The 71,045-nt window shown below is 45.4% G+C and overlaps 4 protein-coding genes across 7 annotated transcripts; 1 reads left to right on the top strand and 3 right to left on the bottom strand.

The window, feature by feature from the left end:
• Positions 1–11,684: 11,684 nt before the first annotated feature.
• On the bottom strand, positions 11,685–13,713 carry LOC121582660 (cytochrome c oxidase subunit 5B, mitochondrial). Its single transcript, XM_041898635.2, has 4 exons — positions 13,561–13,713; positions 13,005–13,075; positions 12,622–12,721; positions 11,685–12,270 (listed from the first exon to the last, which is right to left on the bottom strand). The coding sequence occupies exons 1-4, from the start codon at positions 13,655–13,657 to the stop codon at positions 12,158–12,160; spliced, it is 381 nt and encodes a 126-aa protein (XP_041754569.1). The 5' UTR covers positions 13,658–13,713; the 3' UTR covers positions 11,685–12,157.
• Positions 13,714–14,253: 540 nt separating this feature from the next.
• LOC121582659 (drebrin-like protein A) lies at positions 14,254–23,338 on the bottom strand. Of its 2 annotated transcripts, none has more exons than XM_041898633.2 (17): positions 23,269–23,338; positions 20,831–22,163; positions 20,637–20,692; positions 19,452–19,564; positions 19,260–19,334; positions 19,011–19,154; positions 18,851–18,937; positions 18,667–18,744; positions 18,290–18,441; positions 18,130–18,184; positions 16,417–16,482; positions 16,237–16,339; positions 15,905–16,039; positions 15,395–15,469; positions 15,161–15,294; positions 14,939–15,008; positions 14,254–14,756 (listed from the first exon to the last, which is right to left on the bottom strand). In XM_041898633.2, the coding sequence occupies exons 2-17, from the start codon at positions 20,911–20,913 to the stop codon at positions 14,620–14,622; spliced, it is 1,563 nt and encodes a 520-aa protein (XP_041754567.1). In that variant the 5' UTR covers positions 20,914–22,163; positions 23,269–23,338; the 3' UTR covers positions 14,254–14,619. The 2 variants fall into 2 exon arrangements, with proteins under 2 accessions (XP_041754567.1, XP_041754568.1); XM_041898634.2 differs by having other exon boundaries at positions 21,890–22,163.
• Positions 22,205–35,950, top strand: LOC121582658 (transcription factor 7-like 1-B). Of its 3 annotated transcripts, none has more exons than XM_041898631.2 (12): positions 22,205–23,498; positions 23,659–23,737; positions 24,335–24,501; positions 32,006–32,089; positions 32,882–32,999; positions 33,155–33,248; positions 33,392–33,478; positions 33,614–33,730; positions 33,852–34,014; positions 34,152–34,259; positions 34,347–34,434; positions 34,567–35,950. In XM_041898631.2, the coding sequence occupies exons 1-12, from the start codon at positions 23,313–23,315 to the stop codon at positions 35,169–35,171; spliced, it is 1,896 nt and encodes a 631-aa protein (XP_041754565.1). In that variant the 5' UTR covers positions 22,205–23,312; the 3' UTR covers positions 35,172–35,950. The 3 variants fall into 3 exon arrangements, with proteins under 3 accessions (XP_041754565.1, XP_041754564.1, XP_041754566.1); XM_041898630.2 differs by having other exon boundaries at positions 23,656–23,737; XM_041898632.2 differs by lacking the exon at positions 23,659–23,737 and having other exon boundaries at positions 23,414–23,498.
• Positions 35,951–39,508: 3,558 nt separating this feature from the next.
• Positions 39,509–42,748, bottom strand: LOC121583361 (caspase-3). The gene is given in 4 exon segments (XM_041899538.2): positions 39,509–40,145; positions 40,147–40,506; positions 40,634–40,797; positions 42,077–42,748. Coding segments are annotated over 4 exon segments (825 nt in total). The 5' UTR covers positions 42,294–42,748; the 3' UTR covers positions 39,509–40,061.
• Between the last annotated feature and the right edge of the window lie 28,297 nt (positions 42,749–71,045).

Below are 71,045 nucleotides of genomic sequence, written 5' to 3'. Positions count from 1 at the left end.
AGGGGTGAGGAGAGGGGGAGAGGAGAAGAGGGGGAATAGGAGGATAACATTTGATTTTATATGAACCCAATCTTCTCCTACCAGATAAGCTTATCACAACCTGCTATCCCTCTATCTGTTCTATCTGAATCATTCTCTCTCTCCCTCCTTCATCATCCTCACTCTCTCTGTACTATCCCCCTCTCTTTACCTCCATCTAACACATATGTCCTACCAATTACCTATACTTTAGTTTTTTCTCATGTTTGTGTAAGTTTACGTGCACTGCCTGGTCACACCTGATGAGATTTAGATGACAGAGAATGATCAGGGGAGTCAACTCTCTATATTTGTGTGTGTGTGTGTGTGTGTTTGACTAAGTCACATTAGGTTTCAGAAGAAAGGCCAAAATGACTGTTTATCCTTCAGTATGTCGGTCCGTCTGTCCTGTGTAGGTCATCTGGCTCTGTACAGCTGTTACGTCATTACACTGCATTGGTAGGATACAAATACGTACCTCTGTCCCTGTTCTTCTCTCTGTCTCATGTCCTTCTCTCCATATCTCTCCTTTGAATCTTTCATTCTGCACATTTCTTGGTCCCTCCTCTCCTTCTCCATCTCTCACTATCAGTCTCCTTCTCTCCATCCTTCCTCCAGTCCAGTGCTGACAGCTCAGTGAGACAGATGTTATTAAATGTGAGGGGTCAGGGTTAGTCCCATAGAACTAGGAATTAGAATACTAGAATGGGCATGAACCTTCTTGATGGGATAAAGGTCAGCCATTTTGGTCTGGGACCTGGTCAACCATGGTTTGCCAGTGCTGTAATAAGATATTGTATTTATCTGCCCCGTATGTTTGTAAGCTAGCTAGCCAGCCAGTTTTAGAGGAATGATTCCATAATATTTTTTCTAATGAACTGCCAATATGCCAACATTCCATTCAAACAATACAGTCAATCCACAGCTATACACTGGCTGAACTCAGTTTATGATAGGACTTACAGTAGATAAGTTATAAATGCAACAAGTACTGATATTGTATCATATAATAGCACTCACAGCTTTACAAGAAAACAATAATGTAGACATTTATAGTCTGTTTACATTTTAATGGCTATTTATACAGACCTTTTTTATAAAACCAGTATAAACTGTATTTATAACTATATGATAATATTTTAGGTTGACAATAATTCTATTACACAATTAAGTGATAATGTCAGAGAAGCCGGTGTTTGGAGGATATATTGGCATGGGTGTTGTTAGGCCCGGCTTCGAGGGCATTATCACTTTTATACAACGGGTTACCAACATATTAAAATAATATACGTTATTTTGATTAATTTATTTATACTATTTGATCCTTCCACAAGATATAGTCCCGCCTGTCTATCTCATCCCGACACGTTCATTACTATTGGACAGCTGTAGATCGAATTTGAATATTGAAACAATGTTGCAAATGTTGGAGAGACATACAGCAAGGTTTATACAAATCTCTGCTGTTGAAAACTAAATGTTAGTCTAAAAGAAATGTGAGATAATGTCTAGATGCTTTTTATAGTGGAGATCAAGTTGATATATTGCCTGGCTGGGCTGATGAGACAGTGGATTGTGCAGTCAGATGGAAACGAGTAAATAGGCATTTTAACATCATAGATTTAGCCGGTGGTAACTTGTGGAATAGACACCGGTTGGAATGCAGTTTTAACCAATCAGCATTCAGGATTAGACCCACCCGTGGTAATAATTTCTGATATATCACAAGCCTTACTTTTATTATCCTGCAAAAGTAAAATCAGGATTATGCCTCTGCTGCCATTCATTCCAATAGCAGAGGTGCATAAAGATGTCTCCCCCATGCACTTACCACAAATTCTTCATTTTGCTAAGTTCGACGTATTGTGCATTGCTATCCGTTACTCTTTTTTGTATGGTCATTAGTATACATGATCCCAATTTTAGCTTCAAGACCCAGCAATTTGAAAAACCAAAAAAGTAGATTGTGCTGATTTATTGGAACATGTTGCGCACCAGAGTTTAATAACTCAGTGGATAGTGCTAAAACAATGACTTAATATCCGAATTCTGCTATTTTTACAGTATACACGTTTGACATTAGACTGGTTTTGATTTGTCCCTGACCAATATGGCTGCCATTTTTACCCTATTCTGCAACTTTGAGGGGTTTATGACATAGCTTGTCCAGGTATGGGGTAAGTTGAGCATAGGGACGGGGTAAGATGAGCCGCCTTGGGGTAAGTGGGTAATGGCGTCCTGTGACAGTGGGTGATAGTGCTGGTAGGTCAAAGTTTAATTCACTGGTTTGTGTCAAGAACTACAAAGCTGCTGGGTTTTTCATGCTCAACAGTTTCCCATGTGTATCAAGAATGGTCCACCACCCAAATGACATCCAGCCAACTTGACACAACTGCGGGAAGCATTGGAGTCTACATGGGCCAGCATCCCTGTGGAACGCTTTTGACACCTTGTAGAGTCCAATGAATTGAAGCTGTTCTGAGGGCAAAAGGGGGTGCAACACAATATTAGAAAGGTGTTCCTAATGTTTTGTACACTCCATATATATATATATATATATATATATATATATATATATATATATATATATCACAGTGATATCTGTATATATACAGTTGAAGTCGGATTTTTACATACACTTTGGCCAAATACATTTAAACTCAGTTTTTCACAATTCCTGACATGTAATCCTAGTAAAAATACCCTGTCTTAGGTCAGTTAAAATAAAGTGGTGATCCTAAGAATGTGAAATGTCAGAATAATGGTAGAGAGAATGATTTATTTCAGCTTTTATTTCTTTCATCACATTCCCAGTGGGTCAGAAGTTTACACATTTGGTAGCATTGCCTTTAAATTGTTTCACTTGGGTCAAACGTTTCGGGTAGCCTTCCACAAGCTTCCCACAATAAGTTGGGTGAATTTTGGCCCATTCCTCTTGACAGAGCTGGTGTAACTGAGTCAGGTTTGTAGGCCTCCTTGCTCTCACACGCTTTTTCAGTTCTGCCCACAAATGTTCTATAGGATTGAGGTCAGGGCTTTGTGATGGCCACTCCAATACCTTGGACTTTATTGTCCTTAAGCCATTTTGCCACAACTTTGGAAGTATGCTTGGGGTCATTGTCCATTTGGAAGACCCATTTGCGACTTTAACTTCCTGACTGATGTCTTGAGATGTTGCTTCAATATTTCCACATAATTTTCCTTCCTCATGATGCCATCTATTTTGTGAAGTGCACCAGACCCTCCTGCAGTAAAGCACCCCCACAGCATGATGCTGCCACCTCCGTACTTCACGGTTGGGATGGTGTTCCCGAGTGGCGCAGTGGTGTAAGGCACTGCATTGCAGTGTTAGCTGTGCCACTAGAGATCCTGGTTCGAATCCAGGCTTTGTCGTAGCTGGCCGCGACCGGGAGACCCATGGGGCGGCGCATAATTGGCCCAGCGTCGTCCAGGGTAGGGTAGGGGAGGGAATGGCCGGCAGGGATGTAGCTCAGTTGGTAGAGCATGGCGTTTGCAACGCCAGGGTTGTGGGTTCGATTCCCATGGGGGGCCAGTATGATAAATATAAAATAATGTATGCACTAACTGTAAGTCGCTCTGGATAAGAGCGTCTGCTAAATGACTAAAATGTAAATGTGTTCTTCGGCTTGCAAGCGTCCCCCTTTTTCCTACAAACATAACGATGGTCATTATGGCCAAACAGTTCTATTTTTGATTCATCAGACCAGTGGACATTTCTCCAAAAAGTACGATCTTTGTCCCCATGTGCAGTTGCAAACCGTAGTCTGGCTTTTTTATGGCGGTTTTAGAGCAGTGGCTTCTTCCTTGCTGAGCGGCCTTTCAGGTTACGTTGATATCGGACTAGTTTCACTGTGGATATAGATACTTTTGTACCTGTTTCCTCTAGCATCTTCACAAGGTCCTTTGCTGTTGTTCTGGGATTGATTTGCAATTTTTGCACCAAAGTACGTTAATCTCTAGGAGACAGAACGCGTCTCCTTCCTGAGCAGTATGACGGCTGCAGGGTCCCATGGTGTTTATACTTGTGTACTATTGTTTGTACAGATGAATGTGGTACCTTCAGGCGTTTGGAAATTGCTCCCAAGGATGAACCAGACTGGTGGAGGTCTACAATCTTTCTTCTGAGGTCTTGGCTGATTTCTTTTGATTTTCCCATGATGTCAAGCAAAGAGGCACTGAGCTTGAAGGTAGATCTTGAAATACATCCAAAGGTACACCTCCAATTGACTCAGATGACGTCAATTAGCCTATCAGAAGCTTCTAAAGCCATGAAATCATTTTCTGGAATTTTCCAAGCTGTTTAAAGGCACAGTCAACTTCTGACCCACTGGAATTGTGATACAGTGAATTATAAATGAAATAATCTGTCTGTAAACAATTGTTGGAAAAATTACTTGGAAAAAAGTCCTAACCGACTTGCCAAAACTACAGTTTGTTAACAAGAAATTTGTGGAGTGGTTGAAAAACAAGTTTTAATGACTCCAACCTAAGTGTATGTAAACTTCTGACTTCAACTGTAACATTGGTATCCAGTTGATCTAGTAGAACTGACCCCTGGCCTTACTGATCCACATGAAGGAATCCAAGTGCTCCCCCATAGTGCAGGCTTTCATCTCCCAGTCAGTTTGATTTGGGTGGAGCCGCCAGCTATGGCAGAAAGTGCATAAAGGAGGGAGGTGAAAACCAAGATTCTGTCATTTTTTAGAGGGTGCAGTTAGAGTGGAGAGTTAGTAATAATAATAATATGCCATTTAGCAGACGCTTTTATCCAAAGCGACTTACAGTCATGTGTGCATACATTTTTACGTATGGGTGGTCCCGGGGATCGAACTCACTACCCTGGCGTTACAAGCGCCATGCTCTACCAATTGAGCTACAGAGGACCATAGTGGTAGTATGTTGGAGAGGTAGGGTGGCGAGTTGGTGAATAAAGTGGACAGTGTTATGGTGTTTAGGGTGCCGACTTAGCTAATAGTGAAGGTAGATTGAGTGTGAAGTTATCAGTGCCGGACCAAGCGATCATGGGACCTGGGGCTACCACTTTTTCCAGGCCTGGGAGTTAGTTCTGAGGATAAATCGTTTGTTTTAGCTTGAACATGAGCATGTACAGATATACAAACTCAAAAAGGAGAAAGGTGTAATAACACGTTGTTAAACACAACACACACACTCTCCCGCCTCAACATTTGCTTGTTAGCAGACACACCCTCTCCACTGCAATTACAGAACTGTAGGGGCCCGGTTTCCATGACAACCATCATCACTTTGATCCTCTAATCAGGGGGCGGCCTCGGCAGTAAATGTGCTTAATGAAGTAAGTGGTGGCACCGGCTCATGATGACAGGGTGTGTGTGTTTGTGTAACGGACACCACGCTGCTTGCTTCGCGAGTACCGCTTCCTGCTGATTCAGCTCACACTGAGGCTCAAACCTATGACCTCTGCCCTGCTAGCACACATGACCGCCCTCCTGAAGCGTCTTACCTGTCGCACCACATGAAAAGCTAGCTATTCAGGGGTGCAAGTTGGGACACTTCAGGCTGAGGAGTGTTTCACACATCCCCATGTGCTACATCCCCCCCAAACGTATTCTACAGCGATCCCAGTTTTGAGCTGAGCACAACTGTAGATCTGGGTAACGGCACCATCTGTAACGGACGTCATGCTGTTTGTTTAGGGAGTACCGCTTCCTCCTGATTCGGCTCTCACCAAGGCTCGAACTCGGGTCCTCTGCCTTACTAGCAGAAGTGACTGCCATCCTGAAGCATCTTACCGGTCATGCCATGCGAAAAGCTAGCTATTTGGCAGCGCAAGTGGGTACACTTCAGGCTAAGGAGTGTGTTTCACACATCCCTGTGGTCGTGCTACATTTGTGTGTGAAAAACATGCTGACTACACAGGCTATGTGGTTTTAACTTTGTCCATCCACACCAGACGTGATCATAGTTTTTAGTTATCTTTAATGAATCTCTACCTCGTTTGTCTTCCAAGAATCCACGTGGGTTTGTATCTTCCTGATATCCAATAAGGAAGGGACTTGCAGGGCGTGGCGTCTCAAATAGAATAAAGTTATATTTTAGCGCTTGGCTAGGCAGACGGTCGTTCGCACGCACGAGCGGTGTGGGTGAAAGTATTGGATAAGGTCTGTGTAAAAAAAATAAAAAATCCAACACTCACGCACTGCAACATGGCCGGTGAGGTTTGGATGAAAGAGAGACAGAGAATAAAAGAGAGGTGGTGTGTGTGTGGGTGGGAGACTGACAGGCTAGAGATTACACCTTTCTGTGTGTGTCTGCTCTATCTGCATGCAGACTATGCTGTCTGCCTTCACCGTAATAACCATCATGTTAATATTGACATGGTTGTTAGAGGTTAATAATTGAAAGTGTTGACTATTTGACTCTCTGTGTGTGTGTGTGATATTTCCGTATTCAGGCAGCCTGCAGGCCAGTGCTTTGTTCCCATCTCTCAGCTGCATATCCAATACACGTGTTAATGAGCCGGGCGTGAAGGGTGGCATGTGTATGTGTGTGTTAATAGGCTAATGAGCAACAGCTTGATACAACCTCAGTATGTATGTGTCTGGGAATAAATTAAACAGACCATCAGCTACCCCTCACAATCAGTTACAGCCAGATGCCAATGAAGTGGCCAAGGTGTCGGGGCCAACTTTAACTTTCACAAAAGAGACACCGAAATACAGCGACGTACCCAGAGAACCTGTAGTGAGAACACACACACACACACACACACACACACACACAAACAGAAATACAGCAGGGTCAGGGAGAGGAAGGTCTAACTGACTCAGATGCATTGGACTGATCTGACCCAAGTAGCCCCGGGCTGGAGCTGATAGGAGGCTCTCGCAGCAGACAAGCCCATAGACATTCAGCCCTCCATGGGGTGGATGACAGGGTCAGACACTCTGGACCTCCAGAAGTGGAGACCAGGCCAGCAGCAGCCTGAAGGCAGGACAGTTTCCTCCACATCAGACCTCTGTGTCTCGGAAAGAAGGAGAGAAGAGAGATAGAGACAGGAGTTGCATTGCAATAGAGCGAGAGGGAGAGCGAGCGAGAGAAAAAAGGAAAGAAGGAAAGAAGAGCAGTAAACAAGTAGCATCCTCTCTGCATATATCATTTATTATATATCATTTCCCAGGTTGCCCTGCTCAAGTCTGGCATTTCTCAGATCTGTAGGACATGACTGTCCTTCTCTCTTCCACCCCTCCATCCTATCCACTCTTCCTCCTCTCAACCTCTCCCCTCTAAGTGAAATAGTAAATTAGTAGTAATGTGTCGAGGAGAGGGCAGTAAAGAAGGACCAGGAATGAGTCACAAATACACAGAAAAACACACACACACACACAATGATTAATTGGGCATCACTGTCCTTTCCTTTCAGTAACCATGGAAACTCAACTTCATAGGCCACAGGGGATTATAGCCCTGGGCAAATCTCCAGTAACAACGTAAACCTAGGCAATTCCCTCTCCATTTAGAGCACTATATGGGGAACAGGGTGCCATTTAAAAGTAGTGCACTATACAGAATGTGTCATTTGAGACACTGTTGGTGTTTTTCAAAGAATCCACATATTTTGGGCCACAATAGTGCCACCAGTACTCTGGTAAGACATGGGTCATCATCAACATACTATGAAAGAGAACGGAATAACACTAATGAGACTGTGATTCAAGACTAAAGAACTGAGACATTCGTTGATGTTCTGTCTGATACATGATAAACTGTGGTGAGAGCATGACAAGAGATATAGATGAGCTTCAAACAAACAGCTGTTCCTCTCTCCAAATTAACCAGCTCTATGACTCCCTCACACACTCTGAAGAACAACTACCCAGATGAGATGTGTTTTTATAATGACACCAATCGGTCAGTGCCTGAAGGAGTCAATAACATCCGATGTCATAATATAGGATGTCTATGGAACATCTGCAGAGAAACACAGAACTTGTATAATCTGGTGGTAAATGTCACCCTCTGCTGGTGACTGGACACAAGTTGCAGAAGCAAGTCTTAGCGAATCAAAATCAAATCAAATTGTATTTGTCACATGCGCCGAATACAACGGGTGTAGACCTTACCATGAAATGCTTACTTACAAGCCCTTAACTCTATTTTCTTAAAACTGCATTGTTGGTTAAGAAAATATATACTAAATAAACTAGAGTAGAAAAATAAAAGAAAGTAACACAATAAAATAACAATAACGAGGCTATATACAGGGGGTACCGGTACCGACTCAATGTGCGGGGGTACAGGTTAGTCGAGGTAATTTGTACATGTAGGTAGGGGTAAAGTGACTATGCATAGATAATAAACAGTGAGTAGCAGCAGTGTAAAAACAAAGGAAGGGTGTCAATGAAAATAGTCTGGGTGGCCATTTTACTAATTGTTCAGCAGTATTATGGCTTGGGGGTAGAAGCTGTTAAGGAGCCTTTTGGACCTAGACTTGGCACTCCGGCACCGCTTGCTGTGCAGTAGCAGAGAGAACAGTCTGACTTGGCTGACTGGAGTCTGACAATTTTTTGGGCCTTCCCCTGACACGCCTAGTATATAGGTCCTGGATGGCAGGAAGCTTGGCCCCAGTGATGTACTGGGCCGTACGCACTACCCTCTGTAGCGCCTTACGGTCGGATGCCGAGCAGTTGCCATATCAGTCGGTGATGCAACCGGTCAGGATGCTCTCGATGGTGCAGCTGTAGAACTTTGAGGATCTGGGGACCATTGCCAAATCTTTTCAGTCTCTTGAGGGGGAAAGGCGTTGTCGTGCCCTCTTTACGACTGTCTTGGTGTGTTTGGACCATGATAGTTTGTTGGTGATGGGGACACCAAGGAACTTGAAACTCTCGACCCGCTCCACTACAGCCCAGTTGATGTTAATGGCGGAGTGTTCAGCCCTCCTTTTCCTGTAGTCCACAATCATCTCCTTTGTCTTGATCACGTTGAGGGAGAGGTTGTTATCCTGGCATCACACGGCCAGGTCTCTGATCTCCTCCCTATTGGCTGTCTCATCGTTGTCGGTGATCAGGCCTACCACTGTTGTGTCGTCGGCAAACTTAATGATGGTGTTGGAGTCGTGCCTGGCCATGCAGTCATGGGTGAACAGGGAGTATAGGAGGGGACTGAGCATGCACCCCTGAGGGGCCTCCGTGTTGAGGATCAGCGTGGCAGATGTGTTGTTACCTAACCTTACCACCTGGGGGCTGCCCGTCAGGAAGTCCAGGATACAGTTGTAGAAGGAGGTGTTTAGTCCCAGAATCCTTAGCTTAGTGATGAGCTTTGAGGGCACTATGGTGTTGAACGCTGAGCTGTAGTCAATGAAATGCATTCTCACGTAGGTGTTCCTCTTGTCCAGGTGGGAAAGGACAGTGTGGAGTGCAATAGAGATTGCATCATCTGTGGATCTGTTGAGGCGGTATGCAAATTGGAGTGGGTCTAAGGTTTCTGGGATAATGCTGTTGATGTGAGCCATGACCAGCCTTTCAAAGCACTTCATGGCTACAGACGTGAGTGCTACGGGTCGGTAGTCATTTAGGCAGGTTATCTTCGTGTCCTTGGGCACAGGGACTATGGTGGTCTGCTTGAAACATGTTGGTATTACAGACTCAGTCAGGGACATGTTGAAAATGTCAGTGAAGACACTTGCCAGTTGGTCAGCACATGCTCGGAGTACACGTCCTGGTAATCCATCTGGCCCTGCGGCCTTGTGCATGTTGACCTGCTTAAAAGTCTTACTCACATCGGCTACGGAGAGCGTGATCACATAGTCATCCGGAACAGCTGGTGCTCTCATGCATGCTTCAGTGTTGCTTGCCTCGACGCGAGCATAGAAGTGGTTTAGCTCGTCTGGTAGGCTTGTGTCACTGGGCAGTTCGCGGCTGTGCTTCCCTTTGTAGTCTGTAATAGTTTTCAAGCCCTGCCACATCCTGGTTGGGGTACGTACGTACGGTCACTGTGGGGACGACGTCATCTATGCACTTATTGATGAAGCCAGTGACTGATGTGGTGTACTCCTCAATGCTATCTGAAGAATCCCGGAACATGTTCCAGTCTGTGCTAGCAAAATAGTCCTGTAGCTTAGCATCTGCGTCATCTGACCACTTTTTTATGAACCGAGTCACTGGTGCTTCCTGCTTTAGTTTTTGCTGATAAGCAGGAATCAGGAAAAAGCAAAACAGTCCTGTAGCGTAGCATCTGACCATTTCCGTATTGAGCGAGTCACTGGCACTCCCTGCTTTAGTTTTTGCCTGTAAGCAGGAATCAGGAGGATAGAATGATGGTCAGATTTGCCATATGGAGGGTGAGGGAGAGCTCTGTATGCGTGTGGGGTAAAGGTTGTCTAGAGTTTTTTTCCCTCTGGTTGCACATGTGACATGCTGGTAGAAATCAGGTAAAACAGATTTAAGTTTGCCTGCATTAAAGTCCCCGGCCACTAGGAGTGCCACTTCTGGATGAGCATTTTCTTGTTTGCTTATGGCCTTACACAGCTCATTGAGTGCGGTCTTAGTACCAGCATCGGTTTGTGGTGGTAAATAGACGGCTACGAAAAATATAGATAAACTGTTGGTAGATAGTGTGGTCTACAGCTTATCATGAGGTGCTCTACCTCAGGCGAGCAATACCTCGAGACTTCGTTAATATTAGACATTGCGCACCAGCTGTTATTGCAAAATAGCCACACCACCACCACCCCTCCTCCTCCTCTTACCGGACGTAGCTTTTCTTTCCTGCCGATGCACGGAAAACCCAGCCAACTGTATATTATCCATGTCATCGTTCAGCCACGACTCTGTGAAACATAAGATATTACAGTTAATGTCCTGTTTGGAGGATAGTCTCGAACGGAGCTCATCCAGTTTATTCTCCAGTGATTGCACCTTGGCCAATAGAATGGATCGTAAAAGCGGGTTACCCACTCGCCGACGAATTCTCACAAGGTACACGGAACTGCGCCCCCTGTCTCTCCATCTTTTCTTCATGCGAATGACAGGGATTTGGGCCTGGTCTGGGAGAAACAGTATATCCTTCGTGTCAATCATTAAATAAAAAATCTTCATCCAGTTCAAGGTGATTGATCGCTGTTCTGATATCCAGAAGCTCTTTTCGGTCATAAGAGACAGTAGCAACATCATTATGTACAAAATAAGTTACAATGTGAAAAAACACAAAATGGCACAATTGGTTAGGAGCCCGTAAAACAGCAGCGATCCCTTCCGGCGCCATTATCACTCTTACAAAATGTAGGGTACTATAAATTACACATGGCACCACAATGAAAACGGTCAAAATAAGTGTTACAATCATAGTGCTTGAATGACAACACCATTATATGCGCCGGCTTCTCAGATCCAGATTACCTAAATAATAATAATTTTGGCTCGAGGGCCACATTGGGATTTCGAAATTCAACAGAGTGCCGCAGATTTTATGGGGCCAGATTTGCTGGTCAAAATCAATTTACGGGCTAGAAAACTGGCTTTCAGTTCTAGTTATATAGGTCTATTATAAGTTCTACATACTTTCTATCTGGTTTTAGGCATTAAGTATTATAATTTTCTTTACACAGGCTGTATTTTGCCCAACCCTGACCTAAACCATCACACTATTCCACCGAAACAGCAAGAGGAGTTTAGGAGTAAAGACTTTATTGATTTGATAAGAGGGATAACTGGACCAAGTGTACAGTACATATATCAACGTAAACTGCTGTTTGAATGGAATTGCTTGAAAAATAACATTGTGTCCCACACCGTTAGGCATTCGGTAAGTTTTAAACAATAACTGGTCCTGTAATCACAGACTGACATTGAGGTTAGCAGGTTAGATAGATTTTCAAGTAGATGCTAGGATGAGATAAAGATAAATTGAAAAGCGAACAAATAATTAAAGGAAACGAAAGGGTACACAGGGGCCCAACATTCTAATTTACAACACCCAACTCCTAGTGAAAATACACTTCTTGAAAGAACAATGAGATTTGACATCACCATCTAACCCCCCTTCATCCTAAAGAAGCTGGAATCTTTCAGTGAATCTAATGTCATGTAAAGGTACTAGGTGATGTGTGTATGTATATAATAGATAGAGGGTGTGTATTTTAGTGGGGCAGCTCATGGGGCACCAGTTTGTAGTGGGAGCCACATGAGGGACAGCGCTGAGCATCGCCCTGCTGGAGCCAGAACCACACCACTGCAGTGTTATCCTCCTCACCTATAGATAGAGGATGGAGAAAGTGAGAGAGGAGCGGGAGAAAAGGAAGCGAGGGGGGAGGGAGAAAGAGGGGAAGGGGGAGGGAGGGAGAAAGAGGGGAAGGGGGAGGGAGGGAGGGAGAAAGAGGGGAGGGAGGGGAAGGGGGAGGGAGGGAGGGAGAAAGAGGGGAGGGAGGGAGAAAGAGGGGAGGGAGGGAGAAAGAGGGGAGGGAGGGAGAGATCGGTTGAAGGAGACATTAGATATGAGCAGAGGCCAACTCTCAGACAGCCATGACAAATCAGAGTGGTATGGCTTCTGGCCACAGAGCTACCAGACAGCTGTAGAAAGACAAATATAAAGCCAGTCACGTACACACACAGCCCACAATCCTCTTGGTGGTGATGGAGGGCACCAGATGAGGGTCGGCCTTTGAGCCAGCATACTCTTTGGGCTTCAACATGCTGTAGGGGTCCTGGAAGGAAATCACACATGACAGGTTCAGTATTAGACTTGGTGACATGGGCAACGCTCACAGAAACCTAGTAAGGATCCTACATTTGGCTAGATAAAGTCACATGCATGTCTGGGCCAATGCTGAGAGAAAAGAGAGTGAGATTACTGCCAAACTGTTACTTGAGAATGTCCTGGCTGTCACTTGACATGGCAAACTACCAGCGATGTTACATCAATGTTAGCCAGGGCAACACACCTAACGCTAATAATATTAATTTCATACAAATGTAATCTCGACTCACCGCGCCCTGTTGCGCAGCCTTCATAACGATCTTCTCCAGACCCGTGGCCTGCTCCTCGTCGGTGGGGATGCCTGAAAACAGGTAATCAGTGTTAGCTAGCAAGGTTAACTAGTTAGTTAACCAACCAGCTAAGTGATTAGCCATGTTGGCATTAGAATTCTTACTAGCTAGCAAAATTAGCACTAGGCTACTTCCGCGCTAAGCACATTCAATCACTGATAAAGTCGACACGGATAGCTCGCTAACGCGCTAACTAGAACCCTAAACTAAGGTACCATCTTTGACTTTGGCTAAGGTCACTATAAAAGGCAAAATAACTCAATATAGGACATGCAAATACTAACATCTGCTCAGCTAGCTACTTCATATTAACAAAACGTGGACAGATTGAAAAAATTATTTTGATACAACGAATATTACATGATAACTTGGCTAGCAAGCTAGGAATTCTTGCGCCATTGCCTGGCAATGCATCGCCTGTCCTTGGCAAGACATCAATATGTCAAATACGATGCTTCCATGGCTTCTGCCCAAAACCTCCACATTACTGACTCACCTCCAGCCGCCATGCCGCGGGTGAGAGCAGGGCATGGGGCGGCCCGGCAAGTTGTAGCGGCCCTAACGGCGGAGCGAATCAATAACCTTGCAGCCATTTCTCCTTCTGGTCGAAATCTGAGGTATAATAAGCGGTCGAAATACAACTGGCACCACACTGATGACGTTTCATTTTTAGGTGACAGGCGCAGCATTCTGACGTCTGTGCTCTTGTATAAAAAAAATAAAAAAAAAGACGCACTCAAGACTCTGGTGGTTGACTACCTGAAAAGGTAGGCTATAGAGATACTTTATCATGCAAACTGATTGAACCTTTCTTTCCCCAAAACAACTAAGAAAACATTGCAGTGCATTCAGTAGGCCTACATGACAATTGCTAATAATCAGATGAGCCCAAATAAATACACCATCTCATAGTAGAGGGATGAGTATACATAATCTAGACCTCACAATGCTTTAAAATGGTAAAAAAGATGAAGCAAATGTAAACAGTTGAACACACAACTATCATTATTTATTGAAAAGTGGATCAAAAGCAAGTCTGACAACTTCAAGACATAACACAAAACATCCCCCTAATCCCATAGAATTGTGGTCCTCTGTAGCTCAGCTGGTAGAGCACGGCGCTTGTAACGCCAAGGTAGTGGGTTCGATCCCCGGGACCACCCATACACAAAAAAAAAAAATGTATGCACGCATGACTGTAAGTCGCTTTGGATAAAAGCATCTGCTAAATGGCATATTATTTATATTATTATATTATAAAATACCCTGAGTTAGAGACTGCTAGTCTGAGACCTGACTAAAACCAGACAGTCATAAAGACTGACATTAGCCCTGTTGTAGATTAATATACAGTAATCAAGTGATAGTCACTTTCCCTGACATCCCTGATAAGCCCTGCACCCCCATTCTCTTCACTTTCCACTTATAACCCTAATATCTGTGCTGCAAGGAAAACATCCCCCTTCCTACCCCTGTACTGTTCGCAGGGGTCGCAGTCAGAATGATCCAACTGATGCTCTAATTGGTTGTACAGGCATGTGGGAGGGCTTTGGAACTACAGGAGCTCAACATAATTGGCCGGGAACATTCCGTAGTGTCCATCCGGTCCGTAGCCTCTCCACCAACCCTCATCCACCATGTCTATCCCTGTGATGATGTCATCGGGATCAAAGGTGATCTCAGAGTCATCAGCTGGTGAGAGGAGAGAAGTATGAAAGAATATTAAATTCAATTCAATGGTGCCAGAAGAGATGAAAGAAGGGAAGGAATATGACGTGAGACATCAGAGAAAAGATGAGAGAAGCAAAGACGGATCAGATGAAATGAGAAAAAGAGAAGTACTTGATTTGAACCCAGAGCTGGGCAACACTCACTGGCTTGGTAGTCATACAGAGACCTGGCACGCACATCCTGTCCACTGGCCTCCTCTCTCTGCTCCACCACCTGAGAGAGATTGTTCAAGTGATCGGGAGTTAAAGAAGATTTGAAGAGGAATAAAACAGTGGAGTCATAACATCAGAGTTTTCCAACGTATTCTGAATAATTTTTTGATAACATGGCTAAGGGCAACGTCATCATACTTCCTGTAGACTTACTGTGGGTGTGTCCTGGTAGATATCATCATAAATGTTCTCCTCCTCATTTGTCTCTGCCAATGGCAGGAGCTCGTACACCTCGTCTGGGCCAATGTGCTTCTCTCTACCCTGAACCAGGGTGGCAACTGTTGGCTCTGAGAGATTAAATATTTAAAGACCCTCGCCAGCTGTAGTTTTTAAGCAGTAACAATGTGAGAATGGAAATGAGTTTGCGTGTGTGAGGCGGAGGCCTACCATCCTCTAGTGCTGTGTCCTCTGTATCCTCATCAAAATCATCCGACCAGTACTCCTCTTCAGTGAAGGAAGACTCTGACACACATACACACAAATATTATTTAGACAGCCTCATTATGACATGAATCAGCCTGTGGTGGAAATGGTTAGCTGCATGCATGCGTGTTTGGCTTGTGGGTTGGACATGTGAGCGTGGGGCAACTGGTGCCTCGGGCTGTAGGAGCACAGTAGCAGGGGCTTCTGGGCTCAGAGGAGCAGTCGTTTGAGAGTAGAGGAACAGGGGTTTCTGGGAGCAGAGAAGTAAGGGGTTAAAGGCTTAGCTATGATACAGATGTGTGTGCATTCGTCTGTGCATGCATGTCTGACTTGTGGGTTGGACAGGTGAGAGCGGGGCAGCTGGTTCAGGCGTTTCTGGGAGCAGTGGAGCAGGGTATTCTGGGAGCAGTGGAGCAGGGGTTAAAGCGTTATCTATGATACAGATGGGTGTGTATGTGTGGGTGCATGTATTACCTGCGGGTTGGACAGGTGAGAGCAGTGGAGCCGGGGCTTCTGGGAGAAGGAAAGCAGGGTATTGTGGGGAATGTGGTTCGATGGGCATCGCTCTCTCAGTGGACTTCTGAGACAGGAAGGGGCTCTGCAGCTTCCCTAAGGGAGGGGAATAATATCTGTTATGTGTTATTGGGGCTAGGGGAAGATGTGTAGAATATGTGTTATTGATATGTCAATTATTTATTGATAACGTTAAGAAATTAAGTGTGTTTAGTGTTGACCAGTTTTCTATGTCGATACCCACCTTGTTGCTTATCTATACAACACTACTACAACATTGTAGATGATTTTACCAGGTCTGGAGCTGGGTGTGTTGTTCAGTGAAGCGCTCTCCTCTCTCTTCTTAAACAGCTCTCTGGGGTTGAAGGACCTCTGGGAGATCAGACTTGCTGCCTCCTGACAGACACAGACACACAGTTCAGTAAATTATTACATATTGAACACACACACTAACAGTGAGTGAAGACTCTCACGTTTGCTTTTTGTACAGATGCAGGTCTTGTCCTCTGAGAGTTCTGACGCTCACTCTCCTGCTTCTCCTAAAAAGCAGACACACAAAAACACACGTTTGGAATACTGCAACGCACAAAAGCATTTCGTGCAACACATATACAGTGCGTCAGAAAGTATTCAGACCCCTTTACTTTTTCCACATTTTGTTAGGTTACAGCCTTATTCTAAAATTGATCAAATTGTTTTTTCCCCCCCTCAAATCTAACCACAATACCCCATGATGACAAAGCAAAAACATTTTTTTTTTAAAGAAATTGTTGCTAATTTATTAAAAATAAAAAGTGGAAATAGCACATTTACATAAGTATTCAGACCCTTTAGTCAGTACTTTGTTGAAACACCTATGGCAGCAATTACAGCCTCGAGTCTTCTTGGGTATGACGCTACAAGCTTGGCACACCTGTATTTGGGGAGTTTATCCCATTCTTCTCTGCAGAACCTCTCAAGCTCTGTCAGGTTGGATGGGGAGCGTCGCTGCACAGCTATTTCCAGGTCCCTCCAGATATGTTAGATCGGGTTGAAGTCCGGGCTCTGGCTAGGCCACTCAAGGACATTCAGAGACTTGTCTCGAGGACACTGCTGCATTGTCTTGGCTGTGTGCTTAGGGTCGTTGTCCTGTTGGACAGTCTGAGGTCCTGAGCGCTCTGGAGCAGGTTTTCATCAAGGATTGCTCTGTACTTTGCTCTGTTCATCTTTGCCTCGATCCTGACTAGTCTCCCAGTCCCCACAGCATGATGCAGCATGATGCTGCCACAACCATGCTTCACCATAGGGATGGTGCCAGGTTTCCTCCAGATGTGACACTTGGCATTCAGGCCAAAGAGTTCAATCTTGGTTTCATCAGACCAGAGAGTCTTGTTTCTCATGGTCTGAAAGTCCTTTAGGTGCCTTTTGGCAAACTTCAAGCGTGCTGTCATGTGCCTTTTACTGATGAGTGGCTTCTGTCTGGCCACACTACCATAAAGGCCTGATTGGTGGAGTGCTGCAGAGATTGTTGTCCTTCTGGATGTGCTCCCATCTCCACAGAGGAACTCTAGAGCTCTGTCAGAGTGACCATTGGGTTCTTGGTCACCTCCCTGACCAAGGCCCTTCTCCCCAGATTGCTCAGTTTGGCCGGGCAGCCAACTTTAGGAAGAGTCTTGGTGGTTCCAAACGTCTTCCATTTAAGAATGATGGAGGCCACTGTGTTCTTGGGGACCTTCAATGCTGCAGACATTTTTTGATACCCTTCCCCAGATCTGTTCCTCGACACAATCCTGTCTCAGAGCTCTACGGACAATTCCTTCAACCTCATGGCTTGGTTTTTGCTCTCACATGCACTGTCAACTGTGGGACCTTATATAGACAGGTGTGTGCATTTCCAAATCATGTCCAATCAATTGAATTTACCACAGGTGGACTCCAATCAAGTTGTAGAAACATCTTAAGGATGATCAATGGAAACAGAATGCACCTGATCTCAATTTCGAGTCTCATAGCAAAGGGTCTGAATACTTATGTTTCTACAAACCTGTTTTCGCTTTGTCATTATGGGATATTGTGTGTAGATTGCTGAGGATTTTTATTTATTTAATCCATTTTAGAATAAGGCTGTAACGTAACAAAGTGTGGAAAAAGTAAATGTGTCTGAATACTTTCCAAAGGCACTGTAAAATCACACATAGAAGGCTCACCGGCTGACATCGTTCCTGGTCTCTAGACTCTGACTCCTGCTGCTTCTGGTAACTCCTGTCACACAAACAAACAGATACACAAACGGACACACACACAGACAATATGATATTGAGCATGTGTTTGTGTGCGCGCGTGTTGTGTGCATCTGTGATGACTGACTTTGCCTGGTCGATCTGAGAGGCTCTCTCCTTCGCCCTAATTTGTCTCTCTGCGGCCTCCTTTTCATCCCTCTCTTTTTGCTCTCTTTTCACCCTCTGCCTCTCCTCCTCCATTCTCTTGCTCTCCTCCTTCTGACGCACCTCGTCATCCCTCTGAGAGAGAAATTTAACATTCTGTTTGAACCAAACTGCCAAAGAACCAGCAGCAGAGTAACTCAAAACAGGATTTCAAACCACATTAGGGATAGGGAGATAACAATAAGTATAGTATTACTTTTGTCTGGAATTTTGTTATGTCTTGAGAGCAAGCACTTCAATGTAGCTTACTAGTTCCATATGACAAATAAAATGTAGGCTAGGCTATCTGAGAAGGTCTACCTGAGATTGGGCCCAGAAGTTGTCCTTGTTGGTTTGCAGAATCTCATCCACAGCATTAGTCTTCTGGTACACCGACCCCTGAAACACAACAACACATTACATCTGTATGCATGTATGTATGTATGTATGTATGTATGTATGTATGTATGTATGCATGCATGCATGCATGTATGTATGTACTCACCACAGGTCCTCTGGGTATGTCATATTTCTGTGTCTCTTTGGTTTGCAGAATCTCATCCACAGCATTAGTCTTCTGGTACACCGACCCCTGAAACACAACAACACATTACTATGTGTGTGTATGCTTGCATGCGTGCGTGAGCGTGTGTGTGTGTTCTCACCACAGGTCCACTGGGTACGTCGCTGTATTTCTGTGTCTCTTTGCGAAAGTTAAAGTTGGCACCAGACGCATTGGCCACTTTACCCATGATACTCTCTGGCTCCACGTCGTCCTCTCCCCGTGCATTGATGGTCACATGGGCACCCTGCAGCAATGAGATTGGTCAGAGAGAGAGAGTCTACACAGCTCGATTGTAGAGAATTAACATTTTAGAGCATCTCTCTCTCTCTTTAAAGCAGGTAAAACTCACCCTTAGGAAGTTACCCATGGAAATGACATGGTTGGCACACTGTCCTTTCCGAGAGTCCTTTACCCCTTCACCTGTCTAAAAACACACACACACACATGTGAATGGCAGGTTTGACAAAGGTTTCTAGTGATCGTTATGCTTTGAGGGTGGTGTGTGTGTGTGGATGTATGTGTGTGGATGGGTGCTACTTACCCAGTTGATGAGGACGTATTTACACAGGCCAGAGTTGGGGTCCTTGACGCGACAGAAGGCATACATCACCTTCCCACTGCTCAACTCCTCCACCATCTCCTCCAGACCACCGTCTACACACACACACACACAAACATGACCATCTTAGCCAGCTAAACTAAAGCCTACGCGGTATGATGTACAGTGGCTTGCGAAAGTATTCACCCCCCTTGGCATTTTTCCTATTTTGTTGCCTTACAACCTGGAATTAAAATGGATTTTGGGGGGGTTTGTGTCATTTGATTTACACAACATGCCTACCACTTTGAAGATGCAAAATCTTTTTTTTGTGTGAAACAAACAAGAAATAAGACAAAAACAGAAAACTCTGGAGTGTACGGCTTAAAGTGGTCCTATGGACAGATACTCCAATCTCCGCTGTGGAGCTTTGCAGCTCCTTCATGGTTATCTTTGGTCTCTTTGTTGGCTCTCTGATTAATGCCCTCCTTGCCTGGTCCGTGAGTTTTGGTGGGCGGCCCTCTCTTGGCAGGTTTGTTGTGGTGCCATATTCTTTAAATGTTTTAATAATGGATTTAATGGGGCTCCTTGGGATGTTCAAAGTTTCTGATATTTTTTTATAACCCAACCCTGATCTGTACTTCTCCACAACTTTGTCCCTGACCTGTTTGGAAAGCTCCTTGGTCTTCATGGTGCCGCTTGCTTGGTGGTGCCCCTTGCTTAGTGGTGTTGCAACCTCTGGGGCCTTTCAGAACAGGTGTATCTTTACTGAGATCATGTGACAGATCATGTGACACTTAGATTGCATACAGGTGGACTTTATTTAACTAATTATGTGACTTCTGAAGGTAATTGGTTGCACCAGATCTTATTTAGGGGCTTCATAGCAAAGGGGGTGAATACATATGCACGCACCACTTTTCTGTTATTTATTTTTGAGAATTTTCTGAAATAAGTAATTTTTTTCATTTCACTTCACCAATTTGGACTATTTTGTGTATGCCCATTCCATGAAATCCAAATAAAAATCCATTTAAATTACAGGTTGTAATGCAACAAAATAGGAAAAACACCAAGGGGGAGGAATACTTTTGCAAGGCACTGTATCTTCTTATTATACAACAAGTTCCCAGAACCACCCCTGTTACACACATGCACAAACAGCTCATATTGCAGACCCACACTCACCTCCCTTCTCTGCCAGGCGGATGTCATTGGTGTTCCCCTCATAGGTGAACAGTGCCCTGTAGACAGACAAAAAAACAACTGCAAGATTCTCTCTCTCTCTCTCATCGTTGCTGATCACAAACACACACATACAAATGCACCTGTCTTCAACTAAATCAACTAATATAATGCTTCTTTCAGTTCTTCTTGCTCACCAGTTGGTATCAGACTTCACATCCACCACTTCTTTATACGCGGCCGTGAGCGTTGCTCCATTTTTACTTAGATTAACCGACATTCTCCTGTGTGTCTACCTGTGCCGTGGCATCCACTGCGTCAAAGAACACGCAGCACCAAAACTTTATCCAGGAAATAAGAAATGCTCTCTTCTGTTGGAGTAGCTAAGATATACTGAATGATGAAAGAGCACTCTAGTGGGTAAAGGCAGAACTTCCAATGATAAGTGAGTCTTGTTCCAAGGGGATTCCTTCAACTTTATCAAAACTGGGATGGATCAGGACCAAATCTGCAAAATAATGGTCTCCTCTCTATGTGTCAAAGTAAGATTCAAATATTCTACCTAGAGAAATCAAGGAAAGAGGACCATTAACACACACAGGCTGTCCGAGCTGATTCAGTATGCAGGAACTAACACACACACACCCCTCTGAAACTTGTCAGGGCAGTGTGTGTGTGTGTGTGTGTGTGTGTGTGTGTGTGTGTGTGTGTGTGTGTGAGCGAGCGAGAGAGAAACCGGTCAGGACAGAACTGGAAAAGTCACATTATTTAGATTGGTGTTGCAGAATCACAAGTTCTTCAGTACAAGCAGGTTGGCAGACTAAATGCTTCCTGCTAACTATTCAGGTGGTGGGAGAGTCCACTGGAAAGGGACTGAAGGTGATTGCTGGTTAGACTACAGAGGGTTCACAAACATAATCCGTGTTGATAAGTAGATATCCAACAACTCCAATAAAGATAATCAGAATGCTCTGTCACTCTCTCTATCCTATCACATACTCTCTTTCTATCTCATTATCTCCTTGCTGTTGGTGAGCAGTTCCCTCTCTTTCTATCGCTGCCATCTCTCTCTCTCTCTGTATAGATGAGCACCCTCTAGCTGTTAGCATGGCACATCCTTCCACTCTCAGACTCCTCTTTTACACATGCACACACACACACACACTGAACATACACTAGCTTTCTCATGAACAAAAGAGGGATTTCTTTTTCACCAATACACACAGACAGACAGACATAGACACAAATACACTCACACACACACAGTCTCTTTCAGCTGCAGTCTAATCCCTTGTCTCCTGAGCTCGTTGGTGGGTGGTGGTATTGAGGGAGGGGGGCATGACACTCATCATTCCCAAAAAAAACATCACACACACGTTTGCACTACACACACATGCACAAACACACTATTGTGCAATATTATTATGTTTGCTTGAAAATGCCTGTGGTTTGCTAGAGGGTTGAGTGTCAATTTTGTAGCAAGGACCTGCAGCCACACAGTCACAGAAACACATATAGGCTGGTTGGATTCTGAAAAGAGAGAGAGGGGGGAATGTCAGAGCTGATAACAAACCAAGGGAGGGCTCAGGTTACAGTCCCACACAGAGTAAAGAGAGAAGGAGAGAGTGCATTATCATCATCATAATCATTAGCCTACCATTACATCCTTCAGTTCTCTCCCATGAATATGCACATGAAACCAGCTGGAATCCAATCTAATTCAGTATAATGAAACAGTAAAACTGAGCGATATTCAGTGTGGAGGCTAACTGATTTGTATCACGGGTGACCTGGCTGGGAATCCTGACATGGCAAAGATATACCAGAACTTTCCCCCTGACCAAGATTTTGTTTCAGCTCAAGAAATCAGATTGGAAAAACTCCTGGCGCCATTGACATATACATGATTGATGGCTGGACTGGAATTACTCTTCCCAAACATATCCCCCCCCGGCGGCCTAACTCTTCCTTCCATTCCACCTTTATTCTTTCCCACGCCACCAGATACACACTACACAACAAGCGACTAACTTATTCTCCAACTCGCAAGGATTGCATTTTCTATTTTTGTCGAACTCGCAAGGATTGCAATTTCTATTTTTGAAGGATAATGGACGAAAAAAGTATTAACAAAGTATGCTGGTGAGCTGACTTCGCTTCGGACTGATTTTACTCGGGAGGGGGTGGACAGGAGGAAAAACTTATGTGCGTGCGTCTTTTAAACTTCTGCGACGCACAACTTTTCATTGTTTTCGTTTTCCCTTTCAGTTGTAAGAGATTGCTAGTTGTTTTTACACCAGTATATAGTTATTCGTGGATTTACATTTTTGGAATCGTCGATGTGGTTTGTAGCTAGTTTTTCTAGCCTAAAAGACGCGACAAAAACGAGTGGAACAACTCCACGAATCGACTAGCTAGCTAACTAGTTAGCATAGCATGGCTAACTAACGTTAGCTAGATAACAAAATGAACAGTCGTTGATGCCTATTTTTGCAAGAACTCGTCTTGTTTATGGCTAATATCGTTACTACCACTGGAAATCCAAATAATACAGTATACTAACTAGCTAGGTAGCTAACGTTAGCTAAGTGTTTTGAGAGGGTGCTTTGAAACTCGGTGGGTATATTTAACAAACCTAGTACGGCAAGGCACCAGTGAGTGTGTTTTTAGAAATCCAAGATGCCGCAGCTGGACGGAGGAGGAGGAGATGATTTGGGAGCCAACGACGAGTTGATCTCGTTTAAAGACGAGGGGGAGCAGGAGGAAAAGACTGCCGAGAATGTGTCCTCTGAGCGGGACCTGGACGATGTCAAGTCTTCGCTGGTCAACGAAACGGAGAACAACAGCAGTTCGTCTGACTCCGAGGTAGCTAACGTTAGTTTGTCTAGCTAGATAACTAGCTAGCCAGCTAGGGACAGAAGATTGAATCACTATATTAACCAGTACAGTACTAACCTTTGTCTTCTAGCTACCAATCTACTGTGTTTTTTGGCAAACAACAATGTTTGTGTGTGTTTGTCAGCAGGCAGGCAGTCATAGACGTCCCCAGCATCACATACCAGATTGGGAGAGTTATGTCAGACAGAGAGAGTTCGTTGCAGAAGGTAAAACACCACAAACTCATAGTAAAACTGTAACACTGTATACCTGTAGCTCTACTTTGATCCTTCATATGAGTTCCCCCTTTTTCTCCTCTCCTTCCTTATCTTTCCTATCTCTCCCTCCCAGTCCATTCCTTTATTTCTCAGTTCATTTCAAAAAGCTGTGTTGAAATGAGAATCTTACATGCCTTACAAGAAACACAGAACATATAGCAATAAATCAACAACTACAAACAATCTTGCCCTGGAGGCAGCCCTGTAGAGTGGTCACTAGCTGGCACAGCCACAGTCATAACATCTGCTTTTAAACCTAACCTTAAACACACTGCTAACCCTAATGCCTAACCTTCAATTAAGACCAATTTGTGTTTATATGAATTTTTACGATATAGCCAATTTTGACTTTGCAGCTGGCCCATCTAGTGGAAACCGCACAGTTCTGCCTCCAGAACCCTCCTCTCTCCAGCCTGCTCTCCCCCCCCTTTCTCTCTCAATTCAATGAGCCCTGTAGACAAGAGAAGTCACTGTCTTACATGCTACCAAAGCAACAAAACAGATCATAATAGATTGACAACAACCCATCCCCTGTCTATCCCCCAGCTCTGAGGAGACAGCAACACGACAGTGGGATGTTCAAGGCATCTCTGTACGCTGGCTATCCCTTACTGATGATCCCTGACCTGGGTAACCTAGCCAACCTGGGTCACTTGGGGAACCTTGGCAACCCCTACCTCTCTCCTGGAGTCCTCTCACCCGGCACCAGGACGGTGAGTCAGTCACATGCACGCAGGAACATGCATCACACACACACACACCTACTCTGTTATTGTTCTTATTATTTTTGCATGTACTAACATAGCTGTCTGTGTGGTGTATGGTCTGTGTGTGGTGGCTGGCGGTGTGTGTATCTAGTGTGTGTGTGTGGGATGTCTGGTGTGTGTTATATGGGACTGTGAATGATGAGTTGTGTGTCTGTGTGTGTGCTCCGACTCCGAGCAGTGTGGTGTGTCTCATAGCGATTAATAGTGTGCTAACACACTGGCACTACCGCAGTAGACAGGCCTCAACATAGCCCTGATAAAACACTGCTGCTGGAATGTGTGTGACAGAGAGCGGGAGAGAGAGGCTACAGTATTTCTGTCATCACCATCCATGTGTAACTATGTTACAGTTGTAGCTAACGTTGTTTCTTTAGTTTGCTTTCTGTGTTTTGAGATTTGAGGCCCTCTTTGGGTATCTTCACTCTAAACCGTGTATGTGTAAGGAGACATAAAACCTTAGATCAGAATGTTCGCTTTTTTAAGTCTGATGTGGAAATGTTTCCCTTCGACACAACTGGTAGTAGTTTAAATTTTTCCATATACATTAACCCCCCCCCCCCCCTACATACATACACACACCCTGTCTGCCTGCCTTTACATTCCCCTCCCCAGGTATTAATGGGATATAGTTGTCATTAGGAGGAGGTGGAGAAGCTGAATGGACCTAATGCTGTTCTCAACAGGAGATCATTCCCACACACACAGTAGTTGATACTCCTTCCTCCTCCCCCAGCCTTCCTCCCCTATTAGATGGTGAGAGAGATGCCCGCTTCTCTGTCTGAGAGAAGATAAACATACTAATGTTAACTGTACAATAGCTGAACCATAGCACACCATCTACCCTCACCGAAATATAGACCAAAACTGTAGGGTTATGCACAATAGTAAGGGTGAAATCAGATTCAGTAACAAAAGGACATATCTCCTCTCTAGGACTGGAAGTTAATTTTGAAAGTGGTGCTCACGAGCCAAAATTGGTCCTTTAAAAAAAAATTGTAGTACGTCATCCAATTTTGTACTACGTCATCCATTTCGTATGATGTGTAATAATAATAATAATAATAATAATAATTTATAATATACAAATAATTAGTATGATATGTTACGAATCCAATTAGTACAATATGTTGCAAATTTGTTGTGCTTAATATCCTGGACTGCATCATTTAAGTCTGTAGCTCTCCAGGACCAGGGCTTGATGTTGGTAGAAACCCTCAGCCTTTTCGTAAATGCTGTTTCCCACGGATACTGTAACTCATAGTAACCCCAGGGAGAGTTGTTCAGGGACCTTTTCCTCTTTTAACACACACACACTGTTGAGTTGGTTAAGGCTTCCACATGCTTTGGTTGAGTGTGCTCGCATACTCAACATGACCAAAAGTATGTGGACACCTGCTTGTCGAACATCTCATTCCAAAATCATGGACATTAATATGTAGTTGGTCCCCCTTTGCTGCGCAGTGGTCTAAGGCACTGCATCGTAGTGCTAGCTGTGCCACTAGAGATCCTGGTTCGAATCCAGGCTCTGTCGTAGCCGGCCGCGACCGGGAGACCCATGGGGCGGCGCACAATTGGCCCAGCGTCGTCCAGGGTAGGGGAGGGAATGGCCGGCAGGGATGTAGCTCAGTTGGTTTGCAACGCCAGGGTTGTGGGTTCGTTTCCCACAGGGGGGCCAGTATAATTTTTTTATAAGTCGCTCTGGATAAGAGCGTCTGCTAAATGACTAAAAATGTAAAATGTAAATAACAGCCTCCACTCTTCTGGGAAGGCTTTCCACTAGATGTTGGAACATTGCTGCAGGGATTTGCTTCCATTCAGCCAACGAGCATTAGTGAGGTTGTGCACAGATGTTGGGCGATTAGGCTCGCAGTCAGTGTTCCAATTCATCCCAAAGGTGTTCGATTGGGGTTGAGGTCAGGGCTCTGTGCAGGCCAGTCAAGTTCTTCCACACCGATCTTGACAAACCATTTCTGTATGGACCTCGCTTTGTGCACAGGGGCATTGCCATGCTGAAACAGGAAAGGGCCTTACCAAACTGTTGCCACAAAATTGGAAGCACAGAATCGTCTAGAATGTCATTGTATGCCGTAGCGTTAAGATTTCCCTTCACTGGAACTAAGGGGCCTAGCCCGAACCCTGAAAAACAGCCCCAGACCATTATTCCTCCTACACCAAACTTTACAGTTGGCACTATGCATTCGGGCAGGTAGCGTTCTTCTGGCATCCACCAAACCTAGATTAGTCCGTCGGACTGCCAGATGGTGAAGCGTGATTCATTACTCCAGAGAACGCGTTTCCACTGCTCCAGAGTGCAATGGCGGTGTGCTTTACCCCACTCCAGCCGACGCTTTGCACTGCGCGTGGTGTTCTTAGGCTTGTGTGTGGCTGCTCGGTCATGGAAGACATTTCATGAAGCTCCTGACGAACAGTTATTGTGCTGACGTTGCTTCCAGAGGCAGTTTGGAACTCGGTAGTCAGTGTTGCAACCGAGGACAGATTATTTTTACGCGCTTCAGCACTCAGTGGTCCCTTTCTGTGAGCTTGTGTGGCCTACCACTTCGCAGCTGAGCCGTTATTGCTCCTGGACGTTTCCACTTCACAATAACAGCACTTACAGTTGACCGGGGAAGCTCTAGCAGCAGGGCAGACATTTGGAAAGATGGCATCCTATGACTGCCACGTTGAAAGTCGGTGAGCTCTTCAGTAAGGCCATTCTACTGCCAATGTTTGTCTATGGAGATTGCATGGCTGTGTGCTCGATTTTATACACCTGTCAGCAACGGGTGTGGCTGAAATAGACGAATCCGCAAATTTGTAGGGGTATCCACATACTTTTGTATATATAGTGTACCTTCAACCTTCATTTGGAAACAAGAAAAAAGCGGCAATAGTACTGTTTGTCCGTCTTGAGACGCCGTGGCCAGTATACACTTCCTCTAAACAGTCAAAATCTGTCATTAATTTTGTTGTTTATGCTGATGCGATCTTAGTCACATAATTTTTAGTCTCTCGTTGAATGACGACAAACACTTCATTGAGGAGTCCCTACTGTTGACCAATCACGACGAAGGGGCGTATACTTAGGCAATAATTTTTTATCTCGGGGCATGCCGAAGGTCAAAATGTCGTCATAATATATGCACAAGCTGTTTCGGATGGGAAGCATGCAGAGCCTTTAGAGTTAGACAGGAGTGTTGGAGATGGAGGCAGACGTGTGGCTCAGGTTTCTCACTCAGGTAGCTTTCAACACACGCACACAATCGGTTGTCAGTCACCCCTGGGCATTAGTGAATTTCAGGAGGGAATGTGTGGAGAGATTAGTGACTGTTCTAACACACCTCTCTCCCTCTCTCTTTGTATGTGTAAAGGTTGGTGATGTTGACAGCCTTCTCTCCTGGTATTTTAAGACCAGTGAGACAATATGGAGTAAACACAGGCCAGAGGGCCTCACACTTAACATAAACACACACTGCAACCTTTACACACACACAGACTTGCACATTATGTCTGAAGCGTGCACTCACATGGGACAATGTCTGCAGTAGGGATGTGCATGGTTATTCGAATATTGTGTGTATTCATTTTTGCAAAAATAAATAAATATAGGCCTATTATGACACAGAAAAGGCTTTTTCTAAATTGAATTAAAATATCCTTGTCATTTTTGCATACACGGATTTACCATGACATTTCAAATGATTCATTTAATAAAACAAACTTTTCAATGTAATTTTTATGATGTGTGCCCCATAAAAAGACCGGTAGCCTTCACGTGTGTAACGTTGGCTTGTTGTTTATGTTGGCCAATGAAAGCGACCGAGGCTCAATGTGTAGTAAGTGGAGTGAGAGTTCACTAATGCAATGCAATGCAAGATGGAATAAAATGACAGAATTAAAAGTTAGCAAAGTGAGAAGTAGGCTACAACGAGCAACCAAAAGGCAGGCTGTTGTTTTATCTGAATGGTGTTGGGGAGAAAGCGCAGCATCAAAGTCTAGCTAGCTATAGCTGGCTAGCTTCTTCCAGGCAAGACAGGCACTGTTATATGGGATGATAAATAACATTGTGGCTGCTACAAGTTAGGTCGTTTTGGCTGTAGCCGAGTTGTCTCGCTCTCCCTCCGTCTGCTCGCTCCCATCTGAACTCACAGATGGAAGCTGCATTAGTAGAGTACCAGCCTCTCCCTCTCGCAGCAGTGCTCAGGTTAGAACCGTGTTTAAAAAGACACATTGAATATACAGATATCCAACAAAAAAATCATGTCATTTGAATAGTGATATACACTGAACAAAAATATAAACGCAACATGTAAAGTGTTGGTCCCATGTTTCATGAGCTGAAATAAAAGTTCCCTGAAATGTTCCATATACACACACAATCGTATTTCTCTCAAATTTTGTGCACAAATGTGTTTGTCCTTGTTATAATAATCCTTCCACCTGACAGCTGTGGCATATCAAGAAGCTGATTAAATAGCGTTCATATTATTACACAGATGCACCTTGTGTTGGGGACAATGAGCAGTTTTGTCACACAACACAATGCCACAGATGTCTCAAGTTTTAAAGAAGCGTGCAATTGTCATGGTGACTGCAGGAATGTCCACCAGAGCTGTTGCCAGATAATTGAATGTTAACTTATCTTCCATAAACCACCTCAAACGTCGTCTTAGAGAATTTAGCAGTACGTCCAATCGGCCTCACAACCGCAGACCACGTGTATAGCGTCGTATGGGCGAGCGGTTTGCTGATGTCAACATTGTGAACAGAGTGCCCCATGGTGGCGGTGGGGTTATGGTATGGGCAGGCATAAGCTACGGAAACCAAAACAATTGCATTTGATCAATAGCAATGGGAATGCACAGAGATACCGTGACGTGATCCTGAGGCCCATATTGACCAACGGATGCATATCTGTATTCCCAGTCATGTGAAATCCATAGATTAGGTCCTAATGAATTTATTTAAGTTGACTGATTTTCCTTGTATGAACTGTAACTTAGCAAAATATAAAACAATTTTGAATTTTAATATTTCTGTTCAGTGTGTATATATATTTTTAAAAATTGCCCATCTAGTTTGCAGAGCTAAACTGATGTGGACTTAAGTTCCTTTGTTTTTCTCTGAACTACACAAACTATTCTGTTGGATTCTGCAATCAAACGTTTTTGCAACATACAAAGAAAGATAAATTATGCTACCTAATGCTGTTCACACAGCTTTTTATTTATGGTGAATAGTGTTTACAAAACTGCTTATGAAACCTATTATGCTAAATTAAGGAGGAAAAAGAGAGAGAGAAAGGGTGTGTGTGTGTATGTGTGTAGGCTTCATCAGTATGGTATTTCTAACAGCTGGTTTCAGTTAGAGCTCACAGCCAGAACTTCCTGGGGCCTTGGGATGGGGGTATGTGTGTGTAGTCGAGTGAGTGAGTGTGTGTGTGTGCGTGTGTGTGAGCGGTAGCAATAGAGAGTATGGAGGAAGGGCTGCTCAGCCTCTCACACACACTTTCTCTCCTTGTGCAGTGAACACACACTCCCTGTACAGGCAAACACCTATGTTCTTGTGGTGCTCATTATTTTAGTTTTATTTGACCTGCTACATAATGGGACTCAATGTAGCATGTTGGTCTGCTGTGAACATTACAAAGTTCTCAAACGTTTTGGGGCCGGGGACCCATTTTGTGATGGCGAATTCATCAGGGACCCCCTCATAATCACAACACAAAGAGTACAGGGAGTTTTACTATGACTTTGGCAGTGCGTGGCCGGACGAACCAAGTTTCGGGCCCTGGGAAGGAACATTTTAAATGCCAATCTTGGCATCGGAGAGAACATTTTAGCAAATGTTCTGCAATTCTGCACATTTGGTCATGGGGCAGAGAGAAAACTTTGCAGTTTTAAAGCTTAAATTACAGTACATTTATGTTTGTAATTTTTGGAGACCGATATCCCAGTGAGCATCCCAGGCCCAGGTGGCCCAGGGTTAAGAACATAAACTGTAGATTTAATAATATTATATTACACTCAATTTATTCCTAAATTAATTTAATCTGTTAGTATTATTCTTTTTTTTTTTTAAGTACCCCTGCAGTACCTCCGCGGACCCTGTACACTTTGAGAACCCCTGCATTATACCCATGTCACACACATTCTATCTCCCCTTCTATGGCACATCTTGCTACTCCTCTCTCGACCTCTCTAGGTCACTTTCTACCTCAAGATACTTGTCCCTACAAGCACCACAGGCACAGATACTAGACCTCTGTACTCTTGCATATTGCCATGTCCATTTTTAGCCCTCTCTTATCCTGTCTTCCTTCCTTCCTTCCTTCCTTCCTTCCTTCCTTCCTTCCTTCCTGTCTCACCTCCTTTGAGTGGAGACTGACCACTGAGTTGTTGTGCTCGACGTCAGTGTTTCCCCTACATGCATTTAGCAGTGGTTCACTGCCGCTGCTAAATCGTGGCCGCCACTGGGTTGGGGTGGGGTTCAGGAAGGTAAAACGTTTTCAGTGTAAACTTAAATGGCTAAAACCAGATGTAAAGTATGTAGAAAAGATAATAGAGCAATGTATTTTTTAATAAGATCATATTTGAGAACTAACAATCACCAAAATAAAAACTAGACCGGGAGAATCTGAAATTCCAAAAATGTCATGGCAATGTTTCAGTCACTCAGATAGCATAAGAGCAAGGCATATGCCATGACCATTGCAGAATTGCAGGAGATTAGCTTTAAAACAGCTATTTTTCTCTCAGCCCATGACAAATGTATAGAATTGCAGGAGATTAGCTTTAAAACTCTAAACTGTTCTAACTGCCTCATGGCAAAATGTGTATAATTGCAGGAAATTGGCTTTAAAACGGCAACAACTAAAAAATCTGCGGCCAAGAGGACATCTAAACCCGCGCAATTGCCCACGCACACGCACACTACCACATCCCCCTTCCCCCCCCGCTAATTTTGCCACCGCTGCTGGAAAAAATCCTAGGGGAAACACTGTATGTTTAAGCACTGGTTGTGTGTGTGCACTGCTTTTCTAAAAACAAGCGTTCCCACACATAAACCCTAATGTAGAGAGACGTGCAGCTGGAGTCTGACTGATACACTCACTAGATAGTGGGTGTGTGTTTGTCAGTTTTGTCAGTCTGCATACAGTAATCTGACCAGGACCCATGTCATCGGAATTCACTTCTCTCTCGCTCCCCCCTTCTCTCTCTCACCTATCACACTCTGTAACACACACACACACGTGTCGCACACACACGTGTCACACACACATCCTCCCAGCTGTTCCCTTGTCCTCCCCCATACGTCCCTCCATAGACACCCCTCTTCATACCGTTTCACGATATGTAATTTTTGTCCATGAAATCTTTTTTAATATGTAGTGCATGCAAACAATTAAAAAAAGTTGTATGTTTTAAATCACTCGCTCGCTCTCTCTCTCTAGTATCTACAGATGAAGTGGCCCATGCTGGATGTTCCTGGAACTTCTGCTTTAAAAGACCCTCGCTCTCCCTCCCCTGCTCACATGGTGAGTGTGCACTTCAGTCTAGCGACTATGCAGTGACATCACCTGCCCTGACATATAACATCTAAAAGGCCAACTGTTGCTCACAGAGTAACAAGCTAGCTTCTTGCTACGTACTTTGCTGAAGTACCTTGTTTTTCCTACAAAGCTTACCCTGGTTAGTAACCCTGCTCTGCTACTATCAGCCGTTTAGCATGTCTCCCAGAGTGTCCACACACAGCACTCAGGTGACCTGACTCCTGACCTCCCTCACCCTCTCCAGGCTCGCTCACACACACACACCCTCCTGACCTCCCTCAAACCTGCTGCAGACAGACAGACGCTGGAATGTTAAAGCTGAATGGTGTTCATCCGTCCAGAGACATTGAGGACTTTAGCACCTCTGGGTGGTGTGTGCAGCGATGGCTGTGTGTGTTTTCTGACACAGAGACCGGGACAGTGAGTGTGTATGAGATGAGTGTGTGTATGTGACAGAGTGTGTGTTGGGTATCTGAGGAGAGCTCTGAAGACCTGGTGGAGGACTGACCCCCTGTCACTGATACAGCCATTCAGCCCAGAAACACCCCCAGCCCCTACGCCAGTCAGCCCAGAAACACCCCCAGCCCCTACGCCCTAGGGCCAAGGCTCATGTCAATTTGAAAGCGTTATATAGCCAAGTTATGAGCAATATGGTGCAAATTCCAACTAGGGGAGAAACAGTGAAACCTTGTGGCCAGGTGCCGTATTACCACTACTCTGTTCCAAATCTAATCCCTGCCTCCTCCCTCTCTATATCTCCCTCTCTTCTCTCTCTAGTCCAATAAGGTACCAGTGGTGCAGCACAGTCACCTGTCCCCCTTCTCCCCCCTCCTGTCCTACAGTCCAGACCGCTTCCCCCCACAGACACCACCTCCTCACCTCTCAGCGGACACAGGTATGAAATTTCCTCTCCTCCCTCTTTCTACCTTTGTCTGGAATGCTCAGTATAAATGTTAAATCCTAGGTGATTCACATTTTACGTTTGATATCTGTCAGATGACACTTGTTGCTATATAAAAACAGATCTATATGTTGCTCTCCCCTCTCCAGGTCTTCCCCCTACCCCCCACCCAGCAGAGCTCTCTCCCTACTACCCTCTCTCTCCTGGAGGCATAGGACACATGACACACCCTCTGGGCTGGCTGTGAGTCACACACACACACACGCTCATTCAAACTCTCATGGTGAATACATTCATGGTTTAGTTTATTTTGGCAACAATTTCTAGCACAACATATGCTATTACAAAAGTAACACTGTTTCCCCTCTCTCGCATTCTGTCTCCAGACAGGGCCAGTCCATGTACGGTATTCCAGCGGGGGGGTTTAGACCGTCCTACCCTGCAGCTCTCGCCATGAACTCTTCCATGTCCAGGTACAGCTCACCTAATTACTCAAACACATCCATGTATCACTCCTCTGGAGACTACATACAGTGAAGACTGGACTTCTGTAAAGAATGCAATCATGTCATTTAATTGTTATTTATGCTGTGGTGTGTGTTTGACAGCTTTGTGTCCAGTCGTTTCTCTCCCCACATGGTCCCGCCTCCCCAGACATCTGTCCCCCACTCTGCCATCGTTTCCACGGCGATCAAACAGGAAGCAAGAGACAGCAACCAGCACGGGTACGCATGCACACACACACACACACACACACACACACACACACACACACACCTTTATCACACACACACAAACACCTCTTGCTGACTCCGTAACTCTGTGCTGTGTGTGTGTGTGGTGTAGGAGGTGTGCTGTGTCTATGGGGGACAGAGAGGAGGAGAAGAAGCCTCATGTGAAGAAGCCTCTGAATGCCTTTATGCTATACATGAAGGAGCAGAGACCCAAGGTGGTGGCAGAGTGCACCCTGAAGGAGAGTGCTGCCATCAACCAGATACTGGGACGCAGGGTGAGTGGCAGTGTGTGTATGCGTGCTCACACACAGTATTTGTTTGTACAATGTGTGTGTTCATACTGAAAGTTGTCAATGACCTATGCTCCAGAAGGGTGTGTCTGTGTTAACCCTGTGTGCTTGTCTGTCTACAGTGGCACACTCTGTCTCGCGAGGAGCAGTCTAAGTACTATGATATGGCCCGCAAGGAGAGACAGCTACACTCCCAACTCTACCCTGGATGGTCAGCTAGAGACAACTACGTAAGTACTATAATAATTATTTAGTAGTGATTTGATTGGTTGCTGTGTGATGGAGGATGTGATGTGATTGGTTGTGTGTGTGTGCAGGGGAAGAGGAAGAAGAGGAAGAGAGATGGTAGGCCAGAGACTGCTCCAGAGGGACAGATAACACACAACCAGTCAGCTGCTCCAGAGGGTAAGAACCACCTAATACATCCAAGATCAGAGAAATATGAAGACATGAGAAGTGATCAACTCTGTTCTACTTAATGACGTAACTGGAAGGTAACAGCAAGACTGATCAGTGTGTTTTATTGTGTCTCTCCAGAGCACTTCTCCCCGCAGCTCAAGAAGTCGTGTGTGTCGTATGGAACTCAGGAGAGGCCCAGTGTGTCTCATACACACCTGACACACACACACCTGTCCCAGGCTAGTCCCGCCTCCTCTCTGGACTCTCCATCCACGCCCACCACTGCTCTGGCCTCCCCTGCTGCTCCCGCACCCACACACACCGAACACACACACTCTCACTCTGAGCACACACATCCTGAGCAGGTCCAGCCCCTCTCCCTCACCACCAAACCCCCTCGTCTGCAGTCACACAGGGACACACACGGTCAGGCTTACACCCACATCCAGTTTCACACACATCCACACTTATTAACTCACACACGCCTCCCCCCGCCCCCCACCCCCAATACCTCTTCATCTCCATCCCCCTCCTCCTCTTCTTCCTCCCCCTCCTCCTCTCATCCCCCGTTTTCTCCCCACATGAGCTCATCCAGCAAACAGACTCCGCCGTTCCTGTCTCGACCAATCCCCTTCGCCTCTGGCTTAGCTACTCCCACCTCTATCCACCAATCAACGATGAGCTCCCATCATGCCATGCTCCAGTCCCAGCCTCTCTCCCTCGTCACTAGAAATAATAATTGAAACCCAAAGACGCTAACCACAGATCTATGATCAGATTCCTCTACGGCCAGTCGTAACCTTAAGCATTACACTACCCCTAACCACAGATACCTCTAAGCCCTGTCTCTAATCATGGGTGGGATGAAAAAATATCTGACCCCCTATCAGTGGGTAGGAGAGTCCTCTCTACTCTGTGGGCAGGAGTGAACAACTCCTTGAGTGCTACATGATACTTCAGCCCAGCAATACACACAAATTGAATAGTGTTTGAATAGAGGTTTAAATTAAGATTATTAATTGATTAGCGGAATCATGTTTTAGTGCTGGGCTGGGGGGAAAAAGCCTGCAACACCCCCTGTTGCCTTAAGATTAGGATCCATTTCTTCCTACTTTCTTTATTGCTTTTTCTTTTGTCTGTAAATAAACTTTTTTAACCTTTTATAGATAGTAGACCTGGTTTTATATATTAGTATGAAAAGGAAACAATTATTGGTCAATATTTGACCACACCTCTTTTTAACTTGTCTTAATGAAACTAAAAATTTTTTGTCAAATGGTATTGCAACATCTTACCTTTTTTTTTTTTTTTTTTTTTATTAATTTGTCCAATTTCCTACTTGTATAAAATACAAAAATGTAAAGGTTAATTTTTAAAGAAAAATTGATCAAAGTACATGTACGTTTCAGTTCATTTCAGTCTTAGTGGTAGTAATGAGTGTAGATCTCAGTTTTCCCTCCCTCCCCTATTCTTTTATAACACCCTGAATGACTGAGTCTTGATAATAAACACCTACTTATTTCTGAAACGTGTCTGTTCCTGTGTGGTCTTTGCCTTTGGTAGCATAGTCTTTCAAATAAACACTGCATCTTCAATAGATATCATAATTGAAGGTAGGTGTTTCCTATAAACCTCATAAAATAATGTTGTTTGACCAGCACAAATAAAATGTGCGTGCTTAGTCCCCTCCAGTACTCCCTGTTCACCCACGACTGCGTGGCCAAGCACGACATCGACACAACGATGGTAGGCCTGATCACCGACAACGATGAGACAGCCTATAGGGAGGAGGTTAGAGACCTGGCAGTGTGGTACCAGGACAACAACCTCTCCCTCAACGTGAGCAAGACAAAGGAGATGATCGTGGACTATAGGAAAAGGAGGGCCGAACAGGCCCCCATTCACATCTACTGGGCTGTAGTGGAGCGGGTCGAGAGTTTCAAGTTCCTTGGTGTTCACATCACCAACAAACTATCATGGTCCAAACACACCAAGAAAGTTGTGAAGAGGACACGACAACACCCTTTCCCCCTCAGGAGACTGAAAAGATTTGGCATGGGTCCCCATATCCTCAAAAAGTTATACAGCTGTACCATCGAGAGCATCCTGACCGGTTGCATTACCGCCTGGAATGGCAACTGCTCTGCATCTGACCGTAAGTCGCTACAGAGGTGGTGCGTACAGCCCAGTACATCACTGGGGCCAAGCTTCCTGGCATCCAGGACCTATATACTAGGCGGTGTCAGAGGAAGGCACATTTTTTTGTCAAAGACTCCAGTCACACAAGTCATAGACTGTTCTCTCTGCTACCGCACGGCAAGCTGTACCAGAGCGCCAAGTCTAGGTCCAAAAGGCTCCTTAACAGCTTCTACCCCCAAGCCATAAGACTGCTGAACAATTAATCAAATGGCCACCCGGACTATTTACATTTTGTTTTTACAATGCTTCTACTCGCTGTTTATTATCAATGCATAGTCACTTTACCCCTACCCATACGTACAAATTACCTCGACTTACCTGTACCTCCGCACATTGACTCGGTACCGGTACCCCCTGTATATAGCATCGTTATTTTATTGTTTTTGGTTATTTAAATTTTTTAGTTTATTTAGTAAATATTTTCTTAGCTCTATTTCTTGAACTGCATTGTTGGTTAAGGGCTTGTAAGTAAGCATTTCATGGTAAGGTCTACACCTGTTGTATTCGGCACATGTGACAAATTTGATTTGATTTTGATATGAACTGTTCAAGAACAAGTTTCCTCAACTTAACCTTTATTACTAAAATAAATAAAGTGCACAGTCACTGATGTAATCATCTTACAATCGGAGCAAGGCTGAACATAATTTGGGTATTTGGAACACAGCCATCGTGTGTGTGTGTGTGTCTGCATGGACGAGTTTGTTTGTGTGTTTGTGTCCCTATATCAGCCCTAGGTAAACTCAGAGCAGGTAGCCTGGCGGTTAAGAGCCAGTAACCGAAAGGTCGCTGGTTCGAAACCCAGACCAGACTAGTTAAAAAATCTGTCAAAATGCACTTGAGCAGCGGCACTTAACCCTAATTGCTCCTGTAAGTTGCTCTGGATAAGAGCGTCTGCTAAATGACTAAAATGTAAATGCATAGGTGTATGCTATCAGTTGTACCAGAGCAGGGTTACAGTCTGCTCTACTAAATGTTATCTGCTGGTTGAAGGTACTCCCAGGTTAATGATTAAACATGTAACGCTAATGGTCATGACCTCCGAGTTCCTCAGCAGAGAATCCGTCTTACTGTAAATGAGTCTTGAGAGGGAAAAGTGAAAGTGCTGAGAAGTAAATTTGTATCAGTAATCAGGTGTTGTGTGTGTGGTTATGAGGTGGTTTATCAGTGCATTTGTTTGTGGTAGGTAATTATGTACCAGAGTGTGTCAGGTGACAGGTGTTCATGTTATGTGTTCTTCTGTCCCAGTATTGTCTGTCTGTCAGGGGAAAGGCCCGTAGTCCTTCTCATAGCTCAGTATGTGGGTTCAAAGAGAAAAGATGCACTCCAGATATTTTTTTACTTTCCCTGTTGGAAAAACAATATCCCACGTATACAGTAATATACACACACTTAAGGGTAAAAAATAATGTTTTTAGCAAAAACAAATGACAAGTTCAAACTTCTTGGAGTAGGCCATTCAAGGAGTTGGTCTGATGGACTCCCCCATGCTTGTGGGAACAATAGTTGAGCAATAGAGAACCAAATAGGAAAAAGTTTATCATTTTAAAAGGCTAATTGATCATTAGAAAACCCTTTTGCAATTATGTTAGCACAGCTGAAAACTGTTGTGAATATTAAAGAAGCAATAAAACTGGCCTTCTTGAGACTAGTTGAGTATCTGGAGCATCAGCAATTGGGGTTCGATTACAGGCTCAAAATGGCCAGAAACAAATAACTTTCTTCTGAAACTCATCAATCTATTCTTGTTCTGATAAATGAAGGCTATTCCATGCGAGAAATTGCCAAGAAACTGAAGATCTCGTACAACGCTGTGTACTACTCCCTTCACAGAACAGCGCAAACTGTCTCTAACCAGAATAGAAAGAGGAGTGGGAGGCCCCGGTGCACAACTGAGCAAATACAACTAGAGTGTCTAGTTTGAGAAACAGACGCCTCACAGGTCCTCAACTGGCAGCTTCATTAAATAGTACCCGCAAAACACCAGTCTCAACGTCAACAGTGAAGAGGCGATTCCGGGTTGCTGACCTTCTAGGCAGAGTTGCAAAGAAAAAGCCATATCTCAGACTGGCCAATTAAATTAAAAGATTAAGATGGGCAAAAGAACACAGACACTGGACAGAGGAAGATTGGAAAAAAGTGTTATGGACAGACAAATCGAAGTTTGAGGTGTTCGGATCACAAAGAATAACATTTGTGAGACGCAGACCAAATGAAAAGATGCTGGAGGAGTGCTTGATGCCATCTGTCATGCATGGTGGAGGCAATGTGATGGTCTGGGGGTGCTTTGGTGGTGGTAAAGTGGGAGATTTGTACAGGGTAAAAGGGATCATGAAGAAGGAAGGCTATCACTCCATTTTGCAACGCCATGCCATACCCTGTGGACGGCGCTTGATTGGAGCCAATTTCCTCCTACAACAGGACAATGACCCAAAGCACAGCTCAAAACTATGCAATAACTATTTAGGGAAGAAGCAGTCTGCTGGTATATTGTCTATAATGGAGTGGCCAGCACAGTCACCGGATCTCAATCCTATTGAGCTGTTGTGGGAGCAGCTTGACCGTATGGTACGTAAGAAGTGCCCATCAAGCCAATCCAACTTGTGGGAGGTGCTTCAGGAAGCATGGGGTGAAATCTCTTCAGATTACCTCAACAAATTGACAACTAGAATGCCAAAGGTCTGCAAGGCTGTAATTGCTGCAAATGGAGGATTCTTTGACAAAAGCAAAGTTTGAAGGACACAATTATTATTTCAATTAAAAATCATTATTTCTAACCTTGTCAATGACAACATTTCCTATTTATTTTGCTATATTTCCTATTCAAACTAATCTAATGTATGTTTTCATGGAAAACAAGGACATTTCTAAGGACCCCAAACTTTTGAACGGTAGTGTATATTGTCACACGATAAGTAGTTTTTAACACAGTCAACATTGAGCATGCGTGTTCAACTTACATTGAATGGTTTCAAATAAGAGCATAGAAGCAGAAGCTAAGCCATATGTTGCCATTTTAATTAAAGAAATAGACTCAAATAACATAGTATACCATTCATTAACTAGAATATTAATTAAAGAAATAGACTCAAAAACATAGTATACTGGTCATTATCTAGAATATTTTAAGCCGTGTCAGTTGTCTGTAAAGAAAGAAGCCATAATCATCTACTCTGTGGTGAAACCATCAACCTCCAGATCTGTTCCTGTATCCGCGTATCTGATCATCACAATGTTCTGTTTCTATTATGCACATGAATATGCACACAGGCAACAGAGTGGAAATTCTGTCCCAACCTTGGCACAAACTCACAACCATCTGGCTAACAACACATCGAAAGTCATCCGTACTAATGTAGCTGACAGAGCAAGTCTAGCCTGTCAATCTGTGAGCGACAAGTGTCTTTAGATCTCACAAAGGCTTTGGGTTTAGCTTATAGATGGTTTGCGAGGTCTGTTGTGCTCTGGGTTGACCAATGTTGTTGCAGAAAGCCCATTGGCCCCGCCCTCCTTCCCGGGCTCTGCGAATGGGAACACCTCTTTGGTCAGTCGCGATACGAAGCAGGGCATTTCCTTTTTCCCCCCCAGCAGACGGCCTTTGGCCTGGAAGCCGAAGGCTACGCGGTGGGAGAGGCGTGTCAGGAGGCGTGTCAGCTCCAGGGCTCCGCCCCCTTCCTCCTCCAATAGGATGCAGAGCGTCTGGAGGAAGACGGCCCCCAGAGGGTGCATGAAGGCCCCGTAACCTGGCGTGGTGGCGTACATCACCGCTGTATCCATGGGGATGGACAGGTACTGAGACAGGGTGTCCTCAGTGACATCACTTCCTGCTGAATCTGTCTCCACCGTCACCCCATCATCCAGCTCACCCCCACGACACGCCTAGAGAGAGAGCGAGAGGGAGAGAGAGAGAGAGAGAGATGATTACTAATGATGATTATCATATCACTGACTGATTGACATATTTTTTGTTGTGGATGTGGTGATTGATGATGATGATGGTACTGACCTGGATAAAGAACAGTTTGGTCTTTCCCTCCATGTGTGTGTTGTTGAAGCAGGAAAATATGTGGGACAGTCTAACCGGCCTTCCGTCCGTCCCGAATACACAGCCCTCCTCTCCGTGAGACGACAGCACCGCCAGGAAACACTCCTTCACCGGCCGCTCACTCTCTGCAATCAATCAATACATCAATCAATCAATTAATCAAATTGTATTCATTTATAAATGTTTTGTCAGAAAGTGTTTTACCGGCCTAGACCCACTAAGAGCAAACAGCAGCACAGTGGCAAGGAAAAACTGCCTAAAAGGAAGAAACCTTTAGAGGAACCAGACTATGGATGGGCCCATCCCTCTCTGGCTGTACCGGTTAGAAGAAGAAACACTACTAGAAGATTCTCTCCCCTGCTGTGGCATGTCATGATGGTGGCATGTGATTCCTCAAAACAGTTTGCTTTAATGGAAGATTAGCTTATCCATCTGTCATCCTGTCTGCAGGGCATGGCATGGTGTGTGCATATGTCTGCAGGTATTTGCACAGTAGTTATTAAACAGGTGTGTATAGGACTGTGTGTGTCATCCTTTATCTCTAGGACATTCTGTCTCGTGTGTATGTGTGTTTGTGTGTGTCATACTTTCATTCTGTCTGCACGCCATATATACAGTATTTCAAATCTCCAATGATTATTACTGTAAATAAAAATGAATGACACAGTATCTTTCCTCTGCCTCCCCCCTGAAGGGGACGAGACAGGTCAAAGAAGGATTTTTAAGCCTTGAGACAATTGAGACTTGGATTGTGTGTGTGCCATTCAGAGGGTGAATGGGCAAGACAAAATATTTAAGTGTCTTAGAACGGGGTATGATCGTAACTGCAACGCTGCTGCATTTTTCACGCTCAACAGTTCCAGAGGAATGCTGGCCCATGGAGACTCCAATTCTTCCCACAGTTGTGGGAAGGATGTCCTTTCGGTGGTGGACCATTCTTGATACACATGGGAAACTGTTGAGCGTGAAATACCCAGCAGCTTTGCAGTTCTTTGACCTACCAGAACCATCCATCTACTACCATACCCTGTTCAAAGGCACATAAATATTTTGTCTTGCCCATTCACCCCCTGAATGGTACATATGTACAATCCATGTCTCAAGGCTTGAAGTTGATTTAACAAGTGACATCAATAAGGGATCATAGCTTTCACCTGGATTCACCTGGTCAGTCTATGTCATGGAAAGAGCAGGTGTTCATAATGTTTTGTACACTCAGTGTAGGTTTTCAATTGTTTTGTATTCTGGGCTGCAGTGGACTCCGTGACTGTCCCCTAATTGCTAACATTATGTAAGAACTTTGATAAGTTTGGTGACATGGTTAAAACCAGGTTATAAAATATGTATTCTTGTTTTAGAGCTGATGTAGAGCAGGGGTGTGTGTGCATAGGGTGTGTGTGTTACCTGTCCTGAAGAGTGTGTACATCTCCTGAGAGGTGAGGTCAGTGTGTATGTCCACTCTGTATCCCAGTCTGGTCAGGGTACGGTGGAGTCTTTTGCTGTCTTTCTCTGCCCCTGGCCTCCTGCCCAGTGGTACACCGTGGTCAAAGTTCGACACTGAGACCAGGACAGCACGGTTACACTCCTCATCGCCAGCCTTTGTCCGTCTCCACAGTGGCATTTCCAAATATATAGAGACTATTGACACAGTTGGTCGCTGCAGTTGGGTTCCTCTCAAGGTTTCTACCAATCCCTTTGGAGTATCTACCTATCCCTTGCTTCTGTCGTCTCTGCTTGCTCTCTGGGGGTTTAGGTCGGATTCACTTTGTCTGTGACAAATGTACTAGTATATTGTGCACAAAGTCCAATGTGATAGAAAGAGTGTAGATCAGAGTGCCGAATGGAGTGACATTTCTTCTCTCTTGGGGTAAAGTCCAACAGGTAAAGCCACCTGAATACACCACCAGCAGGTAAAACCCACCTGAATACACCACCAGCAGGTAAACATCCAACTGAATACACCACCAGCAGGTAAATATCCACCTGAATACACCACCAGCAGGTAAAAGCCACCTGAATACACCACTAAGAGGTAAATATCCACCTGAGCTGTGTCTCAGCTTCTTTAGAATATCAGTTTAAAGTCTGTGTGTTTATGAGTCAGGTTCAGGTGTGTATGTATTTATACTGCAGCTGAGCACTGTTCCAACTGGCAGACAGATGGGTTACCGCCAACAGCCTCGCCCTTGACACTAACACACCTGGAAGGCGGAACGTCAGGATCACATGCTGTTGCATCACAGTATTACCTAACTCTGGTCTTTCTCTGTCCTTCCCTCATTTCCTCCTTCATTCCTCTGCTATGGTCTTTCCTGTCTGCTGATAAAGCCATTTCAGTGAAACCCGTGTAGTTCACCTCTGGACTTCCCCATATTTTACAGCCTATACTATAGCAATGGATAACCAGCTCATCACATTTTTAAAGGGCTTGCTGGGCAGACCGTCATCAATAGCTTCACTTTCACAAAGACCTAGACTCAAAAGTCACATTGTATAAATAGGAGTAAGTGGTTCTGAGTAATCACATCACTCAGGGATTGCCAATTTCTGAGATTTTAACCAGCTATTTTCACATACACACAGGGGTTGAACCAGAAAGAACAGACTACTGGAATGTTTTGCTTTTTATTTGTGGTTAGGGATGGTCATGAGTACTCGAGTAATCAATTCAAGGTTTGTATTTGATTACTAATAATCAAATTCAAGCACTTGAAATGTTCACTGAACAAAAACATAAACGCAACATGTAAAGTGTTGGTCCCATGTTTCATGAGCTGAAATGAAATATCCCAGAAATGTTCCATATGCACAAAAAGCTTATTTATCTCAAATTTTATCTCAGCATTTCTCCTTTGCCAAGATAATCCATCCACCTGACAGGTGTGGCATATCAAGAAGCTGATTAAACAGCATGATCATTACACAGGTGCACCTTATGCTGGGGACAATAAAAGGCCACTCTAAAATGTGCAGTCTTGTCACACAACACAATGCCACAGATGTCCCAAGTTTTGAGGGAGCGTGTAATTGGCATGCTGACTGCAGGCATGTCCACCAGAGCTTAATTTCTCTAAAATAAGATGCATCCAACATAGTTTTAGAGAATACCTGGGATAGGATAAAGTAATCCTTCTATCCCCCCTTACCCCACCCCCCCCAAAAAAGAAAAAAAGAAATACTATTGTAAAGTGGTTGTCCCACTGGCTATCATAAAGTGAATGCACCAATTTGTAAGTCGCTCTGTATAAGAGCGTCTGCTAAATGACGAAAATGTAAATGTAAAATGTGCTGCATGTGGCAAATGGTGGTCACACCAGATACTGACTGCTTTCTGATTCACGCCCCTACTTAAAAAAAAAAAAGGTATCTGTGACCAACTGATGCATATCTGTATTCTCAGTCATGTGAAATCCATAGATTAGGGCCTAATTAATTTATTTCAATTGACTGATTTCCTTATATGAACTGTAACTTAGTAAAATCTTTGAAATTGTTGCATGTTGCGTTAATATTTTTGTTCAGTGTACAAATGCAACTATTTAGCAGGTTACATTTATAAGAACTCTAAAATGTGTTTATCGTTTGTGGAATGTGTCAAGTGCAGTTGTATATCAGAACAACCAGTAATTACAACCAGTAATTGGAACAATAGATAGAGCTTGGAGTTTGCCAAAAGGCACCTAAAGGACTCTCAGACCATGTGAAACAAGATTCTCTGGTCTGATTAAACCAAGATTGAACTCTTTGGCTTGAATGCCAAGCGTCACGTCTGGAGGAAACCTGGCACCATCCCTACGGTGATTCATGGTGGTGGCCGCATCATGCTGTGGGGATGTTTTTCAGCGGCAGGGACTAGGAGACTAGTAAGGATCGAGGGAAAGATGAACGGAGCAAAGTACAGAGAGATCCTTGATGAAAACCTGCTCCAGAGCGCTCAGGACCTCAGACTGGGGCGAAGGTTCACCTTCCAACAGGACAACGATCCTTGCACACAGCCAAGACAACGCAGGAGTGGATTCGGGACAAATCTCTGAATGTCCTTAAGTGGCCCAGCCAGTGCCCGGACTTGAACCAGATCTAACATCTCTGGAGAGACCTGAAAATAGCTGTGCAGCGACGCTCCCCATCCAACCTGACAGAGCTTGAGAGGATCTTCAGAGAAGAATGGGAGAAACTCCCCAAATACAGGTGTGCCAAGCTTGTAGCGTCATACCCAAGATGACTCGAGGCTGTAATCGCTGCCAAAGTACTGAATAAAGAGTCTGAATACTTATGTAAACAAACCTGTTTTTGCTTTGTCATTATGGGGTATTGTGTGTAGATTGATGAGGGAAGAAAACAATTTAATCCATGTTAGAATAAGGCTGTAACATCACAAAATGTGGAAAAAGTCAAGGGGTCTGAATACTTTCCGAATGCACTGTACAAGGAGTTCCAGTATCGAGTCAATGTGGAGGGGTACGAGTTAGTTGAGGTAGTTGAGGTAATACAATATGTACATGTAGGTAGGGTTAAAAGTGACTAGGCAATCAGGTTGTATAATAAAGAGGGTAGCGGCAGCGTATTTGAAGAGTGTGAAAGTTTGTCTATGTGTGAGTGTGTGTGTGTGTGTGTGGTGTCAATATGCGTGTGTGTTTTGTGTGTGAGAGCATATGTAGTGTGTGTGTGTGTGTATATGTGTGTTGGAGTGTCAGTGTAGTATGTGTGAGTGTGTGGGTAGAGTCTAGTGAGTGTGCATAAAGCCAGTGCAAGGGAGTCAGTTAGAATAAAACATGATTTATGTTAAGAGCTGTTGAGAAGAGTTTGTGTTTTTTTTTTCGAGGGTCCTGAATTGAACCCTAGCGACATTATTTTGAGGAATGAGGGTTGAAGGAAGGCGTTAAGATGGTGGACAAGGAAAAAAGGAAGAAAGTAGAACATATTATGAATAAATATGGAGTGAGGGATTGTAACAGCCTTCTGGAAAGATCTGGTGAAGGAGAAGATGGCGGATAAGGAAATAAGGAGAAAAGTGGAATATGTTTTGATGGAACGTGGAATGGAGGATCGCACAGAACTTTTGGAAGAGGTAGAGGAAAGGGAATGTGATGAGAGTGAGGGTGAAGTAGTTGTGGTGGCAGGTGCAGTGATGACCGCCGATAAGGAGTGTAGAGGGAAGCGATGTGGTGAGGAGGGTTGGCGTCAAGTGCAAAAAGAGGGATACTTGCTCTAGTAGCTCAGAGATGGAACATGACGAGAGTATGGATGTAGTACCTGCGGTGAGGACCGCCGAGTTCGAGCCTCGTCCCGAGGATGAAAAGGATGTTTCTGGTCCAGAGGGAGTGAGGTTTGAGGAGAGAATGGATCCTTGTATTTTGGCTGATCCATATGTGGTGTCAGTTTGGGTGGAGAAGAGGTTGGGGACTGTTGAGTTGGTGAGAGTAACTCGGAGTGGATTAGTGATGATTTATTGGGTTTCTTCAGTCCAGAGGGAGCCGGTGCTCCGGATCACGCGATTAGGGACAAGAAATGGGACTTGCTTTGCTGTCCGGCGCTCTGTTGAAAGGGGTGATAACGGGGTGGTATTAAGTGTTGAAGAGGATCAGTTGAAATTGAAGATTCACAAGGAGAAGACATAGTCTGTCCTGTTAAGTTTTGATGTAGAGTCTTTTCCTGACAAGGTCAAGTTAGGAAGTGTAAGCTTTTGTTCTGGAAATACTACAGTGTTTTAGGTGTCAAGTTTATGGGCATGTTGCAGCAGTGTGTAGAAGGGAGATTCCTAGATGTGAGAAGTGTGCAGGTGTCAAGGCCGGGCGTAGGTGTGGTGTGGAATCAATTGCAGGATGCAGATGCAAGTCCAAAAACACTTTAATAAAGTCCACAGAAACAACGGCTATAAACAGAGCCGGTTGAACAAGGGAAAAATAAACGCACTCAGCGTAAAGGTACAAACAAACGCACAACGTGCGGACTCTCTAAACATAGAGCACAAACTGACAAGCAACACCTGCTGACATAGAACAACTACACACAACCACAAGACAGAAACAACGAGAACTTAAAGGACACATAATCAAGACGAAATGAGCAACAGGTGTAACAAATCAGACCAAACCAAACACACACAGACACAACGAACGGTGGCAGCTAGTACTCCGGGGACGACGACCGCCGAAGCCTGCCCGAACAGGGAGAAGGAGCAGCCTCGGCCGAAACCGTGACAGTACCCCCCCCCTTGACGCGCGGCTCCAGCCGTGCGCCGACCCCGGCCTCGGGGACGACCAGGAGGACGCGGGAGCAGGGGCGCGTGGGATGACCACGATGGAACTCAGTCAGAAGAGACGGGTCTAAGATATCTCTCCTCGGCACCCAGCACCGCTCCTCCGGACCGTACCCCTCCCACTCCACGAGATATTGGAGACCCCCCATCCGGCGTCTCGAATCCAGGATGGACCGAACTGTGTACGCCGGAGCCCCCTCGATGTCCAGCGGGGCGGAGGAGTCTCTGCTATCTCACACTCCTGGAGTGGACCAGCTACCACCGGCCTGAGGAGAGACACATGGAACGAGGGGTTAATATTCTTATACTCAATAGGAAGTTGTAATCTGTAACACACCTCGTTCAACCTCCTCAGGACTTTAAAAGGCCCCACAAACCGCCGACCCAGCTTCCGGCAGGGCAGGCGGAGGGGCAGGTTTCTGGTCGAGAGCCAGACTCGATCTCCCGGTGCGTACACCGGTCCCTCACTGCGGTGGAGATCGGCGCTCGCCTTGTGTCGACGGATGGCCCGCTGCAGATGTACGTGAGCAGCGTTCCACGTCTCCTCCGAGCGCCGCACCCACTCATCCACCGCAGGGGCCTCGATCTGGCTCTCATGCCAAGGTGCCAGAACCGGCTGGTACCCTAACACACACTGGAAAGGGGTTAGTTTAGTGGAGGAGTGGCGGAGAGAGTTCTGTGCCATCTTGGCCCAGGGAACATATCTCGCCCACTCCTCCGGCCGGCCCTGGCAATACGACCTCAGAAACCTACCCACATCATGGTTTACTCGTTCAACCTGCCCATTGCTCTCCGGGTGGTACACCGAGGTAAGGCTCACCAAGACCCCCAAGTGCTCCATGAACGCTCTCCAGACTCGAGAGGTAAACTGGGGGCCTCGATCAGACACTATATCCTCGGGTACCCCGTAATGCCGGAAGACGTGAGTGAATAGTGCCTCAGCGGTCTGTAGGGCAGTGGGAAGACCCGGCATGGGAAGGAGACGACAGGCCTTCGAGAACCGATCCACAACGACCAGGATGGTGGTATTTCCCTGGGAGAGGGGAAGATCAGTAACGAAATCCACCGAGAGGTGAGACCAGGGTCGTTGTGGAACGGGCAGGGGTTGTAACTTACCCCTGGGCAAATGTCTGGGTGCCTTACACTGGGCACATACCGAACAGGAGGAAACATAAACCCTCACATCCTTGGCTAACGTTGGCCACCAGTACTTAGTGCTAAGGCAGTGCACCGTCCGGCCAATCCCTGGATGTCCAGAGGAGGGTGACGTGTGAGCCCAATATATAAGTCGATCTTGAACATTGAACGGCACGTACGTCCGACCCACAGGACACTGTGGAGGGCTAGGATCGGTACGCAACGCCTGCTCGATTTCGGAATCGACCTCCCACACCACCGGTGCCACCAGGCAAGACGGCGGGAGTATGGGCATGGGCTCAACGGACCTCTCCTCCGTGTCATACCGCCGGGACAGAGCATCTGCCTTACCATTCTGGGACCCAGGGATGTACGTGATCTTAAAAACGAACCGGGCCAGAAACATATTCCACCTAGCCTGGCGAGGGTTCAGTCTCCTAGCTGCCCGGATGTACTCCAGGTTTCGGTGATCTGTGAAAATGAGGAAAGGGTGTTGAGCCCCCTCTAGCCAATGCCTCCACACCTTTAGGGCCTGAACCACGGCTAGCAGCTCCCTGTCCCCCACGTCATAATTTCGCTCCGCCGGACTGAGCTTTTTAGAGTAAAAAGCACAGGGGCGGAGTTTCAGGGGCGTGCCAGATCGTTGCAAGAGCACGGCCCCTATACCGGCTTCAGACGCGTCTACCTCGACCTGGAATGGGAGTGTGGGATCCGGATGCGCCAACACCGGCGCCGAGGTAAACAGGTCCTTCAGTCTCCCAAAAGCCCTATCCGCCTCAGCAGACCACTGCAAGCGCACCGGACCTCCCTTTAGTAGAGACGTTATGGGAGCTGCCACCTGTCCAAAACCCCGGATAAACCTCCTGTAGTAATTCGCAAAACCCAAGAACCGCTGCACCTCTTTAACAGTAGTTGGAGTTTGCCAATTACGCACGGCCGACACACGGTCAACCTCCATCTTAACCCCTGACGCAGACAACTGATAACCCAAAAAGGAGACAGACTCCTGGAAAAAACAGACATTTCTCTGCCTTGACATACAGATCATGCTCCAACAATCTCCTCAATACTCGGCGCACCAGGGCTACATGCTCGGCTCGGGTAGAAGAATACACTAGAATGTCGTCAATGTACACGACCACTCCCTGCCCCTGCATATCCCGGAAGATCTCATCAACGAAGGATTGGAAGACTGAAGGAGCATTCATTAACCTGTATGACATGACGAGATACTCGTAATGACCCGAGGTGGTACTAAATGCTGTCTTCCATTAGTCTCCCTCCCTAATACGCACCAAGTTGTATGCGCTCCTGAGATCCAATTTTGTGAAGAAACGCGCCCCGTGTAAAGACTCCGTCATAGTCGCAATCAGAGGGAGTGGATAACTGTATTTCACAGTAATCTGATTGAGACTGCGGTAATCAATACACGGGCGCAAACCTCCATCCTTTTTCTTCACAAAAAAGAAACTCGAGGACGCCGGGGAAGTGGAGGGCCGTATGTATCCCTGTCTCAGAGACTCGGCTATGTAAGTCTCCATAGCTCTCTTCTCCTCTTGAGACAGAGGATACACATGGCTCCGCGGAAGTGCAGCTCCTACCTGGAGGTCTATCGCACAATCCCCCTGTCTATGTGGTGGCAATTGCGTCGCCTTCGCTTTACTAAACACAATTGCTAAATCATCCTACTCGGGGGGAATGTGCAATGCCGGCAGTTGGTTTGGACTTTCCACCGAGGTCGCCCCTACGGAAACGCCCAGACATCGCCCTACACACTGGACAGACCACTCCTTGAGAGCCCTCTGTTGCCACGAAATAGAGGGATTATGAGTAATCAACCAGGGAAGCCCCAGCACCACCGGATACGCAGGAGAGTCTATAAGATATAGCTGAATAGTCTCCTCATGACCCTCCTGCGTCCCCATCCTAAGTGGAGCTGTGACCTCCCTAATCAACCCCGATCCCAACGGACGGCTATCTAAAGCATGTACAGGGAAGGGACTACTGACTGGAAGGAGGGGAATCCCTAACTCAGCACAAAATCGCCAATCTATAAAATTCCCAGCTGCGCCTGAATCTACTAGCGCCTTATGCTGGGAATGAGGTGCAACCTGTGGGAAGCAAACAGGTATGGTTAGGTGATCAACAGAGAGCTCTGGGTAAGTGGGACGCCTACTCACCTGGAGGGACTCCCCAGAGCGTGGCCTGCCGTCTCTCCCCCTAGGAGACCCCCCCCAGCACCTGGCCGCAGTGTGTCCTCCACGGCCACAGTAGGTACAGGGGTTGGTTCCCCTGGGGCTCCTTCTCCTCTCCTCTCTAGCGCCAGCACCCCCAAGCTCCATAGGACTAGGCTCGGAGGTGCTGGAGGGTGGAATGGACGACCCCCACTCAGGACGTCCGCGGGTGGCCAACAGGGTGTCGAGGCGAATGGCCATGTCAACTAACTGGTCAAACGTGAGGGTGGTGTCCCTGCAGGCCAACTCACGACGGACGTCCTCCCGTAGGCTGCAGCGGAAGTGGTCTATGAGGGCCCGCTCATTCCACCCCTGCGTCTGCCGCTAGAGTCCGGAACTCCAGTGCAAAATCCTGTGCGCTCCTCTTCCCCTGTCGGAGGTAGAATAGACGTTCTCCCGCCGCCTTCCCCTCAGGTGGATGGTCGAATACAGCCCTGAAGCGACGGGAGAACTCCGCATAGGTGATCGTCGCGGGGTCTATTCTCCTCCATTCGGCGTTGGCCCACTCCAACGCCTTGCCGGTGAGACAGGAGATGAGGGCGGAAACGCTCTCGTGTCCCGAGGGCACCGGGTGTACGGTGGCGAGGTAGAGTTCTACTTGTAGGAGGAAACCTTGACACCCGGCAGCGGTACCATCATACGCCCTCGGGAGCGAGAGCCGAATCCCACTGGGTTCCGGAGCGTGTACTAAGGGACTGACCGGTGCTGGTGGTACTGTGGGAGGAGACGTGGGTGCCCAACTGGACTCCAGGCGATGCAGGGTATTCATTACTCCTTGTAATGCGTTGGTGAACTGGGCTATCCTGTCATCCTGTCCGCGGACGCGCTCCTCCCATGACTCGGTCGCTGCTGCTGCTCCTGCTGATTCCATGAATGGTGTGTAGTTCTGTCAAGGCCGGGCGTAGGTGTGGTGTGGAATCAATTGCAGGATGCAGATGCAAGTCCAAAAACACTTTAATAAAGTCCACAGAAACAACGGCTATAAACAGAGCCGGTTGAACAAGGGAAAAATAAACGCACTCAGCGTAAAGGTACAAACAAACGCACAACGTGCGGACTCTCTAAACATAGAGCACAAACTGACAAGCAACACCTGCTGACATAGAACAACTACACACAACCACAAGACAGAAACAACGAGAACTTAAAGGACACATAATCAAGACGAAATGAGCAACAGGTGTAACAAATCAGACCAAACCAAACACACACAGACACAACGAACGGTGGCAGCTAGTACTCCGGGGACGACGACCGCCGAAGCCTGCCCGAACAGGGAGAAGGAGCAGCCTCGGCCGAAACCGTGACAGCAGGAGGGCATGAGACGAAGGAATGTCTAGTATCGGTGGAGAAAATTGTGTGTTAGCTGTGGGTGTGCCCATGGGGTTGGAGATCGGAAGTGTCTGGTGAGAGAAAGGCAGGTTGAGGTTGCCAGGGTTAGAGTAGAACAGAAAGTGTTGTGTGCTGAAGCAGTGAAGAGAGTGGTAGAGGAAGATACAGTGGGGAGAACAAGTATTTGATACACTGCCGATTTTGCAGGTTTTCCTACTTACAAAGCATGTAGAGGTCTGTAATTTTTATCATAGGTACACTTCAACTGTGAGAGACGGAATCTAAAACATAAATCCAGAAAATCACATTGTATGATTTTTAAGTAATTAATTTGCATTTTATTGCATGACATAAGTATTTGATCACCTACCAACCAGTAAGAATTCCGGCTCTCACAGACCTGTTAGTTTTTCTTTAAGAAGCCCTCCTGTTCTCCACTCATTACCTATATTAACTGCACCTGTTTGAACTCGTTACCTGTATAAAAGACACCTGTCCACACACTCAATCAAACAGACTCCAACCTCTCCACAATGGCCAAGATCAGAGAGCTGTGTAAGGACATCAGGGATAAAATTGTAGACCTGCACAAGGCTGGGATGGGCTACAGGACAATAGGCAAGCAGCTTGGTGAGAAGGCAACAACTGTTGGCGCAATTATTAGAAAATGGAAGAAGTTCAAGATGACGGTCAATCACCCTCGGTCTGGGGCTCCATGCAAGATCTCACCTCGTGGGGCATCAATGATCATGAGGAAGGTGAGGGATCAGCCCAGAACTACATGGCAGGACCTGGTCAATGACCTGAAGAGAGCTGGGACCACAGTCTCAAAGAAAATCATTAGTAACACACTACGCTGTCATGGATTAAAATCCTGCAGCGCACGCAAGGTCACCCTGTTCAAGCCAGCGCATGTCCAGGCCCGTCTGAAGTTTGCCAATGACCATCTGGATGATCCAGAGGAGGTATGGGAGAAGGTCATGTGGTCTGATGAGACAAAAATAGAGCTTTTTGGTCTAAACTCCACTCGCCGTGTTTGGAGGAAGAAGAAGGATGAGTACAACCCCAAGAACACCATCCCAATCGTGAAGCATGGAGGTGGAAACAACATTCTTTGGGGATGCTTTTCTGCAAAGGGGACACCGTATTGAGGGGAGGATGGATGGGGCCATGTATCGTGAGATCTTGGCCAACAACCTCCTTCCCTCAGTAAGAGCATTGAAGATGGGTCGTGGCTGGGTCTTCCAGCATGACAACGACCCAAAACACACAGCCAGGGCAACTAAGGAGTGGCTCCGTAAGAAGCATCTCAAGGTCCTGGAGTGGCCTAGCCAGTCTCCAGACCTGAACCCAATAGAAAATCTTTGGAGGGAGCTGAAAGTCCGTGTTGCCCAGTGACAGCCCTGAAACCTGAAGGATCTGGAGAAGGTCTGTATGGAGGAGTGGGCCAAAATCCCTGCTACAGTGTGTGCAAACCTGGTCAAGATCTACAGGAAACGTATGATCTCTGTAATTGCAAACAAAGGTTTCGGTACCAAATATTAAGTTCTGCTTTTCTGATGTATCAAATACTTATGTCATGCAATAAAATGCAAATTAATTACTTAAAAATCATACAATGTGATTTTCTGGATTTTTGTTTTAGATTCCGTCTCTCACAGTTGAAGTGTACATATGATAAAAATGACAGACCTCTACATGCTTTGTAAGTAGGAAAACCTGCAAAATCGGCAGTGTATCAAATACTTGTTCTCCCCACTGTAGGTACTAGGTGAGGGATACTGAGAGGATTCCTGTGGAAAGGCAGAGACCAAAAGAGAGTGATGGGAAGAATTTGTGCTTCAGTAAGGTGGACGTTTTACAATTCATAGCCATGGTTGTCAATTGTACTGCAGAAATGGATCGGAAGTTACCGAAAATAGAAATTGTGGTATTTGTATTTGTATTTATTTTGGATCCCCATTAGCTGATGCCAAGGCAGCAGTTACTCTTCCTGGGGTCTGGCAAAATTAAGGCCGTTATACAATTTAAAAAACATTACAATACATTCATAACAGATTTCACAACACACTAAGTGTGTGCCCTCAGGCCCCTACTCCACTACCACATATCTACAACACAAAATCCATGTGTACGTGTGTGTATAGTGCGTATGTTATCGTGTGTGTGTATACATGTGTCTGTGCCTATGTTTGTGTTGCTTCACAGTCCCCGCTGTTCCATAAGGTGTATTTTTATCTGGTTTTTAAATCTGATTCTACTGCTTGCATCAGTTACCTGATGTGGAATAGAGTTTCATGTAGTCATGGCTCTATGTAATACTGTGCGCCTCCCATTGTCTGTTCTGGACTTGGGGACTGTGAAGAGACCTCTGGTGGCATGTCTTGTGGGGTATGCATGGGTGTCTGAGCTGTGTGCTAGTCGTTTAAACAGACAGCGTGGTGCTTTCAACATGTCAATACCTCTCACAAATACGAGTAGTGATTAAGTCAATCTCTCCTCCACTTTGAGCCAGGAGAGATTGACATGCATATTATTCATGTTTGCTCTCTGTGTACATCCAAGAGCCAGTCGTGCTGCCCTGTTCTTAGCCAATTGCAATTTTCCTAAGTCCCTCTTTGTGGCACCTGACCACACGACTGAACAGTAGTCCAGTTGCGACAAAACTAGAGCCTGTAGGACCTGCCTTGTTGATAGTGCTGTTAAGAAGGTAGAGCAGCGCTTTATTATGGACAGACTTCTCCCCATCTTAGCTACTGTTGTATCAATATGTTTTGACCATGACAGTTTACAATCCAGGGTTACTCCAAGAAGTTTAGTCACCTCAACTTGCTCAATTTCCACATCATTTATTACAATATTTAGTTGAGGTTTAGGGTTTAGTGAAGTATTTATCCCAAATACAATGCTTTTAGTTTTTGAAATTTTTAGGACCAACTTATTCCTTGCCACCCATTCTGAAACTAACTGCACCTCTTTGTTAAGTGTCATTTCAGTCACTGTAGTAGCTGACGTGTATAGTGTTGAGTCATCTGCATACATAGACACACTAGCTTTACTCAAAGCCAGTGGCATGTCGTTAGTAAAGATTGAAAGAAGTAAGGGGCCTAGACAGCTGCCTTGGGGAATTCCTGAATCTACCTTGATTATGTTGGAGAGGCTTCCATTAAAGAACACCCTCTGTGTTCTGTTAGACAGGTAACTCTTTATCCACAATATAGCAGGGGGTGTAAAGCCATAACACATACACTTTTTCAGCAGCAGACTATGATCGATAATGTCAAAAGCCACACATAAGTCTAACAAAACAGCCCCCACAATATTTTGTGTAAGTGCTGTGCTTGTTGAATGTCCTTCCCTATTAGTGTGCTGAAAGTCTGTTGTCAAATTTTTCTACTGTAAAATAGCATTGTATCTGGTCAAACACAATTTTTTCCAAAACTTTATTAAGGGTTGGTGACAGGCTGATTGGTCGGCTATTTGAGCCTGTAAAGGGGGCTTTACTATTCTTAGGTAGCTGAATGACTAGTAGGCTGATATAGAAATTAAAATATATACAGGTTAAAAAATAATGACTAAATGTTCCACCCTTAAATATAGTTGTGAAATGTTCTTGTTTTAAGTATGATTAGTACTTTCTTAGTAGGGACTAATTATTATACTCCGAAACTGTGTGAGATGTGTTAGAATCTACTACCTGGTAATGTGTGAGTGTAGGACCAGTAAAGACTATGACATTGAGCTACTATTTAGCAATGTGAGTAAGAGTTAGACCAGACAACAAAGGACAAGGAGAACTGTCTATAGGCAACTGAGAAACCAAGATAACTGAGGCATTTAGGGAGGAGAGAAACTGTTACGCTTGGAAGAGTGTGTGTGTGTGTGTGTGTGTGTGTGTGTGTGTGTGTGTGTGTGTGTGTGTGTGTGTGTGTGTGTGTGTGTGTGTGTGTGTGTGTGTGTGTGTGTGTGTGTGTGTGTACTGATGGTCAGTAGAGCAATTTTAAAGTGGAAAACTACAGCCCGCCTACAGAGAGGAGGAATTTTTGTATGACGTATGAGTATAAATAATGGACTCTGCAAATTGTCGATGGCAGAATTCTCAATGAATAAATATCTCTGACTATGCAGACCGGGACTCTGTCCGTTTCTTGATTTTGGGAGACGCACAGAGACACTGAAATAGTTTGTTAAATAATTCACGTAACAGCTTGGTCCTTCAAGCCGGATCCAATACCTGCCTCTGTCATACCAGGTAACTCTGCAAACCGTCGACGGGCGAATGATACATTCGTAAATAAGTCCTGCCCTTTGACATTAAGGGTTAAGACAGGCCTGTCACGAGTTACAAAGCCAGAACCCAGAAGCAGACCAGGACAAGGTAAGTTGAAACGAAGGTGAGTGTTTATTTACAAATTCAAGAGTGATGCTGAATAATCCAGGGAACAGAGCGGGCGGCGTTGATTAGTTGTTGGGGGTGCAGTGGTTGATCCCATCATGGCTCGGCAGCCGCCGACCACCAGGCAGAGGTTGGATGAAGGTTCCGGACGAGTGACTGCAGATGGAACAAAACGGAGGTAAGTAAACAACAAACCAACAAGGTGCAAAAACAACAAAACTACCGCTAGAGGCTCTAAGACTGATACTCTGGTAAACCTACTGTTCATGGCTAACGATCCGGCAGGGAATGGATGTTAGGCCAGAGCCTAAGAAGGGTGATGATCAGGACCAGGTGTGCAGATTGCAGATGGGATGCAGGTGCGGAAATCAAGAGAGCTCCCCGGAGCGTTCCAGAACCCTCGGGAAACTGGAGATCCCGAGCAGAAAAACTAGTCCACAGACAGGACCCGACTCAGACTGCCGGGATCGTTACAGTACCCCCTCCGACGAACGCCACCGGGCGGACTCCCGGAGCGCCAGGATGGAGGCGGTAGAAGTCACGGATGAGGTCAGCATCTAGGATCTGTCGCCGCGAATCCAACTCCTCTCTTCAGGACCATACCCCTCCCAGTCCACGAGATACTGGAAACCCCGGCCCCGCCGTCTGGAATCCATGATGCGCCGCACCGTGTAGGCAGGACCACCTCCGATCATCCGAGGAGGAGGAGGAGGAGGCGGAGGAGGCAACAGAGGACTGAGGAAAACAGGCTTGAGGCAGGAGACATGAAAGGTGGGATGGACTCTTAGCGTCCTCGGGGAGTTTGAGTCGAACTGCCGCCGGATTGATCACCTTCTCCACCACAAACGGACCAATGAACTTCGGTAACAACTTCCTAGACTCAGTCCGTAAAGGAAGATCCCGGGTGGCCAACCAGACCCTATCTCCGATGGTGTAGGTGGGAGCGGGGATCCGGCGACGATTCGCCTGGAGCTGATACCGGTCCGAACTCCTAAGGAGTGCCTTTCTGGCCCGATGCCAGGTCCGGTGGCAACGATAATATGGGCCTGAACAGAAGGCACTGAGAGCTCCTTCTCCTGAGAAGGAAACAAGGGAGGTTGGTAGCCATACAGGCACTGGAAGGGAGACATCCCAGTGGCAGATGTAGGGAGAGTGTTGTGGGCATACTCAACCCAAGGCAACTGAGAGACCCAGGAGGTGGGGTTGGAAGGGCCAGGCAGCGTAGCGTGGATTCCATCTTCTGGTTGGCTCTCTCCCGCCTGACCATTAGATTGGGGTGAAAACCAGATGTGAGACTGACTGTAGCTCCAATGGCCAAACAGAAGGACTTCCAGACAGCAGAGGTAAACTGAGGGCCACGGTCGGAAACGATATCACTGGGCAACCCGTGGACCCTGAAAACCTCCCTAACCAGGATCTCGGACGTCTCCGAGGCAGAGGGAAGCTTGGCAATTGGCACAAAGTGGGCGAACTTGCTGAATCTGTCCACGATAGTCAGAACGACCGTGTTCCCCTCAGAAGGGGCAACCCAGTGACAAAGTCCAGGGCCAGATGCGACCATGGTCGCCGGGGAATAGGAAGGGGTGAAGTAGTCCAGAGCTGGGCCGATTGGTACCCCTTATTCTGCGGACACACTGGACAGGCAGCAACATAACCCCGAGTATCCTCGGCCATGGCAGGCCACCAAAAACGTCTGCGAAGAAACGCCATCGTCCGAGCCACGCCAGGGTGACAAGCCATCTTGCTGGCGTGGGACCATTTGAGGACCGCAGGACGAACCGACTCAGGCACAAACAACCGACCGGGTGGACTGTTACGGGACCGGGCTGCGTCCGAAGAGCCGCCATCACCTCCCTCCTCAATCTTCCACCTAACAGCTCCCACGACGCAGTTCCGGGGGAGAATTGTCTCGGTCTTGGACCCACTCTCCTCCGTCTTGGAGAACATCCGAGACAAGGCGTCCGCCTTGCCGTTCTTAGATCCAGGTCGGAACGTCAGGGAAAAATTGAATCGTCCAAAAACAACGACCACCTGGCCTGACGGGGAGTTGAGACGCTCTAGCCGATTGCACGTAAGCAAGATTCTTGTGGTCCGTCCAGACAATAAACGGTTGCTCCGCCCCCTCCAACCAGTGGCGCCACTCCTCCAAGGCAAGTTTCACCGCGAGAAGCTCCCGGTTACCCACATCGTAATTCCTCTCCGCAGGCGAAAGGCGACGAGAGTAGTAGGCGCAGGGATGGAGTTTACTGTCCGTGGAGCATCGCTGCGACAGGATGGCGCCAACTCCCCACATCAGACGCGTCCCACTTCAACGACGAACTGACGGGCCGTGTCCGGTTGAGAGAGAATCGGTGCGTTGGTGAATCGCCTCTTCAAATCCAGAAACGCTCGATCCGCCTCCGGATTCCACTTGAAGCTCCTGATACTGGAAGTCAAGGCAGTTAACGGAGCGGCCACACGGCTGTAATCCCGGATGAATCTGCGGTAGAAATTCGCAAACCCCAAAAATCTCTGGAGCTGCAATCTCGCACCGGGCTGGGCCCATTCCAGAACCGCTCTAACCTTCTCCTGGTCCATCCTAATCTCTCCCCTGGAGATGATGTACCCGAGAAAGGATGTCGTGTGGGCGTGAAACTCGCACTTCTCGGCCTTCACGAACAGGCGATTCTCCAACAATCGCTGCAGAACCTGCCGGACATGCTGGACGTGGTCGGAAGGTTCCTTCGAGAAGATCAGAATGTCATCCAGGTAAACAAACACAAAGAGACCGATCATATCTCTCAGGACGTCGTTCACCATACTCTGGAATACCGCTGGAGCATTGGTCAGTCCAAACGGCATCACCTGATACTCGAAGTGACCCATCGGTGTATTGAACCCCGTCAACCACTCGTCTCCTTCTCTGATCCGGACCATGTGATACGCATTGCGTAGGTCTAGCTTGGTGAACACCGTAGCACCCTGTAAGGAGTCGAAGGCAGAACTCATCAAGGGCAGGGGATACTTGTTCTTGACCGTGATGTCATTCAACCCCCGATAATCAATACACGGTCGAAGAGAGCCATCCTTCTTACCCACAAAGAAGAATCCTGCCCCCAGGGGTGATGACGAGGGACGAACGAGACCAGCAGCTAGGGACTCCTTAATGTAGGTCTCCAAAGCCTCACGTTCAGGACGGGAGATACTGTATAACCTTCCCTTGGGGTAGACAGCTCCAGGGAACAGGTTGATGGCACAATCATATGGTCGGTGGGGGAGGGGAGTGACAGAGCCTTCTGCTTACTGAACACTTCCCCAAATCGTGATATGTCTCGGGAACCAGGGACAAATCTGGGGGTTTAGCCTCAATCACCTGACTGGGAACCGAATGGGGACAGGCAGTCTTGAGACAGTTAGCATGACAATCAAGGCTCCAACTCGTTACCTTGCCCGTCACCCAATCGAACGCGGGATTGTGTTCCTTCAGCCAGGGGTATCCAAGGACCAGAGGAACATGGGAAGACGGCAGAATGAAGAATGAAATCATCTCCGAATGATTCCCCGACAACAGCATCTTAACCGGTTCAGTCCTCATCGTGATACGTGCCAGACTACTGCCGTTCAGAGTGGTCGCTTCAATGGCTTCGGCAATTGCTCCTTGGAAAGCCCCAGCTGTTCCACCAACTCGGCATCAAGAAAGCTTCCATCGGCACCTGAATCGAGCGTTAATCGCTAAGCTCTGATTCCTGTTCACAAGGGTAGCCGGGAAACGGGGTCTGACAGAGGTACTGAGAGGTTGGAAACTGGCTCGCTAAGAGTCCTCCCAACTTTAGCGAGCCGGGCAGTTTGACGACCGCCGGGAACAAGTGGAGATGTAATGTCCCGAGCTACCACAGTAGAGGCAGCAGTTGGTCTTACGTCTATGTTGACGCTCCTCCTTGGTTAACTCCGTACCGCCCCACTTGCATGGGTTCAGAATCGGGAGAGAGGACCTCTCCACTAATCCTTTGTGGTGGAGCATGATCGACGTGTTCCGGTCCACCACCCGACCCGACTGGACCCTGAGAAGCTGATCGGTTGGACGGAACCCATTGCTTCTCCCTCCTTCGCTCTCGGACTCGATTATCCACCCGAATAGACAAGGCTACCAAGCTGTCCAGGTCACTAGGCTCCGGATAGGAGATCAACTCATCCTTGAGCTGCTCCGACAGACCCTGGTAAAAGGCCGCTTGCAGAGACTCCTCATTCCACCCACTCTCCACAGCCAACGTCTTGAACTCGATCACGAAGTCGGCCACGCTGCGAGTTCCTTGGCGAAGCGAAAACAGGCGCCTAGCCGCGTCCCTCCCTCGGACGGCATGGTCGAAGAGCTTCCTCATCTCGGCCGTGAACCCCTGGTATGAAGCCATGCAGGGATCCTGTCGTTCCCAAACGGCTGAAGCCCACTCCAGCGCTCGACCACGCAGCAACTCAATCACAAAGGCTATCCTAGCCTTGTCTGTGGCATAAGAGTAGGGCTGTAGGTCGAACACTAATCCACACTGCATAAGGAAGGAACGGCATCTTCCCAGCTCCCCCTCATATTTATCCGGCGTCGGAACCTTGGGCTCACGGAAGGACACAGCTCCAGAAGCGGCAGGCGAGATGGGTGAAACCGGTAGTGGATCCTCCACCGGACTCTTGCGTTGGTTCTGGACCTCCGTCAGACCGGTAGAAAGGTTCCGAACCGACAACGCGATCTCCTGTAGTACCGTGCTATGATGACCCAACATCTTCTCCTGATGGGTAATGGCATGGCGAACAGAGTCCAGGTCCGCTGGGTTCATTACTGGCCGGATCGTTCTGTCACGAGTTACAAAGCCAGAACCCAGAAGCAGACCAGGACAAGGTAAGTTGAAACGAAGGTGAGTGTTTATTTACAAATTCAAGAGTGATGCTGAATAATCCAGGGAACAGAGCGGGCGGCGTTGATTAGTTGTTGGGGGTGCAGTGGTTGATCCCATCATGGCTCGGCAGCCGCCGACCACCAGGCAGAGGTTGGATGAAGGTTCCGGACGAGTGACTGCAGATGGAACAAAACGGAGGTAAGTAAACAACAAACCAACAAGGTGCAAAAACAACAAAACTACCGCTAGAGGCTCTAAGACTGATACTCTGGTAAACCTACTGTTCATGGCTAACGATCCGGCAGGGAATGGATGTTAGGCCAGAGCCTAAGAAGGGTGATGATCAGGACCAGGTGTGCAGATTGCAGATGGGATGCAGGTGCGGAAATCAAGAGAGCTCCCCGGAGCGTTCCAGAACCCTCGGGAAACTGGAGATCCCGAGCAGAAAAACTAGTCCACAGACAGGACCCGACTCAGACTGCCGGGATCGTTACAAGGCCAGAGGACACCTGATTAATGACAGAGACGGTGACGGAATCCAAACCTACATTGAATCTCGGCTGCAAGGATAAGGTCAGTAGTCTTTATTCATTACTTGGTGAAATTGATTTGAGAACTTGCTAAAATATTGACTGAGGGTAACGTCATAATTTAAAGTAGCAAATTGATCAATGCGTAGCCATTTTAAGTGAAATGTTGGTGGGTCCGTAACGATTCACGGTAATAGGCCATTACCAAAAGAAACTACCCAGTGTTGAAATAGAAGGAACTATTAAAAGTAAACCCAAGGGATGTAACCTGTAAGAGATTATAGAACAGTCAACAAATAATCGGGGTTAAACAAATACAAAAAGTACACCAGAAGGAATTAAAATAGCATGTGTGAGAAATACAGTGGGGAAAAAAAGTATTTAGTCAGCCACCAATTGTGCAAGTTCTCCCACTTAAAAAGATGAGAGAGGCCTGTAATTTTCATCATAGGTACATGTCAACTATGACAGACAAATTGAGAAAGAAAAATCCAGAAAATCACATTGTAGGATTTTTAATGAATTTATTTGCAAATTATGGTGGAAAATAAGTATTTGGTCACCTACAAACAAGCAAGATTTCTGGCTCTCACAGACCTGTAACTTCTTCTTTAAGAGGCTCCTCTGTCCTCCACTCGTTACCTGTATTAATGGCACCTGTTTGAACTTGTTATCAGTATAAAAGACACCTGTCCACAACCTCAAACAGTCACACTCCAAACTCCACTATGGCCAAGACCAAAGAGCTGTCAAAGGACACCAGAAACAAAATTGTAGACCTGCACCAGGCTGGGAAGACTGAATCTGCAATAGGTAAGCAGCTTGGTTTGAAGAAATCAACTGTGGGAGCAATTATTAGGAAAATGGAAGACATACAAGACCACTGATAATCTCCCTCGATCTGGGGCTCCACGCAAGATCTCACCCGTGGGGTCAAAATGATCACAAGAACGGTGAGCAAAAATCCCAGAACCACACGGGGGGACCTAGTGAATGACCTGCAGAGAGCTGGGACCAAAGTAACAAAGCCTACCATCAGTAACACACTACGCCGCCAGGGACTCAAATCCTGCAGTGTCAGACGTGTCCCCCTGCTTAAGCCAGTACATGTCCAGGCTCGTCTGAAGTTTGCTAGAGTGCATTTGGATGATCCAGAAGAGGATTGGGAGAATGTCATATGGTCAGATGAAACCAAAATAGAACTTTTTGGTAAAAACTCAACTCGTCGTGTTTGGAGGACAAAGAATGCTGAGTTGCATCCAAAGAACACCATACCTACTGTGAAGCATGAGGGTGGAAACATCATGCTTTGGGGCTGTTTTTTCTGCAAAGGGACCAGGACGACTGATCCGTGTAAAGGAAAGAATGAATGGGGCCATGTATTGTGAGATTTTGAGTGAAAACCTCCCTTCCATCAGCAAGGGCATTGAAGATGAAACGTGGCTGGGTCTTTCAGCATGACAATGATCCCAAACACACCGCCCGGGCAACGAAGGAGTGGCTCCGTAAGAAGCATTTCAAGGTCCTGGAGTGGCCTAGCCAGTCTCCAGATCTCAACCCCATAGAAAAGCTTTGGAGGGAGTTGAAAGTCTGTGTTGCCCAGGGACAGCCCTAAAACATCACTGCTCTAGAGGAGATCTGCATGGAGGAATGGGCCAAAATACCAGCAACAGTGTGTGAAAACCTTGTGAAGACTTACAGAAAACGTTTGACCTGTGTCATTGCCAACAAAGGGTATATAACAAAGTATTGAGAAACTTTTGTTATTGACCAAATACTTATTATCCACCATAATTTGCAAATAAATTCATTAAAAATCCTACAATGTGATTTTCTGGAATTTTTTTTCTCATTTTGTCTGTCATAGTTGACGTGCACCAATGATGAAAATTACAGGCCTCTCTCATCTTTTTAAGTGGGAGAACTTGCACAATTGGTGGCTGACTAAATACTTTTTTTCCCCACTGTATAATATTAGTAAAGTCAAAAGTCACAAACAACTGTAGATTTTGCCGTAACTCTATCCGTTTCATGAAACTGGAGCCTTACAAACTCCGGGTTACCGATAGTGTTAACCAATAATCATGTAAGGTTGTATACGTGTGAGACCTAATATTTGCTCAAAAGTCACATCTATGAATAATTCCAAGTGGTTGTATAGAGAAGAGGGAGAACCCATTCCTGTTGTATGAGACTGTCAGGAATTATCAAGATTACATTGTGGGGATAAATTCCTCCGTAGAGTATGAGATAATTCTGGGGGACTAGTCAAGACTACATATACAGGAAGGGGTGGTTCCAGGTGGTTGTATAGAAAAGAGGGAGAACCCATTCCTGTTTTATGGGGCTGTCAGGAATTATCAAGATTACATTGTGGGGATGAATTCCTCCGTAGAGTAGGAGATAATTCTGGGGGACTAGTACCTATACAGGAAGGGGTGATTCCAATTGTTGTGTGAAACTGCTTAGAATAACTTGTTATATAGAAGAGGTGGCTAAGGGATTTTTAACAGTACCAACCATGGGAGGCAAATCCTCACAAGAGGTCCCAGAATTTACTGGGGATGAGAAATACATGGAAATTAGAGACAAACGAAATGTGTATTATTTACCTAATTGGAGAAAAAAAATGGCTTTACTGGGCGACTTGATGTAATTAAACTGGAATCCATGATTAAACAAATGCATGTAAATTGTGGTAATGATCTAAAGAAATAGAAAAGAGAGGGACAGAAGGATTCAGAGCTAAGCTCAGGAGGGAGTCAGTATGAGTCAGGAGATGAGAGAGTAGGAGGGGGCTAGTACCCACTGATAGCCTTACCTAATCTATTGGCGGGAATGAAAGGGGCCCCAGCAACTTTAGATGTATACAGGCCACGAACACAGAGAAACGTGGCCATAGCGGTAGAAGGAATGACGTACCCCAAAACAGGAATAGTAAGGATTGGGCTGCCGTTAGAGGGCAGTGGGTTTCAGGGGATGCCCAGAGGGCGCTTTTGCCATGGGCCGATCACGGAGAGTATGTTGGGGAAATAACTGAATTGTGTAATAGCCTCAGAGAACATTACCATCTTCATGCAGACTTCTCTAAACAGTGGCATACCCGAGCCAGACCAGAGACAGGGGAATGATACGCCCTACCATCTGCAATTAAAAATATAGTGTTCCTCAGTGGAACGGGACCAGAGATAAGTAGGACCATTAAAAATATTTTGGAGGCCAGAAACAAAGGGGCAGTGTCCTGGAAATCACAGTCTGTTTTGTTTGTTTTTCAGTTCTGCTGGGAGTATATTTGATGATGGGGATTTGTGTTGAATGAGAGGCTAGAGAATAATTATATATTGACTTGCTCACCCAAACATATATATACGTCATGGGTGAGAAAAGAGATTGTCCTAGCAACACATAGCGGTTAGTATAACAGAGTAGTTTAAGTTGCAGCTCTGGGAACAGATGTTTTGTTTGTTTTGACTAAAAGTTTAAAATAATGTGGTTATAGAAGTAATGTATAATATAGTAGAAAGCCAATATAGGGTTCCATTGAACTATTATGGTTTATTGGGCATTTCAATGGCATAAGGTGAAATCTTTATGTATGAGTGGAATTCAACGGCTGGTACGGGTGGTAACCGGATACTACTGAGTATTTGGTTTGGTGATGTTGAATGGAAGATTTGTAGCGTGGTTTGGGTTAAATAGAAAGACTCACTTATTCAACAGGAATAGGTGCGGGGAGAGATCGTTTTTGTGTTGCTGAATGAGGTGAGAGCTAGTGCGGTTTTCATTTGGTGACGTCACTTGCTCTATGAACTGGAAGTAGTTGCTTTGAAAGGATCGCGGATTTTGTGGAGTGACTGGTAATGTATGTAGAGGGTCCCTGGTTCGAACCCAGGTAGGGACAGTGGGTAAAGCTTTCACATTGGAGCTATGGACCTAGATTACTAGGTGGATTGGGAAATGTGAAAGGTTGAATTAGATAGCTTAAGTAGATGAGTATTCTAGAAAGGTCTATGAAAATATGTTATTAAGTAGTCATGGGTTGTGGTTACAAGGACTAATGACAAGATTTCATAAGAAGGAAAATGATTAGGGCAGGTTGCGATTATTAAATTAATAGAAAGGGGTTATAGGTTTATATTAGAAGGTGTAGTGAACTTAATGAAACGTGGTATTGTATAATGTCTTCCAGGATTGATGGAAGTCTCCTATAGCATTATGTTAAGGGGATGCCTGGGATAAAATATAATGTCTTACTTACACAGAGTATGTGATTGTATTGGCTAATGAATGAAATATGACATTTACAGGGTCGACAGGAAAAATAGAAGGGGAGACAGATTTTCCTATGGTGTTGATCAAATAATTGATAATGGATCATTTGAGATGAGATTACATGGAGCAGATTTAGGGGTTCAATAATGATTGTGAGATTTAAAGAGGATATGATCTGAAGGGTAATCAATTAAACATAATCATTGTATACTCGAGGAATTTTGAGTGGTTTTGATACAAATGATTATTGATGAGTTAGGACTGGGGATATCTGTATCATGTTTTGTGTGTACTTACCATCTTTAGATTACTGATGGTAATTGAAGGTTAACATAATGAATAATTGATCTTCCTGGAGAAAGAGATTCGCTTATCTCATTGGAATGTTGCCCAGGGATAGGGGGAGCAGTTTAGTGGAGTTAGGCAGTATTTATGTCGTAAAAGTGAGCTACCAAATTAAGTGGGGCCTGGCTATTTTTGGTTGTTGTTTTTCAATTGGGTTTTTCAAATAAAAAAACACACACCTAGTATGATGTTTATAAAGGGTTGTTATTTCAATTTTAGGGGGGTTTCAACAGGTCGAAGGTGATAAGTCTTAAAGGAGCACACACATTGAATTTTATGGAGTTTTTCTGTTTTGACTGAGTTTAGGGTATATATGATTTCTTATGAGAATAAATGTCATGAGAAATTAATGAACACTTGGGATAAGTAACATTTATGAAATATTTAGAATGATGGTAATGTTTAGTATACTACAGGGAAGGATCACGTTACTTTGGGGAATACAAAGGCAGATGAGGAAGCTAAGAAGGCTGGGTCGAAACACTTCTCTGGTTCTAGTCAGCTATCAAAAGAGGAAGTTTCGATAGACAGAGATCTACTTATAGAGAGCTACTGTAGCGCCCCAATTAAGGAAGTTCACAGATGGGTGAAGCAAGGCGCAGTAAATAAGGAATGAATATGGGTCAAAGACAGCTTACCAATTCTCCCGAAATTACTGTTTAGATATGCTGCAATATTGACACACGGGCAGAGCCATGTGTCAACGGGAGGGATGGATGGTAGAGCAGATTAGACAACACTTTGTTGCATATGGGATTACTAATTATAAAATAATAAAATAATAATAATAATAATAATAATAATTGTTCAAGATGTGTTATCTGTGCTCAAAATAATCACCAGGGCAGACAAAGGGCACCTCAGGGTGAGTATCCTCCGGCTAAGTACCCCTTCCAGCAATTGGAAATTGATTTTATAGAGTTATCACGGAGTGAAGGGAAGAAATTTAGAGTAACCCCAGATAAAGATGGGTTATCCCCCTTTGAGAAAGTGTTTGGAAGACCTTACAGAATGCCACAGTTGGCAGGACCAGAACAGGCAGACATGGAACTAGAGAATACACTAGCAGAACACATGAGAAAATTGTTCGTTAACCGTATGTCTAAGAATTTGTGTCCTACAGGAGAATTAAAGGAGAAGATGATTCATAGTATATAACCTGGAGACTGGGTGTGGATCCAATCGTTGAAGAAAAAGGATTGAAAGCAGTCACAAGAATAGCTGAGAGAGCCACTTGGGTCCACGTTACCCACTGCAAAAAGGTAGGCCCACATACCAACACTGTTGAACACACACAGAGTTAAAGAGAAGAACTGATCCACTAGGGTTCGGGGGTAAACTCTGTTAACGAAGAAACCCTACCCCTTTCATCACTGTGGGGTGTTTATAGAGGTGTGGGTATGGGAAAGTACCAGGCAGGTGGGTCAGGGACAGGATTGGGATGGCGGTTTTGGGGATTTTGGGGGACTCATGTTGCATCATCATGTTAACCATATTATGGATTAATCCAGGTCAACCTAAACAGGGAAATGATGCACTGATTCGATCTCGTAGAAATACTGAAACTAAGAAAGTTTATTATTTTAATAGTTAAAGTCAGTTTAGGACAAGATGGGGGATTCAAGATACCATTTGACTTCTCCCATGAATAGATAGGAGGTTTTGGGGGCTTTGGTAAGAAGGTGGCGTGTACAAGAAAGTTAGGTCCTAGAGGGTATGGTAAATACATTTGCACTGGGGAACGCTCATGTCCTTGGGCAAGGGTGTTTAAACATACCTGGGGAACATACTATGAGAATGGAATGGACGCAGTACACTGATGGGGAATTAAACAAACCCAAGATAAATGTAAAACGGAACTGGTGATAACGGTAAAGTGAATTATGCAAGATGACATAGCAAGGAACTATTGGGTCTGTGTTGATGATTTCGGGGCAGATATATGTTTGAGGTTAATTTTTCAGGAGAGACATGAATCTTCCACCTCCGAGACAGATCAGCAGGTAGATCCAATGTTATCACCAGAGGTTACAACAAATAATCTAATACCCCTTGGAAGGCCCTCAGAAGGAATCCTAAATAGCACTAAACCACCAAGGGTAGAATATTTCCTCTTGCAGGAAATGAACCAAGGAGAAGTAGAATGAATTTCAAATGAGAACTTCTGGGTAAAGTAAATGAACTACACAGCTAGGGCGTTGGGTCAAACTAATTGTTATGCCTGTTCAACAGGTAGGCCAACCCTTGTAACTGCACCTATGCCTCAGACCATGTTCTCTTGTGTGATAGATTTGGGACCAAACCTCACCTAATTGTTCTGATATTAAAATTACCACTCTTAAAAAGGATAATACTAAGGCACCCCAATTCACCATGAACCCTGGAGATTATCAATGTTATAGACACCAAAGTAATGCGAATCACAGATCAAATTGGAGAAGGGTTTACAACAACGTTTTTCTGGTGGGTTACACTTGATTAAAATGTTGACTGGATTAATTACATCTACAAAGGTTAGTTAATTAGACAAGGGATGTAGTGAAGAGAATCTCAGGCCAACTATCCGCCACCTCACTCATGACCTGCAGAATAGTTTGGTTCTCTAAATGCTTTTAGCAGAGAAGGGCGGATTTGCAAGATGGTGGGAGGTCATTGTTGTATGTTTATCCCCAACAATACAGCCCCAGATGGTACAGTAACTAGAGCACTGGCAGGTCTCACTGCATTAAGTAAAGAATGGGCTGAGAACTGGGGGGTGAATACATCAATGACTGGTTGGTTTGATAACATGTTTGGTAAATGGAAAACTATTGTTGTAACTATTCTGGGTGCAGCTATAGCTTCTATGGGTATACTTGTTCTTTGTGGATGTTGTCTTATTCCCTGTGTCCGAGGGTTGGTGAGCAAGGCCTTGGAGCATGCAGTTTCCCAACAGATGGTGAGATACGGCCCAATCCTGGACTCCAACCAAAGGAATGAAGAATATGACCCACCAGGCTTGGTGGAGGATGACGACGATTCAGATAGTTTGAGTTTGAGACAACAAAGGACAAGGAGAACTGTCTACAGGCAACTGAGAAACCAAGATAACTGAGGAATTTAGGGAGGAGAGAAACTGTTAGGCTTGGAAGAGTGCATCTGTGTGTGTGTGTGTGTGTGTGTGTGTGTGTGTGTGTGTGTGTGTGTGTGTGTGTGTGTGTGTGTGTGTGTGTGTGTGTGTACTGATGGTCAGGAGGTCAGTTTCAAAGTGGAAAACTACAGCCCGCCTACAGAGAGGAGGGATTTTTGTATGACGTATGAGTATTAAAGATGGACTCTGAAATTGTGATGGCAGAATTCTCAATTAATAAATATCTCTGACTATGCAGACCGGGACTTTCTTGATTTTGGGAGATGCACAGAGACACTGAAATAGTTTGTTAAATAATTCACGTAACAGCTTAAATTGAAGATATGGGAAATAGGAGTGGCAATATCGTCCGCTATTATCCTCAGTAATTTTCCATCCAAGTTGTCAGACCCCAGTGGCTTGTCATTGTTGATAGACAACAGTAATTTTTTCACCTCTTCCGCACTCACTTTACGGAATTCAAAATTACAATTCTTGTCTTTCATAATTTGGTCTGATATACTTGGATGTGTAGTGTCAGCGTTTGTTGCTGGCATGTCATGCCTAAGTTTGCTAACCTTGCCAATTAAAAAAATCATTAAAGTAGTTGGCAATATCAGTCGGTTTTGTAATGAATAAGCCATCTAATTCAATGAATGATGGAGCTGAGTTTGCCTTTTTCCCCAGAATTTAATTGAAGGCGTTCCAAAGCTTTTTGCTATCATTCTTTATGTAATTTATCTTTGTTTCATAGTGTAGTTTATTCTTCTTTTTATTCAGTTTAGTCACATGATTTCTCAATTTGCAGTACGTTTGCAAATTGGTTGTGCAGCCAGACTTATTTGCCATTCCTTTTGCCTCATCCCTCTCAACCATACATTTGTTCAATTCCTCATCAATCCACGGGGATTTAACAGTTTTTACAGTCATTTTCTTAATGGGTGAATGCTTATTAGTAACTGGGATAAGCAATTTCATAAATGTGTCAAGTGCAACGTCTGTTTGCTCCTCATTACACACCATGGACCAACACATATTCTTTACATCAACAACATAGGAATCACTACAAAACTTATTGTATGACCTCTTATACACTATATTAGGTCCAGCCTTTGGTTTTCCTAGATATCAAATCAAATCAAATCAAATTTTATTGGTCACATGCGCCGAATACAACAGGTGCAGACATTACAGTGAAATGCTTACTTACAGCCCTTAACCAACAGTGCATTTATTTTTAACAAAAAAAGTAAAAATAAAACAACAACAAAAAAAGTGTTGAGAAAAAAAAGAGCAGAAGTAAAATAAAATAACAGTAGGGAGGCTATATATAGGGGGGTACCGGTGCAGAGTCAATGTGCGGGGGCACCGGCTAGTTGAGGTAGTTGAAGTAATATGTACATGTGGGTAGAGTTAAAGTGACTATGCATAAATAATTAACAGAGTAGCAGCAGCGTAAAAAGGATGGGTGGGGGGGCAGTGCAAATAGTCCGGGTAGCCATGATTAGCTGTTCAGGAGTCTTATGGCTTGGGGGTAGAAGCTGTTGAGAAGTCTTTTGGACCTAGACTTGGCACTCCGGTACCGCTTGCCGTGCGGTAGCAGAGAGAACATTCTATGACTAGGGTGGCTGGAGTCTTTGACAATTTTGACACCGCCTGGTATAGAGGTCCTGGATGGCAGGAAGCTTGGCCCCAGTGATGTACTGGGCCGTACGCACTACCCTCTGTAGTGCCTTGCGGTCAGAGGCCAAGCAGTTGCCATACCAGGCGGTGATGCAACCAGTCAGGATGCTCTCGATGGTGCAGCTGTAGAATTTTTTGAGGATCTGAGGACCCATGCCAAATCTTTTCAGTCTCTTGAGGGGGAATAGGCTTTGTCGTGCCCTCTTCACGA

Source organism: Coregonus clupeaformis, chromosome 15 (genome assembly GCF_020615455.1).
Source record: "Coregonus clupeaformis isolate EN_2021a chromosome 15, ASM2061545v1, whole genome shotgun sequence".
Classification (NCBI taxonomy): Eukaryota; Metazoa; Chordata; class Actinopteri; order Salmoniformes; family Salmonidae; genus Coregonus; species Coregonus clupeaformis.
Note: the sequence above shows the minus strand (reverse complement) of the source record. Positions and strands in the feature narration are given on the sequence as shown.

Coding starts and splice junctions, on each gene's coding strand:
- LOC121582660 (XM_041898635.2), bottom strand. CDS start 13,657: ATGGCTGCAAGGTTATTGATTCGCTCCGCCGTTAGGGCCGCTACAACT. Junction 12,722..13,004: donor AGGCTGCGCAACAGGGCGCG/GTGAGTCGAGAT, acceptor ATTTCCTTCCAG/GACCCCTACAGCATGTTGAA. Junction 12,271..12,621: donor GAGGATTGTGGGCTGTGTGT/GTACGTGACTGG, acceptor CTCTATCTATAG/GTGAGGAGGATAACACTGCA.
- LOC121582659 (XM_041898633.2), bottom strand. CDS start 20,913: ATGTCGGTTAATCTAAGTAAAAATGGAGCAACGCTCACGGCCGCGTAT. Junction 19,155..19,259: donor CCATGGGTAACTTCCTAAGG/GTGAGTTTTACC, acceptor TCATTGCTGCAG/GGTGCCCATGTGACCATCAA. Junction 18,185..18,289: donor TCTCAGATCGACCAGGCAAA/GTCAGTCATCAC, acceptor TTTGTGTGACAG/GAGTTACCAGAAGCAGCAGG.
- LOC121582658 (XM_041898630.2), top strand. CDS start 23,313: ATGCCGCAGCTGGACGGAGGAGGAGGAGATGATTTGGGAGCCAACGAC. Junction 23,499..23,655: donor GCAGTTCGTCTGACTCCGAG/GTAGCTAACGTT, acceptor TGTGTTTGTCAG/CAGGCAGGCAGTCATAGACG. Junction 34,260..34,346: donor GGTCAGCTAGAGACAACTAC/GTAAGTACTATA, acceptor GTGTGTGTGCAG/GGGAAGAGGAAGAAGAGGAA.